A 68,663-nucleotide genomic window follows, 5' to 3' on the forward strand; every position below is an offset into this window, starting at 1 on the left:
CAACTAGATGTAGAGTAGGCCCATATTTGCTCCTATCTTCTTGTGAAACCACGGACAATCCTTTGACTGTCTTGGGCCTCAATTTCTCCATCACCAAAATGAAGGTATTAGACTAGATGATATTTTTTAAGATTAATTTATTAATTAATTTTTAGTTTTCAACATTCATTTTTATAAGATTTTGCGTTCTAAAAATTTCCCCCTCCTCCCTTTTCCCCTCCCCAATATGGCATGCATTCTGATATAGACTATACATGTATAATCATATTAAATGTATTTCCACACAAATAAAAAAGAGAAAGTAGTTTGCTTTGATCTATATTCAGACTCCATAGGTCTTTCTCTGGATGTGGATAGCATTTTCCATTAGGTAGACTAGATAATCTTAAAATACAATTCTGGCTCTAAAGTTCTGGAATTATTTAGAAGTTTCATAAGTTCAACATTTCAAGAGAGAGATATGTGAGTTCCTAAGTTAGCTGGTACCTGGAGCAGTTGTGGAGCAGACATTGAGCCAAACATATAATTTCAATAGCTTGTGGTGTAGACTGATTATGGCAAGGATGGGAAGAAAGGCTGGCTCTTATGATTTGTCATCTCAGAAGGAAGACAGTAGCAATGTGAGATCTAGAAAAGGACTCCTGCAGAAGGCAGGATTTGAAGTGAATCTTGAAGGAAGGCAAGGAAATTAGGAGGTAGAGGTGTGAAGGGGAACTTTCCAGGTGTGAGGGACAGATAGCATAAAGTCTCAGAGTCAAAACTCGGAGTGGCATTTTTGAGGAACATTAAGAGCTCTAAGGAATTCAAAGAGAAGAGGCTCTCTGCCTTTATGGGGAAAAAATAGAAAACCGTTGTAACACTCCAGATAAAAGAGTGTTATAAGACCCAGGTGAGGCAAAGGCTGGAGGTGATGAAGACTGAAGCTGCCCTTTGGAGGGCAGACTTTGAGAATCCAGAGAATTGACCTGACTAGCAGAGATGCTGTGCCTCATGAAGACTTTTTTGGCTGTGTTGTCTGCCTGGCTCTGTCTAGTAGCAACTACCCAGTCTACCCCAGCAGCATACGAACCCCCGTGATGAGCTAGCTCAGCAGCAAAGCAAACAGTTCCACCCTGCCTAGTAGTGCATTAACCCATGCAGCTGACTGGACAGCTAGCTCCTAGTACCTAGTGCCTAGGGTCTAGGTACAGACAGTAATTAGATACTGTGCTCTACAGGGAGCAAGTCTGGAGAAAGAAAAGATATCTAAGTCTTGCTATTCTAAGGTTGTTTCATTGGCCACTTGTGTTCCCTATACTCACTAAAACTGTATTTTACTACTCTTATCCTCTTTTGCCCACTCCCCATGGATTATGCATATTTGTGAGAGAGTGTACCTCAAGTTTTGTGGGAAATGCTTTGTAACAATTGTTTTTTTTTTTCTATGCCACTTGAATAAATCCCTTTTCTAAAGGACTAACTGAATATATTGTCTAGTTGTTAATGAAAAGCACATTGGTGGGACTTCATGAACTGCAGTGTTGTATCTTCAGAAGCTAGAAGAGGGCCTGACACATAGTAGATACTCAGTAAATGCTTTTTGATTGATGAACTGTCTGGGAAAAGAGAAGGGACAAAAGAGGGAGACAAATAGATAACTGACTACTGGGTTGGCTCTTTTTACCACATATAGTGCTGGACTCGGGGAATGGGGAATAATTTTGTCCTCATCTTAAAAGAAATTATTCAAACTGTCTGTGTTTAACATAAATTATTTCCCTTTCCCAAAATGTCCAATCAACTTGGTAAATTTTAAAAGTTTACAGAAATGTGTCATGTGTTAGGTTCCAAGCGTTTAAAGTAGACATATTTCCACATTAATCATGTTGTTAATGAAGAATCAGAACAAAAGGGGGAAACCACGAGAAACAAAGAAACAAACAAAAAGAGAAAATAGTTTGCTTTGATCTACATTCAGACTCCATAATTCTTTCTTTGAATATGGAAAGCATTTTCCATCATGTAGACTAGCTAATCTTAAAATATAATTCCAGCTCTAAAGACCTTTTTTTTAAAAAAAAAATTGAAAGTTTCATAAGTTCCATATCTCAAGAGAGAGAAATGTGAGTCCCTAAGTTAGCGGGTACCTGGAAAAGTCGGGGAATAGACATTAAACCAAACATACAATTTCTGCCTAAAACATATAAAATATGAATGAGATTCTCTCTCCATTTACAAAACGGTCTCAGGTCTACTTTAGAAAAATTAAGTAGTCCATGCTGCTGGTTTTGTAGGTAATGCTTCAAACACTTCTTCATTACTTAGCCTCTAGCTAAGATTTTGCATCAGGAAAGCTAGAAGTAGAAAAGATATTATATAGTTTATTGTCACTTGAAAATATAAAAGATGATCTAAAAGTTCATTACAACTTAATCAAAATAAACCTTGTTTTGCTCCAGAAATGAATGTCTTGTCCTCATTTTAAATTTTGAACAGAGCAGACATTCCAAATTGCTCTCCTTAATTCTTCTCCCATCTCGACCACCATTTCTCCTTAAATACTATTGAAAGTAGCTGGCAATACTTTGCCCAAGATCTCTGGGATACTAGTGCCCTTTTCTCTCTAAGCCACCAGTCCTGCTCCCCACCTGGCATCTGCAGCCATCATCCATGACAGCAGTCCTTTGAGATGAACTTGCAGTGGCCTCTGCAAGAGTCCTGCCTCCTCAACAGCCACTGCTATGGAAAATCAGGGGAAAAAGTTCTCAACACCAAAGTTTTGTCACTGTTCAATGGTTTGAAGTCAGAAATGTATGTGGTTTTATTAATGGAAATGACCACCAGGACTTCCCTCTTATTTGACTCCCTGAGAGTCTCTACTGTTCTCTGAGGGAGTACTTGTATCATTTCCTCCATCTTCTCCATTAGAATGCAAACACTTCATCCCTATAAAGTATTTTCTGATTGCTAATTTGTATTTATTTGTTCATGTTTCTCTAGGTTTGTATTTCAAACTTTTACTCAGCCTTGGTCTCTTCATCAGGAATGCTTAGAAGTCTTTTATATCATTAAAAATTAATTTTATTCTTCTAGGTTTACAGTTAGTTTTTCTGGATAATTTATTCTTGATGGCATCAAGCTTATATCTTTTGACTTTTGGAACACTGAATAGTAGCTGCTAAATCTTACATGATTCTGACTGTTGTTTCTTAGTATTTGAGCTGTCTGTTAGGATTTTTTGAGATTTTTTTTTAAACTTGGAAGGTTTGGATTTTGGCTATGATAATCCTTGGAATTTTCATTTTGGAGTTTGTTTGAGAATGTGACTGATGGCATCTTCCTATTTTCACTTTGCCCTCTGGTTTTAAGAGAGCTGAGCAGTTTTCTTTTATAATTTCTTGAAATACGATGCCTAGGGTTTCTTTTTTTTGGTGGGGTGAAGGGTTGATGGTGGTGGTGATGTCATAGTTTTTAGGTAGTAGGCTACTGATTCTTAAATTATCTGTCCTTGACCTGTTTTCTAGGACAGTTGTTTTTTGACATGAAATACTTTATATTTTCTCTTCTTTTTTGAATCTTTCAACTTTGTTTTAATATTTCTTATTTATTCATGGAGTCATTAACATCTGTTTGGTCCATTCTAATTTTCTGGAAGCTTGATGCTTGGATAAGGCTTTGCACTTCTTGGGCTAAGTTGTTAATTGTCTTTACAAGCTTCTCTTCCATCATTTTCATATTTTTTCCTAATTCACTCCTTCACCTCATTTCATTTGTAATATAATTTCAAACTCTGTAAAGAAACTCATATTATTTATTCTAAAAATTCTGACTGATCTTGTGGGCAAGCTGTATTTTGTTTTGGAATTGTTCTTCTCTTATTAGTTTGTGTCCTGAGCATCTCTGGCCTCATAATAACTCTTTATCTGTTTTTGTTTGTTTGTTTGTTTAAATCATGCTTCCAGTGGTCTGCTCTGGGCAACCCAGCTGGCCTTGCTGGGAACTCTCAGGGTTGAAACTGCAATTCTGGCTCTGATGAGACAAGACTGAGCCCACAATAAGTTCTGGGCACTGAGTCCATGCTGCTGATCTGGGCAGGGGGCCAAGTCCAGGTCAGCTCTGGATATCCCTGCACTGCTGGATTTACTTAGAAGTCTAGGTACTGAGTCCATGATCCCTGTTAGTCTTGTCCCATAGATTCTGCTCTTTTCACTTGGCTATTAAGTCACTTGGACTGGAAAGATGACGTTCAGTAATTTCTTCTTTGATTCCCCAATAACTACAAGATCCAACATTCTTCTTGGATTATTATTGTTATTATTATTATTATTATTATTATTATTATTATTATTATTATTATTATTATTATTATTATTATTAGAGTAATTATGGGGGCAGCTGGGCTTCTTTCTACTCCTCTATCTTGCTATCCCTGTACTTGCAGAATTTTTGTTTTTACCTTGAAAGCTCTGGATTCTGATTCTGACATTACTAGTTGTTTTTAATTTGCAATTTCTTTCAGGGGTTGACCAGTAGATTCTTTCTATTCTCCTATGGTTCTTAAGTTCTGGGCAATTTTTCTTTTATGATTTCTTTTTTTTTTATTGTTACTTTTATTTTGTTAATTTATTTTTATTTATCAACAAACACCTCCATAAACTTTTGAGTTTTAAATCTTTCTCCCCCTCTCTGCCTACCTCCCTCCCCAAGATGGTGTGGAATCTAATATAGGCTATACATATGCATTCTTATTAAACATATTTTCACTTTAGTGATGTTATAAGAAGTAGAACTAATAGGAGGAACCACCAGAAAGAGGAAATGACACAACAGAAGAAAAAAAAAGGAAATAGTATACTTTGATCTGCATCCAAACTCCATAGTTCTTTCTTTGGATGTGGATAGAACTTCCCATCATAAGGCTTTTGGAGATGTCTTAGATCCTTGTCTTGCTGAGAGGGGTTAAGTCTATCACAGTCAGTCATCACTCAATGTGGCTGTTACTGTGTACAATGTTCTCTTGGTTCTGCTCACTTCATTCAGCATCAAACCACACAAGTCTTTCCAGGTTTATCTGAAGTCTGCCCATTCACCATTTCTTATAGCATAATAGTATTCCATTACATTCATATATCACATTGACAATTATGATAACTATCTCTGTCTTTCTCGCTATCCTTTTTCTCCCCTGTTTATGTTTTTCTTTCTCCTTTCCCCTCCTCATTAATGTTTTGCTTTTGACCACCACCTCCCTCAGTCCCACCTCCCTTCTATTACCCCCTCCCTTTTCTTTCCCTTTCCCCCCTACTGCTTATAAAGCATGTTAGATTTCTATACCTGATTATGTTATTACCTTCTTAAGCCAAATCTGATGAGGGTAAGGTTCAAACAATGCTCATCTCCCTCCCTTCTTTCCCTCTGCTGTAACAGATTTTTTGTGCCCTTTCCTGTGATGTAATTTACCCTTGTCTGCTTCTTTCTTTCCTTTTCTCTCAGTACATTTTCTTAGATCAGATTAATTCACTTACTTGAATCCATTTAACCACTTGATTAGATTTTTTTCATCATTACATCAAAGTCAATTCATATCCACCCCCTTTATGTATAACCCTTTTAACATGGTGTAATAACAATACAGTTCTTAAGAGTTACAAGTGTTATCTTCCCTCGTAGGGATGTAAAGAGTTTCCCTTATTAATAACATGTTGTTACTTTCTGTCCTGTTCACCTTTTAATGTCTCTCTTGAGTCTTGTATTTGAAGATCAAATTTTCTGTTGAGCTCTGGTCTTTTTTATCAGGAAGGTATGGAAGTCTCCTATTTCATTGAATATTCATCTCCTCCCCTGAAAGATCATGCTCATTTTTGCTGGGTAGTTGACCTTTGGTTGTAATCCAAGTTCCTTTGCCTTATGGAATATGATATTCCATGTCCTATGGTCTTTTAACGTAGAAGCTGCAAGGTCCTATGTAATCCTGACTGTGGTTCCATGATATTGAAATTGTTTCTTTCTGGCTGTTTGTAGTAGTTTCTCTTTGACCTGGTAATTTTGGAATTTGGCTACTATATTTCGTGGTGTTTTCAATTTGGGATCTCTTTCAGAAGGTGATAGGTGGATTCTTTCTATGGCTATTTTACCCTCTGGTTCTAGGACCTCAGGGCAGTTGTCCTTTATGATTTCCTGAAAGATACTGCCCAGGCTCTTTTTTTCATCATGATTTTCAGGTAGACCAATAATTTTTAAATTGTCTCTCCTGGATCGATTTTAGAGGTCAGTTGGTTTACCAATGAGATATTTCACATTTTCATCTATTTTTTTCATTCTTTTGCTTTTGTTTGACTGATTCTTGCTCTCTCATAGAGTCATTAGCTTCCACTTGCTCAATTCTAATTTTTAAAAATTGTTTTCTTCTATTAGATTTTTGTACCTCCTTCCCCATTTGGCCAATTGTATTTTTTAGGGACTTGTTTTCTTCAGTGTACTTTTTTTCCAGTTGGCCAATTGTATTTTTTAAGGACTTGTTTTCTACAGTTAATTTTTGTCCTTCCTTTTCCAAGCTAATGACTCTGTCTTGCATACCTCTCATTCCCCCCCTCCCCATTTTTTCTTCTACCTCTCTCATTTGACTTTTAAAAGCCTTCTTGAGCTCTTCTAAGAAGGCTTTTTGGGCTTCAGACCAGTTCATATTCCCTTTTGAGGTTCCAGATGTGGGTTTGTTGACAATGTTGTCCTCTTCAGAATTTCTGACTTGATCTTCACTCTTCTCATAAGTAATGAATCTATGTACGTTTCTTTTTGCTCATGGTGTTTGCCTATTTCCTGGCCTTTAAAGAGATTGAGCTCTCCTGCTGGGGAACAGAGGGCACTGACCCAAGCTTCTTGTGTTGGGAGCCTAGGTCTTGGTCACTGGCTTTGTGTGCTGGGGCCTCCAATGTTGGCAATTGGAGACCATAGGATTCTGGCAGCTTACCAGGTGCTGGGCTGGAAACAGCAATACTAGAACTCTAGGGGTAGGATTGGGTAGTGTGGCTCCTGGAGATTTCCTGCTCACCCAGGCCTTTCCTTCCTTTTGCTTTCTTCAGCTCTTTTCAGATGGATATTGTAGGGTGTTTATCCACCTGGGGCCCCTTGGAACACTGCTTCCCTTAGTTTTGCTGAGGCACTGGGAGAGCCAACTGCTGTAGAATGCCAAAGCACCTGGTCATTTTCTGAGCTGGTTTCCACCAGTTCCCCCACCCTCAATGAGGCACTTGGGGGTGCAGGTGTTGGTGTTTCCCTGCTCCACCACCTGAGCTTCAGGATCTCCTCCTGGTAAGCTGAGGTGGGGCTTTCCACTAGCTTGCTAGGATGCCTCCCTTTCTGTACTGCTCCCTTTCTCCCAAGGAGAGAGGGACCTTTCCAGTTCATTCCTCAAGCTATCTGGGCTACTGGACTGCTGCACACCATCTTTTTTCTGATTCAGCTGTTCCAGGGTTTTTCCTGGGGTGATATTTTCTGGGCTTTCAGGGATTAATAAGGGAGGGCAAGAGAGACTCGCCTCTTACTCTGCCATCTTGGCTCCTGGAACCTGTTTGCTTATATTTTTAACCCCAGCATGTTTAGTTCAGTGCTTAGCACAGAAAGAGTAAATGCTTTAGAAATGTAATTTATTTATTAATTATTAAAGTAATTTATGTCTTTGAGTAATTAACTTACTAGTTATTCCTGAGTATGTGGAAGTCTTGGACTAGATAGAGGTTCCATAAAGACAGCAGCAACTTTGTCTTATTAATATACCCTTTAGACTCCCCATCCTGCCCCCTGCCCCAATAGAACAGAAGAATGCAAAGTATATACCTAATAAATGTTGAAAATAAATATATCTGGTGCTAAGAAAAAGACTAACTTTGAGGATGATACTTAACTTAGAGGACAATAGGAATTTACAGTATCATAGGATCATAAATTCAGAACTGTAAGGGATCTTAGAGGTCAGCTCATCCAATCATCTCCTGTTCCAGGGTTTTTCCTGGGGTGATGTTTTCTGGGGTTTCAGGGGTTAATAAGGGATAGTAAGAGAGACTCACATCTTACTGCACCATCTTGGCTCCCCTCTTTTATGATTTCTTGAAAGAAAAAAGCATTCAGAAGTTTTTGTTTTGTTTTGGTTTTTTGTCATGGTTTTCAGTCTGATCATTCTGAATCCATCTATCTTCCATTTGTTTTCCAGGTTAGTTGTCTTTGATAACTTACACTTTTTCCTGCTTTCAAAAATGTTAAAACTAAACATTTCTTATTGTCTCATGGAATTTTGAGCCTTGTTTCCCTGTTTCTATCTTTCCAGGAGTTTACTACTTTAATAAGCTTTGTACCTTCTGTTTTAAGCTATTTATTTTCCTTTTTTTTTTTTTTAAGAATTCTAATTTCATTTCTTAATACTCTATGAACTAGAGATCATGCCATATTAGAGCAGCTTGGAGGAGTGAGGGCATTTAGCGTGCAGAAGAGGAGATATGGAGGGAAGCAGGGGGAAGGTAAGAGAGATCTTATTTCACATTTTTTGCCTTCATGATACAAATGTTCATTCCAGTCAATCTAGAAAGCTCCCCATTCTCCATACATGGCATTCTATTTCTCAGATTCATGCCTCTGCACAAATGAGCCTCATATTTTCCTCCTTACCTTTGTCTCATGACATTCCTAGCTTCTTTCATGGAAAGTTCAGCTGCATCCTCCTACATGGGGACTTTCCTGCTATTTATCCCCTTCCTCCTCTCACTGCCCCCCCTTTTTTTTTAATACTCACAGGTATGTTATATCCTCCAGTAGAATGTGGGCTTCTTGAAAGTGAACTTGTTTAATTTTTTTTCTTCTTGGTATCCCTAGGATCTAGCATAATGTATTTCATTTAAAAGGCCCTTAATAAATGTTTGATGAACTGAATGAGTGGAATTAGGCATGTTACCCTTAGAGGATAAAACTAGAGGTAATTGAGGGAAGTCACAAAGAGGCAGATTTCTGCTCGATATAAGGAAAAATGTCCTAATTAGAGACAGTTCTCACATGATGCAAATTTGACTTTACATAAAGAGTTCTGAAAGAAATCCACATTGCGAAAAAAGCACCCTATGTTAACTCTACTGTACAATACTAAGCTTTCTCTCTCTGCTCCTGCCCCTCAGCACTCTGTGACCTTCCACTTCTCTCCTCACTTAAAAAAATAAATTGAAAAAATCCTAAAAAAAAAACCCCTCTCCAAGTGAAAGTAGAAGAGCAGACCTAGAAAGACTACTGCCACTGCCTCCAGATGGGGATTTGGCTCTGGTGCTGAGAGAGGAGACCTTTGTCCCCTGTGCTCCATATGGTGCCCTGCCTCTCCTTCCTGGGTCCAATCCCCATGTGTCTGCCACCCCGTTTCTTTCTCTCAGTTCTGATCAGGCTTCTGTATGGCTGCCCCCATCCATTTCTTCTCCTACACTGACTTCTTTGTCCCAGGTCCCCATATATTCCTTTTTATTAATTAATTTATTTTTAGTTTTCAACAATCACTTTCATAAGCTTTTTAGTTTTAAATTTTCTCCCCCTCTTTTCCTACCTCCATTTCCAAGATGGCATGCAATCTGATACAGGCTCTACATATACATTCCTGTTAAACATATTGTCACATTAGCCATGTTGTAAAGAAGAATTAGAACCAATAGGAGGAACCACAAGAAAGAAGAAACAAAACAAAACAGAAGAAAAAAAAGAACAAATAGTATGATTCGATCTGCATTCAGACTCCCTAGTTCTTTCTTTGGATGTGGGTAGCATTTTCTATCATGAGACTTTTGGAGATGTCTTAGATCCTTACATTGCTGAGAAGAGCTAAGTCTATCAATATTAGTCATCATACAATGTGGCTATTACTGTGTAAAACATTCTTCTGGTTCTGCTCACTTTACTCAGCATCAAACCATACAAGTCTTTCCAGGTTTTTCTGAAGTCATCCTGTTTATCATTTCTTATAGCACAGTAGTATTCCACTACATTCATATAGCACAACTTGTTCAGCCATTCCCCAGTTGATGGGCATCCCCTCAATTTCCAATTCTTTGCCCCCACAGAAAAAGCTGCTATAAATATTTTTGTACATATGGGTCCTTTTCCCATTTTTATGATCTCTTTGGGATACAGCCTTAGCAATGACAATAAGAAATGTTAAAGTCCAACAATTTTTGAAAAATACAAAAAAATGTAAGTTATCAAAGACAACTGACTGGGAAAACAAATGGAGGAGAAGTGCTGGGTCAAAGGGTATGCACATTTTTATAACCCTTTGGGTATGGTTTCAAATTGCTCTCCAAAATGGTTGGTTCAGTTCACAACTCCACCAACAATGCATTAGTGTTCCAATTTTCCCATATCTTCTTTATCATTTTTCTGTTTTGTCATGTTGTCCAATTAGATAGGTGTAATGTGATACTTCAGAGTCATTTTGATTTGCATTTCTCTAATCGATAGTGATTTAGAGCATTTTTTATATGACTATAGATGGCTTTAATTTCTTCATCTGAAAACTGCCTGTTCATAGCCTTTGATCATTTGTCAGTTGGGGTCCCCATGTATTCTTGAACCATGTGCCACTATCTTCCCTCAAGCAGGTGGCTCCTGTCCTCCCTCCTTCCCTGCCTCCCTCCCTTTTTCACTTCTGAGGGTGAATCTGCATTACACAGTGCTTTACATAGAGGTTTGTGGAATGGTCCACTCACATAAAGCAATAACTGATTGTATTAGAGTCTTCCAAAATGGTATAGGTACCTTTAGGAGTGAATGACTGTCCTGTCACAGGAGGTCTTCAAGCAGAGATTCTGTCACCACTTTTGAGGGAGGTTATGGAGGGAATTCCTATTCAGATACAGATTGACTTTGGTGACCTCTTAAGTTCCTTCGACCTCTGAGACTTAATCATTTGAGGATTTTCCAGTCATCATAAGAAGTAGGTAGTGGGAGTATGATTGTCTCTTCTAGAGGCAGCACCATATGTTTAAAAGAGTATTAGAGAGGCAGACTCAGACTAAAGGGTAGCAGGAAGTAGTACAGCCTCACTCTATAAAATTCCTCCAAACAGATCTAGAAAATGTAACAGACCAAATCTGGATGAGGAAAGTCATAGTGAGTTATTTATTCAATTCAGTTTAGTATAGAGGTCTGCAGACACTGGGGACAGAGTTAGGCCAAGAACATATTACGCAGAGCATTCTAGTTCTCAGGGAAAGGTCATGCACTAGGGCAAAAGGAGGTCCCAGATTTATACTGTGGGGCAGTTACCTTTGTCTGAGAGTGGCATTCCTGAGTAGGAAAACCCTAGGTGGTATACTGAGAAGGAAAAATGTTCAGAAGCAAGCACCAGCCTTGTAGCTCAGACTCCAGGAGCAGAGCAGGGTCTCAGTCCCAGCATCTAGCCCAGCCTACAGAGGAATATTCAGAGTGGGGATCCTATAGCAAAGGGGAGCCTACAATTCTGCCACTCTGAACTAGCAGAACTTTTTAGCTGGTAGAGAGGCGTTGAGTCCAGTACCAGTAGGCGATTGCTCAGACCCAAACCCAGGTCACGAACTTGCAAAGCTCAGACCAGGGGGGCAACAATTGGACTTTGCTCTCAGTCAGATCATTTTGGGAGCACCAAAAACTTCTAGGTCCTCATGCTGTTACTGAGTTCTTCGACTAATACAACATTCAATACCCCAAGAAAGTAGCAACAGGACAAGTCTAGATCTTCCCTTCAGAAGTGCAGCAGAGTGCAATTCTAACTTTAAAACTGAAGTGAGGAAGTAAGCTGGATGAACAAACAAATAAACAAACAATTCTTTCCACAAAGAACTTTTATTGTGGTAGGGAAGCTCAAGACACATATCTGGAAGAGAATGGCTCTAAAATGTCTATGAGCAACACCTCAAAGAAAAGTATAGCTTTGCCAAAAACTTAACTAGAATTCTTGGGAGAAATGAATGAAGAGCTAAAATAAGAGTTAAAAGTGTTTTTAAATAAAATGAGAGCACTTGGAAAAAAATGAGCACTATGGGAGAAAGAATTGGAAAAGGAATTAATAGTTTGGCAAGAGAGGTACAAAACCATTCCAAAGTAATGAACTTCCTGAAAATGAGAATGGACTAAAGAGAAGAACTCCTCAAGACAACAAGAAATATTAAGACAAAGTCAAAAGACTGAAAAAAATAGAAGAAAATATTAGGTATCTCATAGCAAGAGCAACTGACATGGAAAGCAAATCAAGGAGAAATTTTTTTAAGAATCATTGGGCTATCTGAATGCCATGATCAAAAAAGAAAAAGAAAAAAGAAAACCAAAGACACCCAAAAAACCCTAGATGCCATATTTCAAGATATCTTTAAAGAAAATTGTCTAGATCTCTTAGAATCAGAAGTCAAGAATCTACCATTCATCTCCTAAAACAAACCTCTAAATAAAAATTTCAAGGAACATCATAACCAAAATCCAGAACTTGCAGGCCAAAGAAAAAATATTGCAAGCAGCCAGAAATAAAGAATTCAAGTATCGAGGAATCATGGTCATGTTAACATATAATTTAGCAGTCACTACTTCAAAGGAATAGAGTACTTGGAAGGCAATATTCCAGAAGGCAAAGGATATGAAATTGCAGCCAAGAATAACTTGCCCAGAAAGACTGAGTATAATGCTACATGGAGAAAAATGGATCTTTAATGAAATAGAGTACTTCCAAACATTCCTGATGAAAAGACCAAAGATGTAGAGAAACTTTAAAATTTAAGAACAGGAGTAAAAAAGAAATAAGGAGTAAAAAGGTAAATAAGAATGAAGGATAATAAGGAACCAATGAGGGGAGATGAATATGTCCATAAATTGACAAATGGATGACCAAGTTATGGTATATAAATTTTATGGAATACTATCATGCTGTGAGAAATTATGAAGACGACAGTTTTAAAGAAACCTAGGAAGACTTGTATGAATTGATGTACAGTGAAGTGAACAGAACCCAGGAGAACAGTCTATATAATGACAATAATATTGTAAAGGCAATGAACTTTGAAAGAGTTAGGAACTCTTATCATCATAATGACCAACCTCTATTCCAGAGGACTAATGATGAAATATTCTACTCATTTTCTGAAAGATAGACTCAAGAAGCAGAATGAGTTAAATTTTTTTTTTTTTGGACGTGACCAATGTGGAAATTTGTTTTGATTGCCTACATATATATACATATTTTTTAATAGTTTTTTTTTGGTTGTTGTTCTCAATGAGTGTTTAAAAGGGAAAGCATTGGAGTAGGAGGCTCAGAGGGCAGATATTTTGTAGATGAAAAAAATACAAATAAAAAAAGAAAAGAGAAAAGAGTGCTGGACTGAAAATCATGAGCACCTGGGTTAAAATTTTGAATTTGACTTATCTTCATTGTGTGATTTTGGACAAGTATCTCTGATCCTCAATTTTCTCTTCTGTAAAATGGGGATAACAATACTTGTAATGCATATAATTCTTATACTTGGAATATTTTGTAGGATTGTTATGAGGACAGCCCTCTGCAAAGCTTAAAGTGCAATATAAATGTGAGCCATTATTAATTGATAAGAAAAGTGAGCTCAGAGAAAGAAATCTAAAACTACAATTCAGTTCTCTTGAATCTAAGTCTAGGAATCTTCTCCATATGTTATACTACAAAATGTTTCTTCGTTTTTTCTTAATGAATGTTTGCATTTTAAATGTAATCTTTTATTTCCCCCAATTATATGTAAAAACAATTTTTTATATTAAAAAAAATAGAGTTCCCAATCTCTCCCTCCCCCTCCACTCCGATTGAGAAGGCAAGTAATTTGATATAGGTTATCCATGTGCAGTAATGAAAAACATATTCCATGTTGGTCATGTTGTGAAAAGAAACACAGACAAAAAAGCCCCAAGAAAAACAAAGAAAGTAAAGAAAAAGTATACTTGGATCTACATTCGGATTCCATCAGTTTTTTTCTCTAGAGATGCATAGCATTTTCATCATAAGTCCTTCAGAATAGTTTTGGATCATTACATGCTGAGAATAGCTAAGATATTCATAGTCAATCATTATACAATGTTGCTGTTACTGTGTATGATCTCCTGCTTCTGGTTACTTCACTTTGCATCAGTTCATGTAAATCTTTCTAGGTTTTTCTGAGAGCTCATCATTTCTTATAGCACAATAATATTCCATCACAGTCATGTACAAAGAATTATTTAGCCATTCTCCAATTGATGACCATCCCCTCAACTTCCAATTCTTTGCCATCATTAAAAGTACTATAAATATTTTTGTACATATAAGTCCTTTTCCTTTTTGTTTTTATCCTTTTTGGGATACCGACATAGTAGTGATGTTGCTTGGTCAAAGGGCATGCGTGCTTTTATAGACGTTTGGGCAAAGTTCCATACAGAATGGTTGAATCAGTACACAACTTCACTAACAGTGCATTAGTATCTCAATTTTCCCACAATCTCTCCAACATTTGTCATTTTCCTTTTCTGTCATGTTAGTCAATCTGTGGGGTAGTAGCTGGAAGTTGTTTTAATGTGCATTTCTCTAATCAATACTGATTTAAAGCATCTTTTCATATGACTATAGATAGCTTTGATTATTTCAACTGAAAACTGCAGTTTCATATCCTTTGACCACTTATCAGTTGAGGAGTGGCTCTTATTTCTATAAATTTGACTAAGTTCTCTATATATTTGAGAAATGAGGTCTTTATCAGAGAAATTTGCTGTAAATTTTTGCACAGTTATGATTATATGTATTTTCCTCCATACTATTTCTCCTGTTTATCCTAATTTCTCTTTCTTTTCACATTGTCCATTCTCAAAAATGTTTTGCTTTTAACTTTTACCTCCCCCAATCTGCCCTGCCTTTTATCACTCACTCCCCTTCTCTTATCCCCTCCTGCTCCTACTTTCTTGCATGTAAAATAAATTTCTATACCCAATGTATGTTATTTCCTTTTTGAGCCAATTCTGATGAAAGTAAAGTTCATACCCACCACTTCCCCCATCTTCCCCACCATTGCAAAAGCACCTCTTTTATGTCAGATAATTTACCCTATTTTGCCTCTCCCTTTCCTTTTCTCCCAGTGTATTCCTCTTTCTCATTCTTAATTTTATTTTTTTAAAATAAGCATCCCATCATATTCAACTCATGATGACATCCTCGATGTATATTCCTTCAGAAAGTGACTTACAGTAGGGAGTTAAAACAGATGGTAGAATGCCTGAGGAGAAATGGTTAAAGTTAAGAGAAATTTACCCCCAATGTGGTCCTTTTTATCCATGTCATATCCTTCACTTCCTTTAAACTCTGATTTTAGAACTTAATACTTCAAAGGTAGCATAGTCTAAGAAAAGTGGGGCCATCTCCAGTAGCCCTGTTCTATATCTTGCCACTGGACCCAGATGGCTCTGGAGGAGAGAGTGAGGCTGATGACTTTGCACAGTCCTCCCTCACTTAAATTCAATTCACTTGAAAGCCATAACATTGCCTTCCTGATGTTGTGCTACTCTTCAAGCATGAAGGACAAACAATGAGCAAATAATGAGAAAGTTTTTAGGGAGGTACAAGTACCACTTTTCCATGTAGGAATGTAAACAATTTAGCCTTATTGAATCCCTTATGACTTCTCTTTCCTGTTTACCTTTTTATGCTTCTCTTGAGTCTTGTTTTTGAAAGCCAAAATTTCCATTCAGCTCTGGTCTTTTCATCATGAATGTTTGAAAGTCCTTGATTTCATTAACCATCCATTTTCCCCCTGAAGGATTATACTCAGTTTTGCTGGGTAGGTGATTCTTGGTTGTAATCCTAACTCTTTTGCACTCTGGAAAATAATATTTCAAGCCCTCTGATTCCTACCTGTGGCTCCACAATATTTGAAGTTTCTTTTTGGCTACTTGCAATATTTTCTCCTTGACCTGGGAGTGCTGCAATTTGGGTATAATATTTCTGGGATTTTGGGATCTCTTTCAGGAAGTGATTGGTGGATTCTTTAAGTTTCTATTTTACCCCATGGTTCTAGAATATCAGGGCCATTTTCCTTGATAATTTCCTGAAAGATGATGTCTAGGCTCTTTTATTTTCATCATGGCTTTCAGGTAGTCCAATAATTTTAAAATTATCTCTCCTGAATCTATTTTCCAGGTCAGTTTTTCCAATGAGATATTTCACATTTTCTTCTTTTTTTTCCATTCTTTTTATTTTATTTTATTGTTTTTTGATGTCTCATAAAGTCATTAGCTTTCGTTTGCCCAATTCTCACTTTTAAGGAGTTCTTTTCCTCAGTGAATTTTTGTTTATTCCTCCCCCCGCCAATTTGCCCAATTCTTTTCAAAGCATTCTTCTCTTCATTGGATTTTTGTGACTCTTTTACCAAGATGTTGTCTCTTTTTTCATGATTTTCTTCTATGTCTCTTACTTGATTTTAAAAATCCTTTTGGAGTGCTTCCATAGTTTGAGGCCAATTAATATGTTTCTTTGAGGCTTTGGGTACAGCTGTTTTGACTTTATTGTCTTCTGAGTTTGTGTTTTGATCTTCCCTGTGACCACAGTAGCTTTCTATAGTCAGTATTTTTTTTCTGTTGTTTGCTCATTTTTCCAGCCTATTTCTTGACTTTTGACTCTTTGGTGAAGTGGGGCTCTGTGTTTTGAGGGGTCACTGTCCCAAACTTCAGGGTTTTTTTTTTTGTGCAGCTGTTTTTAGAGATAGTTACAGGGACCTGTAAGTTTTCATTTCTTCTAAGGTGGTGTGATCTAGGGAGAAGTGTGTTTACTACTGTCCTGTACTGTGCTCTGGTCTGTGAGTGACCACCAGCACTCTTTTCTGCCCTGGAACACCCTGCTTACCTGCACCTCCAAGCTCTACTGTACTAGTACTCTTCCTTGCCATGGGACTGAGACCCAGGATTGTAACCTAGGTCCTAGTACAGGCAATGCAACAGAGTCCTGTCCCTGGTGCCAGCAAAGGGACCCCTGTAATCACCTTCTGATCAGTTGTCTGACCTCCTTACTGTCTGTGGGCTGAGAGATCCAGAAGCCACTATTGCTACATGGATTTAGTCACTCCCAAGGCTTGCTGCTGGTTTGCCAGGATGTGGCCTGTGTTGGACTGCTTTCCACTCTTATGCTGGTACAACAGATCTTTCCTACTGACCTTCTAAGTTGTCTTGGACTGGAAAATTGCTTCACCCTTTCATTTTGTGGGTTCTCTTGCTCCAGAATTTGTTTTGAGGCATTATTTAAAGTTGTTGGGAGCATTTTGGGGAGAGCTCAGGCAAGTCACTGCTTTTGCCCTGTGCTGTTTCTTCTTTAAAGACATATTTTGGTATTTCAGTAAATTTCCATTATAACAAACTCCAAGAGATTGCCCGAATTCATTACTATATGGGAACTCAGAGGAATGTCCCAGTGTAGGTGCCACTGTGTGGGGTAGGGGAAGCTATTAGTCAGTCAAATAACATTTATCAAGTACCTGCTATGTGCTCAGAACATCCCAAAACACTGGGCATATGCAAAGAAAGGCAAAACAAACAATTAAAATAATAGTTTCTACTCTCAAGAGGGAAAGTATTAAGATTAAGGAAGTCTGGAAAAGGCTTCTTGCCAAAGGTGGGACTTCAGCTGATCCTTGAAGAAAGCCAGGGAAGCCTCCTGGTGAGGGTGAGGAGGAAGAAAGTTCCAGGCATGGGGGCCAGCCAATGAAATCACCCAGAGCCAGGAGATGGAGCGTCTTGTTGAAGGAACAGCATGGAGGTCAGTGTTACTGGATGAAAGGGTATGCAGAAGGTAGTACGGGATAAGAGAACTTGGAAGGGAGGAAGGGCCTAGGTGAAGAAGGGTTTTAAATCTTGATTTATAAGTTTTTCTTCACCTTAAACTACCGGTGAGTTCCTGGAAATGTTGAGGTGAATTAAGCTCTATTTTAAATGTATCAGAGAATCTTTCAGATGAAAGATTTTTTGACAAATACATCAAGTCAAATGCCAGTGGCTGAATGACAGCCTTTGTGGAGAATATCCTAGGGAAATGTCAGGAACAGGAGCTTGTCCATGGGAAATCAGGAGGCCCCAACACCTGGTGACTGACATGTGATAAAGATACAGATAAAGACAGAAAGTTTCAGCATTAGGCTTACCCAACATAAGCCATGAAGAGCACGAACAGGACAAAGAAAGGACCCTACGGCTGAAGGGGAATCCTCTTGTCTGTGTAACAGAACACATCATCCCCAACCCTAGTGGGCTCTTAGAATAGTGTGCTATTATTCATCTGCTAGCTCTCCAACTTTGAGACATAATAGTAATCACTCACCTTTCACCATCTGGCCCCATTCTATCGTTCTTGCCTTACTGGGCATTATTCACCTCTATATATCCTTTGGTCTTGCAGAACCAGCTTTACTGTTACACACAACACTCCATTTCCCCTTATCATACCTTTGCACAGGCTGTGTGTATGCTTGGAATTCACTCCTTCCTTATGTCCATCTATTGCAATTCCTAGATTCCTTTAAGAATTGGCCCAATCACCACTTTCTTTGTGAGGCCTTTTCTTTCTTTCTCTTTTTCTTTTTGGTTAGCCAATGGGGCTAAGTGACTTTGCCAGGGTCACACAGCTAAGAAGTGTTATGTGTCTGAGGCTGGATTTGAACTCAGGTCCTTCTGACTCCAGGGCTGGTGCTCTATCCATTGCCCCACCTAGCTGCCCCTGTGAGGCTTTTTATAGTTTCCTTGGCAAATAGTGTTTCTGACCTCCCCATCCCCAAAGTTACCTCATAGCTCCGTGTGGGTGTGTGTGTGTGTGTGTGTGTATGTGTGTGTGTGTTTTATATTCCAATATGTAAGCGAGCTGTCTCTCCCTTAGAATGTGATCTCCTTGAGGGCAGGGAATGTTCCACTTTTGTCTGTGTATCACTAGTACTTAGCACAGTGCCTATAAAATATAACATGTACTTAAGAAATGCTTTGGTGATTGATAATGATTGATTGATAGAGGACTTTAAATTCTGCAAAGCATTTCATGTACATTGTCTCATTAGATTCCCACAGAAACCTTAGGAGATAAGTGCTATTCTGATTCCCATTATACAGATGAGGACAGTGAGGTTCAGACAGAGTAAATGACTTCTCCAGAGTCATAGATAGTGCATGTCTGAGACAGAAATTGAACCCAGGTCTTCCTGACTACAAGTCTGTGTTTCTATTTGCTATATCATGGTGCTTTGCCATGACTAAGGGAGGGTGAATGAGGAGATCTTGAAAAATAACTAGCAGGGATAGGTAACAAGAAAGAGAGAAAAAAGGAAGAAAAAAGGAAGAAAGGAAGGGAGGGAGGGAGAGAAGGAGGGAGGAAGGACAACATGGAGGAAGGAAGGGAAAGAAGGAAGGAGAGAGGAAAAGAAGAGAGAATGGAGGAAGGGAAGAGGGTGGGAAGAAGGGAAGGAAGAATTATAGAGGGGAGAGAATAGAAGGAAGGTAGAGAAGAAAGAAGGAAGGAAAGGAGCAAGGGAGGGAAGGAGGAAGGGAAAGAGGGAAGGACAATCCTCTTTTATGATTGGAGCTATCCAAAAGAAGAACAGAACACGCTGGCAGAGAGTGAGCTCCTTGTCACTGGAGGTTGGTCTTCAACCAGAGACTGAATGACGAAACGTCATTGAATTGAACTTCTGTAGAGGGGGGTGCTCCTGAACCTCTTACCCAAAGTAGATTGAAATAGATGACCTTTGAGGTCCCTTCTAACTTTGATATTATATGATTATAGGGTAGAGAAGGATCTAGGAGGAGTTCATGATTTACAAAATCGAAGAGTTTTGAAAGGATCTCAAAAGTCCTCAAAATCCTACCTTGATGCATGAATCCCTTCCAAAGAATGCTTGACAAGTGTTCACCCAGACTTTGAGAATCACTAGGGACTGAGAACTTATCTCACAAGACAAATTATTCCAGTGATGAACAGCTCAAATGGTTGGAAAAGCTATTCCTTCTATGGAGCCCAAATCTACCTGTAACTTCTGCCAGTTCTTACTTGTTCCACCTTCCAAGTATGATTCCTTTTCTATGTGGTGACTCTTCAGATACCTGAAAGCAGTGATTACTTCCCTTCTGAGCCTTCTCTCCAATTAAACATCTCTAGTTTCTTCAACTGAATTTGATAAAACATGTTTTTTGGTCTTCTGGCTATGTTATTTGCCCTACAATTTGGTAATTTTCTTTAAAGCTCTTTTTATTATTTTGAATTTGACAAATTTCAAAAGTATGAACATTTCCTTATACAAAGAAAAACAAAAAAAAGAGGATTGTCTATAACACTAAGAATCTCTATTACATATAGTTTGGGTTAAAAAAAATACTTTCTATTCAATTTAACTTGGTAACTCTAATACTCCTCCACTTTTGTGTGTCCCCTTCTGAATTTTCTTATGATATCTTCTATTTATTTTTTCAAATGTTTCTTTGAATGTCCTTTCTAAAACATGCTTAAAACCTGATGCAAATATGTTAGCTGTGGTCTGACTAGGGTAGCGAATGATGGGACTATCACCTCCCTATACCATCATGAATCCAAATTGCATTAATTGTTTTAACACATCATGCTGTTGGCTCATATTGAATGTGCAGTCAAATAACCCTGATTCCTCTCCCACTTCCTCCACCCCAAGCCCATAGGCCTTTTTGCATAATAAATGTTTAGTCATATCTTGTATTGGTGTAGCAGTTCTGGTAACTTAAAGACAAGACTTTGCATTTAAAAATATTTCTCTCTCATTTAACCTAATGCAGTTAGATTATTCCCACAATGACAAACTGTCTTCTTGGACTCTGATATTATTTTCTAGTGTATGAATAATCCTTTCCAGCTTGATTCACTTTCAGGTATGCTAGGCAGCCCTCTAGTTCTTCACCTAGATCAGAGATTGGCAAAGCATAGCCCAGAGGCCAAATCCTGCCAGTAGCCTGTTTATTTATGGCCCTAGCTAAACAAACAAACAAATAAAGAATGCATGAATGAATGATGAATGAACAAATGAATGAATAAAAAATTTACATGTTCATATAAATGTTAATATACATGTTAATATAAAATGTTATTCTATTTAATAATGTAAAAACTACTCAGCTGATATGCCATATAAAAATAGGCTATGAGGAGTAGTTTGTCAACAGTGACAGGGAACTCACTATGAATTTTAGATTAATAAAAATAATAATGTTAAATAGAAGTGGGGTAGGGGCAGAAAGTCCTCTAGATACCATTAGAGAGTGCTCTTCAGGTTGACGGTCCATTCCTTTGTTTGGCTATTCAACTAGTTCTGAATCCACTAGCCATATAGTTATCGATCCTATTTATCTTGTCCTTAAGAGTATTGTAAAATATTTTGTCAAATAGCTTGCTGAAATCCAGGTATAGTTAATTCTGCTTTAGCATGTGTTTCAAAAGAGTGAATTTTTTTCTGACACATTTGATATTTTTAGGGAACATTTTGGGCATAACATGAATTTCTAGTTTGCTTCTACATCATTTCTTCCCCGAGAAACACTGAGAAAGTAGAAAACTGCATCACTTCACAATAACTCACAAGCTACAACCTTTCAGATGCCTACTTCCATAAGCAAACTTTACGTCTTTTTTCAGAGCAAAATGCCATATTTATTGTATATTTTTTGGAGCTGTGAGCTAAGGGTTCCTCTGCACTTCCCCAGCTCCCATCCCTATTCCCTCTGCTCTCTCTGGCCATGGCTTCTGGTCAGGAGTTATGGCTTGTCCACCTTGCTCCTGCAGTCTTTGGCAAAGGCCAGGATGTGGCCAATATTTATTGTAATAGTTATATGTTTCTTAGCCATTTAACATGTATATAACAGTGCTACCATCTTTATTAGGTTCCTATCTTTTAAAAATTTATTTTCAGCTCCAAATTCGCTCCTTCCCTCCAACCCCCTCCCCACCCACTGAGAAGCAACAGATACCCATTACACATGTGAAGTCATGCAAAGCATTTTTATATTAACCATGTTGCCAAAAAAAGCAAGAAAAATCAAGTGAAAAAATATGCTTCCATCTGCATTCAGACCTCAGCGGTTCTTTCTCTAGAGGTGGAGAGCATTTTTCATCATAAGTCCTTCAGAATGGTTATGCATCATTATTTGGATCAAAGCAGCTAAATCTTTTGCATTTGATCATTGTTACAATATTGTTGTTACTATGTACAATGTTCTCCTAGTTTTGCTCACTTCACTTTGCATCAGCTCATATAAGTCTTCCCAGGTTTTTCTGAAGCCGTCCCTTTTGTCATTTCTTACAGCACAACAGTACTCCATAACAATAGTATGTCACAACTTATTTAGCCATTCTCCAGTTGATGGGCATGTCCTCAATTTTCAATTCTTTGCCACCATAAAAAAAGAGGCTATAAATATTTTTGTAGTTACAAGTCCTTATCCTTTTTTCTCTCTTTTTGGGATATAGACCTAGTAGTGGTATTGCTGGGTTAGAGGGTATGTACAGTTTTATCGGCCTTTGGGCATAATTGAACTAATTAATTTCAAAGTAATTCTTAAAATGTCTAAGGTTCACCAGATAACCTGGAGTCCATTTTTATCTTCTGTCAGCCAATGAGGTTGTCTCTTCCATTCACTCTGTGTGTGTGTGTGTGTGTGCTTGTGTGTGTGTGTGTGTGTGTGTGTGTGAGAGAGAGAGAGAGAGAGAGAGAGAGAGAGAGAGAAAGAGATGTTCACACTTCTTAAAGGGTCACTAGATGTTAACATCTTGTTAATGCATTATCATTTCATCTTCTGTGATTGACTTAACCTGGAAGAATCTCTTCTGTTATGCTATTATTATGGTTACTCTTAATAATAAACAACTATCATAAGAATCAAAGAAACCAAGTTAGTCTGGCCAAATATTTTTTCTTTTTTTAAAATAAAATTTTATCATATCTATTTTTACATCACTTACATTTCCTGATGTAACTCACCCTCCTCTTTCTCCCAGAGAGCCATCCCTGGTAACAAAGAATAGAAAAGATGGAAAAAATAGTTTAGCAAATATAACCAACCTGTTAAAAAAAAGTTTAGTGTGGGACAAGAAGCAGTGTTCCACATTCATTATCTTCTCAACTCTGCAAAAAATCAAGAGGGGATGTCATTTAATTTCTCTTCTTTGGGGCCAAGACCAATCATCACAGTTCCACAGACTTCAGTTTTTATCACTGTTGATAGTTTCCATTGTATTATATAGCTTATTCATATGCTGTAGTTTGCACGTTTTCTCCCTCTAATTATTCCATGAGTTCCTTGAAGACAGGGACTGCCTTTTGCTTTTCTTTGTGTCCTTGGTACTTAGAACAAGGGGCTGGCACACAATAGACCTTTAATAAAATGTTTATTGACTGAATGAATAATGTGCTATTATTTTCCTGGTTTTGCTTATTTCATAAGTTCATATAAGTCTTTTTATGGAGCTCTTATTTTTATCATGTTAATAATTTTTTGTGGCACAGTAATATTCCATTAATTCATCCATTAATTCAAAGGGCTTATTTAGTCTTTCCCCCAACAATAGGCATCTATTTGTTTCTAATTCTTTGCTACTAGAAAATAAGATTGCTATAGATATTTAAGTTTCTATAGTGCCCTATTCCCCCTTTGACTTCCTTGGGATATATGCTGAGCAGTGGAATCTCTGAGACATGGCCTAAAAAATCATAATCATTAGAAGCCACTGTAGCTTTTCTAAGAACAAGTCAGTCCATGTCTTATTACATAAGAGCACCTAGTTAGTATTCATATAGTGCTTTAAGGTTTGCAAAGTACTTTACATACATTATCTCTTTTGAACCTCTCAACAACTTTGAGTGATTGGTGCTATTATCATCCTCTTTTTATAGATGAGGAAACAAACTGAGAGGTGACTTGTCTGGGGTCACTCAGATAGTAAATGCTTGAGGCAGGACTTGAACTGCTAGGTAATCTAGCACTCTCTTCCTTGACCTAGGTGCCCTTGTGAAGTCTATATGAATTTTTGCAGGCCACAATCTAATATAAACACCCTAGTCTGCTATTTCTACTGACCTATTATAAATGATTACGTTTGTAAAATCTGAATTGGTTACTGAAATCTCAGCATAATATTCTATGCCAATTCTGAGAGCAACCTCTTGTAGAACTGTGAGTGAATCCCCTCCCTCCTTCTATTGTAGTCTGATGATTACTGAAACAGTCTCCCTCTTCTATGATGAGACTGGTAACCTTCTCCTTTGACCACCATTTCCAGCAACGGAGGCTTGGTTGAACCCTTTGTCTTTTATCTGCTTCTTTTGCTCTTATTCCATCAAACCCTAGCCCCTGTTGTCTCAAGTTAGGCCCTATGCAATCCTTAGTATGAGTTACTGTGGGCCACAATTAAAAAAATCATAACTTTTAGCTTTGTGCATTATTGGTATTTGTGATTCTTTCTTGAAATCTCTGAAAGTTCCCAAACTACTGTAATTGACAGAGGTATCAACATTACTTTAGACAAGTTCTTTCATTCATCCTTGATATTCTATAGGCCTCACTTCATTCTGGGATTTAGCTGTCTTGACACTGGTCTTCAAACAGTGTGCTCTTTTGTCATCCTCTTGGCTGCATGTCCATACTTCTGTCTTCTGTCTATATTATTTTTGTACATGCATATTACCACCCTCCTGCATTATTATGTTACCTTCCTTTTTATCTCTACTCTCTTAGCTTCAATTTAACCTCCAGATGACTGTCTTAACTTATCATTCTTCTCATACCACTTTTTTTTCTCCTCAAAAATTTTCAGTAGCTCTCTATTTCCTTCCCTATGAAATCCAGATTGCTTTGCCTGGTTTTCCAGACCCTCCACAATCTGGCACCACCCTTATCATTCATTCTTCCCCTCCAAGATCTCTATAGTGCAGCCAAATTGGAAGAATCTGCTACCTAAACAAGCCCTGTGCCCTCTGTTCTTCACACTCTTATTCTTGATCTTCACATTTTCTTCTAACGATTTCTTACCCAACCTTTAAAGCTCAGTTCACACGCCATCTTCTATATGAAGCCTTCTTCAGTGACAGCCCCAATCCATTGCAGGTGGTAATGACCTTTTAGTAACCTTGGAACTCGCATAGCACTTGTTTCAACTCATTCTTTAATGAGCTAATCATGTAATTTGTGTATATATTTATGTAAATGTCATTTTCTTATGAGACTGTAAGCTCTATGAGGGCAGAGACTATCTTATCTAAATTGAATGTTTGCATGATATTCTAGAATTTCATGATCCCTACAGTGGTATACCTAGAATCTCATTCATGTAGTTAAAATTCAGTACATGGAGAAGGTGCGGCCTAATTAATTTCAGTCGACACTTAAAAAATATTTTAATTTTTAGTTCCAAATTTCCTCTGTCCCGCCACTCCTCCTCCCCCATTGAGAAGGCAAGAAAAGTCATAACATGTATGTGTGTTTTGCAGTTGTGATCTCTCATTCCACCCTCTTGACTCTGTCTGCAGCCTGTTTATTGAAAGCCTACTGTTTTCAGAGCACTGTGTTAAGAACTTATTGAAATATATTTAAACAAGTCAAAGCCCCTATTCTTATGGAACTTACAGTCTATTAGGAAGCTAAGGTATCAGCACAGATAGGGAAAATATACAACAGCACATTATGGGTACAAAAAGCTATGTGAAGCCCAAGGTAGAAAACAACTTCTAGGAGGAGATGGGTGTAGTGGGCACGATTACAGATAAGGCTTCTTGAAGGAGGCATCTGAGTTAGCTTTTGAAGGCTGGGTAGGAAATCAATAGGTGACTGTAGTACAGGGGATAGAGTGTTGAACCTGGAGCAAGGAAGAACAGAGTTTAAATCCAGTTTCAGGTACTTCTTAGCTGTGGAACTCTGGGCAAGTCAATAGACAGAGATCTGCCTCAATTTTCTCAACTGTAAAATGGGGATAATTATAGTACCTACTTCCAAGAGGTGTTGTAAGCATCAAGGGGGGTAATATTTGTAAAGCACTTAGCATGATACCACTTACGTAGTAGGTGCTTAATAAATGTCCGTTTCTTTCCTTTTATTGGAAAAGGCATGAGCAATATCACAGGTGTGAGAAAGTATAGAAAATGTACAGGGGGAAAAGAATGTTTCAATTCACCTAGAGCACAGAGGGTATGAATGGGTTATATGAGGTAAAGTTGAAAAGGTAAGGTGGCACTAGATTTTGGAGGGGGTGGATACCAGATTGAGGAGTTTGAATTTTGCTGGGTGAGCAATAGAGAACCATTAAGTATTTTTGAGCAGAGGAATGACAGGACCACATATATGCAGAACTTTTAAAAAAAATTATCTCCCCTGAGGAAATGCAGAGGAGGCCATTTTTTATGGAATATGACAGTTGAAATAAGGCTTTCAGGGTCCTGCCAGCTAGGCAGCTTCAATCTGCACCCAAGGTATTTTAAGACTTTGATGCAGAGGCTGTAGTCACTCTCTCAAATGATTAGAATGGAGGGGTTAAGGTGAAACATTGGCAAGAATAAGTGATAGACCTGGGGACAGAAAGATCTGGGTTCAATCCCGTCTTGCACTCACTAGTTTTGTGACTTTGGATAAGACATTTAATGTCTCTGAGTCTTAATTTCATCATCTGTGAAGTGGGGATGATGATATCTGTAGCACTTTATCTCTTAGGGTTGTTGTGAGGCTCAGATGAGACAAAGTGAATGAAGTGCTGTTGGCTGTGTGTGCCATTTAATAGGGACCTCATGTGATGCCTAGGACTTTGGTTGCAGTGGCCTTGTCATCTCTTCTTCCTCAAACCAATGAGAAGGCAGGGTGTCATTGTAGTAATTAACTGGCAAAGGGATGTAGTAATTAAATCATTCACCAGGTGATGCTCTATCATAGCCACTAGCCAGATGTTTTCCCTAGGGTCCACCAGCTCGTGCACAGGCTGTGCTTTCCACAATGTGGGGCATGCATCTCTGGGCAATAGTATTGAGCAGTTTATAATAAAAAAGCACAACTTGGCTGGATTCTGATATGGGCTAAATATGAAATATTTTAAAAATAGAGAAAGTTATGGCTTGCCTACCATGCCTCTGGAATTTCTTCCATATATATCAATGATCTTCTATATTTATAGTACATATGGTCAGGTGACCACCTATGGTCACATATTTTGTTCTACATAACAAAAATATAAGGGGAAAGGCTGAAATATAATTATGTAGAACATTGCCAAGACCATATCAAGAGCCTCTTCCTATATGAAAAGGAATAAAGAGAGAGGTCCTTGAGTCTGGCACCCATCTCTGGGTCCTAGACTAGAATAATGAAAACAAGGGAAAAATAGGGAATTTTTGGAGTTGGCTCAGCCTTTTCATTAGACTAGGTTTTCCAAAAGCTGCCAGTCTCGGAACCTAGTCAAGTCTCTTCTTTTTATATTGATTCCTGATTTTCTACTCTTTGGTCCTAGGCCACCATGGAACTGGTCCCTACTTCTGACCTGGGTCTCTCTCTTACTTGAGTTACCTTTGTCTAACTGGCTTTCCTAAGTCAGGTGTATTATGAAGACTGATTGAGTAAAGTCAAAACTCCTTTGCCCTGCCTGCTTCTTGCATCGGTAGCAGGAAATCTAGGGAGTCTGTCACAAGGTCTGGGCCACTTCTGTATTGGGTCAGAAAAGCACCAGAAATTAAGAGCCACTATCTGTCACAATTGTTCTCTTTCTCAAGGGAAATAGTCCGAATATCAAAGGGGCAGGCACAGGGCTGTGTGCCTACACACAAAATCTCTCCATGTTTCTCTGTCCTCTTGCACAGCTTTGCCTGCTCACCATAGTCATGATATTTGTCCAGAGAGGACTCTGAAACCATGGAAGTTATTAGAAGCATTGTTCTTTTTCTCTCTGTTCCCCAAATTGCCATTACCTTGGGCCTAGGTAGGGGTATTGGCAGGCTCAAATGAGGCAGTGGTTGTAAAGCAATTTGCAAACCTAAAAATGCTACGTAAATGACAGTTATTCTTATTATTAACCTCTAGTCTGAGAATGACTTTATTCTCTGAGTACTCTACTGCGTACCTGTTGAGCTCAAGCAATGTTTGTAAAACATTAGAAAGGACTGCTGAGAAATATTTAACAATTGCCTGGGGAAATGCATATGCACATACACTTATAAATTTAATTTCCATTATTCACACTATCTTAAGTCTAGGCAATAAACAAAACAACAAATCAAACCCTGATTGGTATCCATTGATGGTTCTGAGGTACAGATGCTCACATGAAAAATTTAACAAGTTAAGAGTTGGTTCCAGCAATACACCTGGTCCTAGAACAGATAATAATTCAAGAGAGATAAGAAAGCAAGGCATGAACACTGGTTACATATAGAAATGACAGTTATTCTTAAGGGTTTGGAGTTTTCCCTCTCTTCTTCTGACCAAATTTTATAACTTAATTAATTTTCAAATAAGAAAAATTGAGCCACTCAGGCTGTTGTCATCTGGGAACTTAGAGTTCTGTGGCTTGTCAGGGAGTGTGTGTGTAACATTTTAGTATTAAAGAAGCCTCCTTGGCAACCTCTTTCTTAGAGCTAAGGCCTGGGGTGGATTAAATAAAGAGACTCTATTTCTCACTAATCCAACGTTATTAGGAGAGTAAATAGTCATATTCAATCATACTGGCTTTCTTCAGGCAGGTCTACTAAGGAGGCTGATTGAATAAGTCAAAACTCCTTTGGCAAGAGTCATTTAAGAAGCAAAGAAACAGTCAAGAGCAAGGAACAAAGCCAGGATTCAGATTTAGGTCCTGTGGTAGGGCATTTTTTTTTTCATATGGCTATAGATAGCTTTGATTACTTCATCTGAAAACTGTTTATATCTTTGATCATTTATCAGTTGGGGAATGGCTTTTATTTTTATAAATTTGACTCAGTTCTCTATATATTTGAGAAATGAGGCCTGTAACAGAAAAAAAATACCTGCTTCAATTTTTTTCACAGTTAATATTGCTAGCTCTATTTCCCTCCATCCTATTTTCCCCATTTATTCTATTCTCTCTCTCCTTTCACCCTGTCCCTCCTCAAAAGTGTTTTGTTTCTAACTATCTCCTCCCCTAATCTTCCCTCCCTTCTATCACACCCCCTTTCTCTTTTCCTCCTACTTTCCTGCATGGTAGGATACATTTCTATATCCAATTGAGTGTATATATTATTCCCTCTTTGAGCCAATTCTGATGAGAGTAAGGTTCACTCACTTCCCTTCACCTTTCTTTTTTCCCCTACATTGTAAAAGATTTTTCTTTCCTCTTTTAGGTGACAGAATTCATCCCATTCTACCTTTCCCTTTCTCCCTTCCTCTTCTCTCACCCCTTAATTTCATTTTTAAAAATATATCATCCCTTTATATTCGAAGCACAGCTGTGACCTTTGTCAATATATACTCCTTCTAACTCCCCTGATAATGAGAAAGTTCTTATGAGCTACTAGTATCTTCTTCCCATGTAGGAATACAGTTTAACCTTATTAAGTCCTTATGATTTCTCTTTCATGTTTACCTTTTTTATGTTTCTCTTCAGTCTTGTATTTGAAAGTCAAATTTTCTATTCAGCTCTGGTCTTTCAATTTCTTTCAGCTTCTTTCCATTTCTATTTTACCTTCTGGTTCTAGAATAGTAGGGCAGTTTTCCTTGATAATTTCTTGAAAGGTGAAAGGCTTTTTTTTTTTCCATCACAGCTTTCAGATAGTCCAATAATTTTTAAATTCTCTCTCCTGGATCTATTTTCCAGGTCAGTTGTTTTTCCAATGAGGTATTTCACATTGCTTTCTATTTTTTCCCCATTCTTTTGATTTCATTTTATAATTTCTTGATTTTTCATAGAGTCATTAGCTTCCATTTGCTCCATTCTAATTTTTAAGAAATTATTTTCTTCAGTGAGCTTTTGGACTTCCTTTTCCATTTGGCCAATTCTGCTTTTTAAGGCATTCTTCCCCTCATTGGCTTTTTGGACCTCTTTTGCCATTTGGGTTAGTCTATTTTTTTTTTTTTGGTGAGGCAATTAGAGTTAAGTGACTTATCCAGAGTCACATAGCTAAGGAGTTATTTTCTTCAGTATTTTTTTGGTCTCTTTTTAGCAAACTGTTAACTCATTTTTCATGATTTTCTTGCATCACTCTTATTTCTCTTCCCAATTTTTCCTCCACTTCTCTTACTTGCTTTTTAAAATATTTTTTGAGCTCTTCTATGGTTTGAGAGCAATTTATATTTTTCTTGGAGGCTTTAGATGTAGTAGCTTTGACTTTGTTGTCTTCCTCTGGTGGTATGTTTTGATCTTCTTTGTCACCAAAGTAAGATTCTATAGTCCTAGTTTCTTTCTGCTGTTTGCTCACGTTCCCAGCCAATTACTTGATTTTTTAAACTCTTTGTTAAGGTATGATTCTGCTCCCAGTGTGGAGGGTGTACTGTTCCAAGCTTCAAGGCTTTTGTGCAGCTGTTTTCAGAGATACTTCTAGGGACCTGTAAATTTTCAGTTCTTCCAAGGTGGTATGATCAAGGGTGAGGTGTTTACTCCTTTCCTAGCTTGTGCTCTGGTCTATGAGTGACCACAAACACTGTTTTCTGCCTTGGAACTGGGAGGAGAATTCCCTCTCTACCACCTCCACAAGCTTTGCCACACCAGTGCTCCTTCTCACCCAGGACTGCCCCCAGGACTGGTACCTGGATCCAAGTACAGGCAAAGCAAGAGAACCTGGCCTCAGTGCCAGCAAAGAGATCCCTGTGATCCCCTTTTGATCAGCCACTCAATACCCCCACAATATGTAGGCCAAGAACTCCAGAAATAGCTGCTATCACCCCAGGGTTGCACCAGGGCTGGGGCTGGATCATGCTTCTCTCTCACCTTGGTCTGATAGACCTTTCCTACTGACCTTCTAAGTTGCCTTTGGCATTTGTGGGTTGAGAAGTCTGGAAATTGCCACAGCTATCAGTGATTCAGTCACCTGAAGCTTGCTCCAGGTTCATTGAGGCCCTGTCTTTGCCTGCATAGTCCATGCTGAACTGTATTCCTCTCCCAGGACTTTCCCATCAACAGACCTTTCCCATCAACCATCCAGGTTGTCTTGGGCTGGAAATTTGTTTCACTCTGTCTTTTTGTGGGTTCTGCTGCTCTAGAATTTGTTTAGAGTCATTTTTACAGGTATTTGAAGGAGTTTGGGGGAGAGCTCAAGCAAGTCATTGCTTTTACTTTGCCATCTTGGCTCTGCCCCCTGAGTGTGTGTTTTGATTTTCCTATACTAACTATAGTCACTACAGTAACCTTCTATAGTCAGATTTTTTTTTCGTTGCCTCATTTTCCCAGCTTATTTCTTAGTTTTTAACTCTTTGTTAGAGTAGGTCTCTGCTTCCAGGATGGAGGGCACACTGTCCCAAGCTTCAGGGGTTTTGTATAGCTGTTTTCAGAGATACTTCTAGGGACCTGTAAGTTATCAGTTCATTCCAAGGTGGTATGATCTAAGGAGAGGTGTATTTACTACTCTCATGGCCTATGCTCTGGTCTGTGAGTGACCATAAGCACTCTTTTCTGTCCTAGAACTGTAATAAGGGTTCCTGTTCCACTGCAGCCACAACCTGTGCTATGCTAGTACTCTTCCTTGCCTTGGGACTGCCACTCAGTACTGTGACGTGGATTTGAATATGGGCCAATGTAGTCTTGCTTCAGTGTTAGCAAAGAGACCCCTGTTTTTCCTTCTGACCACTTGTTAGACCCCCTTACCATCTGTGGACTGAGAGCTGTAGAAGCAGCTGCTGCCATTGCTGATTCAGTGGCTCCCAACACCTGCCACTGGTTTACTTGGGTTGGTTCTGTGCTGGTATAGCCTGCACTGGACTGTGTTCCACTCTCACCTAGTGAAACAGACTGTCATACCCAGTGGGACAGACCTTTCCTGTTAACTTTGTTCTTGTCTTTGTCTGGAAAAATTATTCTCCCCCATCCTTTTGTGGGTTCTTCTGCTCTACGAATTGTTTTATGACATTATTTAAAGGTGTTAGGAGAGGCTTTGGGGAAAGTTCAGGTGAGTAGTTGACTTTTCTCTGCCATCTTGGCTCCAACCCCTGTCACCCAATATATATTAAACACATTAAATAAACATATATTTTTTTTCTGAAATTCATCAATCTGATTTATCTTTAAAATAGCTTCCCTAAAACTTATTAACTACTTGTCAACAATTCATCAAAGACTAATCTCAAGAAGACTTTTTAGGAGATTGGCCTGATTTACTCTGAAGCTCCAATCTAGGAGCAGAGGCCATCAGGTGTTTGGGGGAGGTCTCTGTAAGGTCTCCAAGGTCTCTGAGCAACAAAGAGGCTTTGTGCCTTAGCCTTGGAGTCTCTGGAAAGTGCCAAGCTGCAATAGCTTGCCTCCCATGGATTTCTTATAGATAGATCGATAGGTACTCAAGCTCTCCTCCTCTCCCTTTTTCTTCCAGTCTCTTTCCCAGAGAAGGCCCTTATAAATTTAGGTCAGGCAGAAGAATCAGGAAGCAGAGGATCTGATGATGGGTTTCAAGAGAACAGACTGGATAACATGAGGCCAGAGTAGAGAAGCACTAGGCTTAGCTCTGCCAAATTCCCCTGAAAACAACTCTAAAATAATATCTCAAATCAAAATATGGAGAAACAGAACTAACAAAAGGTTGAGTGAGGCAATTTTACAGCCCAATAAATCTTAAGAGTTCAGCAGAAAAGGTCTGTATCACTGGAGTGATGGTTGGACCCGGTGCAGGATTCTTTCAGAAAAACCTGGGAAGACTTACAAGAACTGATGCAAAGTGAAGTGAGCAGAACTAGGAGAACATTGTACACAGTAATAGCAATATTGCACAGTGATCAACTCTGAATGACTTAGCTATTCTCAGCAAAACGATGATCTAAGACTCATGATGAAAAGCGCTGTCTATCTCTAGAGAAAAAAACTGATGGAGTCTGAATGCAGGTTGAAGGACACATTTTAATCTATATTGTCCTTGGAGTTTCTTTTTTTATCTGTTTTTTCTTTTGCAACATGGCTAGTATGGAAATGTTTTGCATGCTCTACATATATAATCTACATCAAATTGCTTGCTTTCTTATGGAGGGGAAAGGAGTGAAAGGGAGGCAGAGAATACAGAACTAAAAATTAAAGAAAAAGAATGTTAAAATTTTTATTTACATGTATTTAAGGAAAACTAAAATGAAAATTTAATGAAAACAGATTGGAATGTTGTGCTTGAGCTATCTCTCAGTATCCTCCAAAGTCAATAGTTGCTGATCACTATGCCAGCAGAGACACTCATAGTCCAAAGGAGAGACAAAAAAAAGAAAAACATTAGCCTGTCTGTCACATAAGAATGAAAGAAGTAACAAATAGGTGTAAACTGAGGAACCCTATCCTGCATAAGCTTCCTGCAGCTAGAAGGATTGAGTTTGAGTTATAAGGACAGGGAAGGGTTAGGATTTGGAGGGGAGACCTCAGACCAGGAATGAAGGTCTCAACTTAGATTCCTCATGGTCTTGTCAGAATGGGGACCTTTCAGAATCATTGTTAGGATAGATGAACTGCTTCTAGGTCTGGTGAACTAGTCTTCCAGGAGTAGGAGGACATGGGTTCAAGTCTTGTCAGCCAGGTCCTTCTGCTCTACTGCTGCTCTCTGTCTGTCACTTACAATAGTTCCATCAAAACTGGAGATCATGTTTCCCTTCATACGTGAGTTATTTCACTCAAGCTGGAACTCTGTGCTGAGGCTGAGTTTGACTGGCAAAGACGGGATGAAAAGTGGGTTATAGAATGACACCTAGCTGGTCCCATAATATGTTTCACTTCAATCCAGCTCAAATATCTTGAGACGTGTTGCCATCTTCCCTGCTGAGGAATACGCCCCCTTCCCCTGTCTTCTCACTTTCCACCTCTGATTTTGGAAACGGTCAGTCAATTCTATGATATCTGCTGCACAAGTCAGCAATATATTGCCCTATGGCTCCAGTGTGTGTGAGAAGTCCTGTGTGACTCTTCAAATCAGACTCCATTTCCCCCAGTAACTTATGTCTATTTTTAGAATGTAAGTTCCTTGAGGGCAAGTACTGTCTCAGGTTAAGTTTTATATCCTTAGTGCTTAGCACAATGCCAAACACATAGTAGGTTATATTAATGATTTTCTATTTCATTCCATTCTAAGTCTTGACTATTCACTTCTTATCTACATGACTTGAATCAACCTGTTATCTAGTTGACAGATGGGAGACCAGGGTTTGGGAGGAGACCTCTGACAGGTGACCCAGGAGTTGGAGCAGGGAAGGCCTCCTTTTTAAAGACTTCAGAATTGAAAAGGAGAGCTAAGCTGGGATATTATCACCTGAATGTCTCTGAAGATTCTTAGCAATTACCCAAGGTTTCCTTTTCTTGAAGGCCCAACTAAATTACAACTACCCTTGCCTTTTCATCTTCTTCCAAAAATTATGAAGTTCACTTAACAGCCTCCTGAAAATCTTCCATTAGAAATGTGCATCAGTTTATTTTGTGGACAAGGCCAATGTGGGGATTGTTTTGCTTGACTGTGTATATATGTTACAAGGGCTTTGTATATTTTTTTGGAGGGGGAACTGAAAGGGAAAGAAAAAATATTTTTGTTCATTAAAAATTATATCTTAAAAAAACTTTTAAAAAGAAGTATATATGGGATAAGGAGCAGAGCAGTGCTATTACTACCTAAGGGAACATGGGATCCTAAGATCATAGATCCTTTAGGTCTTCTAAAATGCAGCCAACCACTTCAGGACTCAGAATTGAAGCCTCTGGCAGCTCAGGAGGAGGGAGTAATTTTGCATTGTCATATACCAGGGAAGAGAGAGATTTCGTCTGATATACCTTTTTGTATGCCCACTCAGTTTCCACTTAGCAACCAATTAAAAGGCTTTCCTTCACTATGAAGTAAGCTGACAGGAGATAGAAAGTCAGGATACCTGTGCATACTCTAAATTGAGTAAGGTTCTCTCCATTATGCATTTCTGGAGCAGGCTCATCAACCTCCCTTGTTAGTTGGCAGAAAGTAGAACCCACTATATATGTTCTAATGACTGGACCCTCATTGGCTAGTCCCTGAACTCATTCCCGATTGTCATCGATTAATTATCAATCATTTGCTATAAAACTTTGCAGTCAGAAACACATGGTGTGAATAAGTGAGAAGGTGTATTGATTCATAATGTACATTGAGAGGCTTTCTACTTCCTTCTTTTGGGAGACCCTAGGTGTGAGCTCAAATCTACGCTTAAAGTAAATTTTCCCCAGGTTTGAGTGAAAAGAGCCAAAGTGTGAGAAAAGTTGACTAAACTCACTCATCAAAGGCTAGACTCTTCTGGGACTGAGCCTGAGTATTTTATGTCTAAATCTAGAGCAGTTAAAATGATCCCTTTTATGGCTCTGTGCCATAGCACCTTGACCTGGATCCGTATTAGTTCAAATTGTTAGATGTAGGATTTTGTCCAGGATCTGAGAGGTTGAATTTAAATCAACACCAAGTGTTTGATTTCTTTTTAGGGAGGTGCTATATATGTTTAGGTGCTTGCCTGAGTTTGTTTGCTTTATTTTTGAATTAAGTCCTTTTGACTTATAGTTAGGTGAATTCAAACCTACACTGATCCATGGATTTACAGGGACACATTTTAGAAAAGTGGGGTGCCCTATGTATCGAGAGATTGTGTCCAATATCCTTCCTTCTAGATGATCTTTTAAATAAATTGGTGGGGAACCCAATTGGGGAAACACAAGATGGTCCTATATGTTACAAGAAGAATTTTCACCTAGAAGTGTTTGTTTTTTTTTCCCTGAGGGGGAGAGGATCACTTCCAGTTGACCCCAGGTCTCTAGTTCTTGTCACGAGAGCCCCAGATATTGGGACTTGCCCCAACATGAATCTGGAGGGAACACCAATCTCTCTGATGGAGAATATCCAAAAATATAAGGAAAAGACTAAACTTTTCTCATTAGAAACCAGATTCCCCCAGGATGGTCAACACATGTATGAGTCCAGAGCTGAGAGAGACCTCTTAATGGAGAAGGAGAAGATACAGCACCTCAGCCCTTTGTACTCAGCAGCACTTCAAATTAGAAGTAGGTAAGGAAAACTGAGACTAGGGAAAAACCTATGCAGGATAAGGGATGAGCAGATCGGTGTCTGAGCTCCTGAGACTATGCTATGTTAGCTTAAAGCACCGAGGGTATAGAAGCAATGGAGGCTTTTGACTCTTGTGCTTAGCTCTGCTTGGTGTGTGAACACTTAGCATACCAAACATACACGTTATCAACCACAATAGCAAGAGGCTTACATATAGATCGCAAATCTGAAGACTAGAGAGAGTAAATGATTTGCTCCAGGTCACGCAGGCAGTAAGTAGCAGAACCAGAATGTGAATGTAGGTCTCTAAACTGAATCCAGTGTTCTTTCCATCACACTGTGCTGGATCAGGAAAGTACAGAGCTGCTTCATGGTTGGGGGTCGGGGGTAGGAGGGTGCAGGCTGAGGGGGTGGGACCTGAGAAAGCTCTTCTTATTTGGGCATTTCTGTGCATAACTATCTCCCCTCTCCCCTAATCTCCCTGCTAAGCCACAAGAAGGCAAAGAGGGGGACTTGGGAGTAATGGTTAATTGGGATGTGTTCCTCCAAGTCTCTTATGCATTATGGTTATGTTTGGCGCTTCCCAATTCCTTCCCCATTAAAGGGTCAATTTGCAGGAAATTCCACTGTTGCCATGGTAACCTCTTTACCTTCCAATTCAATCCAACTTAATCCAAGAAACATTTGGCAAGCATTATGCATTGAGAATACAAAGATGATATGAGAAACAATCCATGACTCTCCAGAGTATGAGACAAGTTGTTCATAGATTCACATATCAGTTTCACAGCTTGTAGGCTCTAACTTTTAAGGTAGTTAGTCAACATTTATTAAGTGCCTACTATATGCTAGCCATTATGTTAGTTATTAGCTGTTTTTCAAGATTAATAGCCAGTATGTGAATGCTAGCATATGTAGAAAGGTACCAAGAAATAACTTTTTCCCCCACTTGATATATGCAATATTTTATTTTTCCCAATTACATGTTAAAACAATTTTTAACATTTTAAAAAAAGTTTTGTGTTCCAGTGCCAAGAAATTCTAAATATCTTTGGAATGTAATTGGTTATAATTTTTCCTTTTTTCCATAATTATTTCTTTGGATCTCCATATTTTGCAACATATTTGTTTTATTCTGGAGTCCCTGAAGATACATGTTAACTGATTTGTCTTAATGCAACACCACAAATGTTATCTTTTCTTTTTTTCCTCATTAGATATTTTTTTTTATCTTTGACTTGGAACTTTAATGCGAGCCTTGTAGCCCAAAGAAATTTCTTAGCATACTCTAAAAACCTCTTGGTAATACTTATGAGCTCCCTGACTTTGTTTTTTCAAGTGGGCACCCTTGGCTGGTAGGGATCATCTTTATCACACCACTGTCTCCTAGCGACTTTTTGATATGATTAATAACTATGTTTCTAGTGGACTTTATCATGAAACAGTGATTCAGTTTATTCTCTAAAAACATTGAAGTGTAACACAAGTGGATGAAGGTGTCACTTGGCAGGGTGCATTTTATGGTTTGATAGTCATCACCACCCTTTTCTCCCTGTTCTTTTGGTCTTTAGAGGTTTAAACAATGATATCATGTCATAATGCTCCTTAATCCTAAGAGTAATATAATAGACCCTGTGGTCCCTGTAGCTCCTTCATCTGCTGTTTATATTAAAATAACAAAGTTATGAGTCAATACATAATTTCTTAGAGCCTCCAGTTTGGAAAACTCCTAACATTTAAGCAAGGCTTGGCTCCTGGCCTCAACTTAAACCTTCAACACACAGGAAGCCAAGGATCGGCTGAGAAGAATGGGAGAGAGGTCAGGCATGAAGGCAGTAAGTGCCAGCTTCCATCTTCATTTCTTTCATAGCAAACATTCCTAACTGTTGCAATTAAGTAAACGCACTGGCTCCATCTTGTGACAACTCTGAATCTAGTTCAGTTTCCTTTCTATTTAATTATGGGTCCAGTATAAGTTCTGTTTTGTGAGAAAACTTTATTCAATTGTGGGAATTGTAAGAGGACTTTATTGCCTTGTTTGAACCTTGTCCTGCATGACTGGGAAGCTGGACCATCTCTATCTGTTGCTTAGAGACTCTTAATTAAGGACCTAGATTATGCTGACTGGAAACAGGTTAGATCCAAAGACTGATGCGAAGCATTTTCTCACAATTATACATCTCAAGCAACCCACATGTTTTATCTGAGAACTGGCCCCATTTTGGTCAGTTATTGTTTCTATGTTGTGGGGAGTGGGGCACCTCTTTTTTCTGATTTTAGGGAATAGCACTTGTCTGTTCTCCCCACTCCCAACTTGGATAGTTCCTAATCTTTCTTCCAATTAGAAATCAGATTCTCTAATTTTATATCCTGGTTAAGTGTTTTCTTTTAATTAATTGGTCTTATTTGATGAATTGCTTTTAATACATAAAAATATGTCTCTGTATTCAAGGTCTTTGCACTGACTGATGAGTCCATTGACCTGTTTATTATGCCTATTTTGCTAAAAGTCATGTAGCTCAGATTTTTTCCTCAGTTATTATTAATCAACCACCACATAACCCTCCTCTGTACTTATGCTCCTCTTTCCATCTTACGGAAACTGTGTCCTCAGGAGCCATCCTCTGTAGGATACACATCTCCTTTCATCCTAGATCTCTTTTTCTGACATTCCTCTTAACTTCCAGTGCTCACTAAAGCTTAGCTTTTTCCTGAAGAAGCCACATCTTTTGAAACCCTCTCCCAGTCTGGTTGTTTATTCCTCCAGGAACAAAACACTAGACAAGTAGGGACAAGGCAAAGAGTTGGCATGCTCCTCATTCCCTACTGCCACTTTTCCCTCTGCCATAATCACTCAGCAACTTTTTTTCTTTACAATTCACTTGATGTTTTCCAGATTCATGTGGCTATAATTATTGGATTTTTGAGGTAACTCTCCCTCTTCTTCCAATAAATCCAGTCTCTAACTTGCTGTCTTTTTATCCACTTCTATTACTATGACTTCTGAAACCACTTGATTTCCTCCCAGTTTCTCAGCCTCTTCAACTCAAATTACATCTTGGTCACCAGATTACCTGAACTGTACATACATTCAATATGCCCTTCACCAAGTGAATTTGCCTTTGTGGCTACTCTTCTTAGTTATGACTCTACATTGGCCACTACCCATAACTTATAAATGAAGTCCTGCAAGGAGAGATGAAACACATTCTGTGTACTCCTCCCAGGGCTCAGTCCTTGCCCTTGGGAGCTTCAGCATGACAAACACACGTACCCACACCCAACGGTTACTAACTTGAGGGAATTAGAGCAGTGGCAGGAAGAACAAGCAATGACCATTCCACTAATGTTGACAGAGTTAGGAGTTTATTATAAGAGAAATCAGGAGGAAGTAATATGCTATTCAGAGAAAATTTTCATGTGTGTAAATTGTCTCCAAACCCAGGAAAAGAAAGCCTGGAAGATTCCTGCACACTAAAAACATTTCCTCTCATTTGACCCTGAATCCAGCAATTTGTCCTCTGGCCTTGAGATCCTTCAAACAGGAGGAGAGGAGCAGGAGGAAATTCAGCACAGGAGATTGCCATCTTCTTCCCCTGGCCAAGAACTGAAAATAGTGGAAGTCTTGATTCTCTGTCACATTCTTCCCCAACCCCACCTGCCATTCCTGCCTGATTCCACCCAGATAACACCCACCTGTCCTCAAACTGAGAGTAGAACCTAATGAGGCTGGAAAAAAAAACTGCAGGGATCAGAATCAGAGCAGACACACATACATACCTAGATTACTTTGGTAGAATGGTAGAAGTAGTCAAGACCTCAGAAAACAGATTATCAGTACTAGAAAGGGCCTTAGAACACAGAGCATAAGAGCTGGGAGGACCCATTGAGAGCATCTAGTCCAGCCTGCTCAATTTACTGGGGAAGAAATTGAGATACAGAGAGGAAAAGGCACTTCCCCAAAGTCACATAGCCAGGCAGGGATAGAGTTAGAATTAGAACCAAGGTTTCCTGATTCCTACTTCAGAGCTCTTTCTACTCTGAATGGGTCATGATGTGTGCTTTTTTGCCCTTGGCCTAAATACTTCCCAGATGAGCAATATCATATTGTAAAGAGAGACTGGGACCAAGGGGGAGGGGGAATCTCCATGTGTTTTTTAAAATTTTGATCTTGCCTTTTATTCCATTTTTTTCTCTCCCCCCCCCCCCAATATCCTAAGGCTCAAGTTTTCATCTATAGGAGGTATTGTAGAGCACGAGATTCCTGCTTTAGGTGAATGTTGGTGTGGTATCTTTTTTGAGACCCTCTGTTGCTTTTAGACTCTGAGATGCTTTGATGCAGATTCTAGAATTTGATATTTTAGGTTCTAGGATTCTCTTATTCCAGAAAAATTCTCTGCAAACTTGTTAAATTAAAGGAAAATATAGCACTTACCTGTTTGGAGGGGAAAAGCTTGTCCTTCCACTGAAGGTTTAGGAAGGAATCTGATCCCCCATGTACAGTTGCCCTGAAAGAAAGAGCATGTGTCTCAGTGTTGGTAATCAAGAAAAATTAGAGGTCCTGGTGGTGACTTCCACCAAATTCTAACATTGGAAGATGGAGAACAGGACTGAGGGACTCTGAAGAGCTGCTATTCAACCAGTTCTCTGTCTATTGATTTGATGAAAGATAGCTTGGCTTCATAAAAGGAGGAATGCACAGGATATGGTTGGACAAACTTCTATCTGGTTGGGGCATTAGCATCCCCCAATCCCCCTCACTTCATTGATTGATTGATTCTTTCATTCATTTATTTGAGCCATCACTCATTCAATTTTTGGAAAAGTGTAATATTATAGAGCAAGTGATAACCTAGTACAAGAGCACAGGGAACCATTGAATAACATGGATTGTGCCCACCCCGGTGGATGTGAGAAGAGTGGCACCTCTGAGGCAGGAAATTCCAGGCAAGCTCAAGAGTCATCATGCAGCTATAGCTTTGACTTGGTACTTAGTTATTCCATAGGGGATGGTCCCAGATTAGAACTAGAAGGAGATTTTAACATTTAGCAGACAAGATATCTATTTGGTCTTCTTATGAAATACTTAAATCTCCAGTGTAACAATGGCAAAAAAAAAAAAAGCAATGATTGGGAAACTCAGACATTTATAGATGGAGGCAAGAGATTGCTGAGAGCACATACTTACTGGCTATGGAATCTTGCAGCGTAGAATGTACTGCTTTAAAGAAGGTTTTTATCAATTGGTAGAACTGAAACATAAGCATGGCAGGGGGTGGATGAATGTGAAGTGATCAGGTGAAGATCCCAAGAGGGGTCACCTGATCTGAGTTGATCTATGGTCCCTACATACCTAGGAATGCTTGGCTCAATCTGATCTCATAAATAAGACTTAGCCCACAGGGTGTATGCCAGAACTGGAAGGAATCTTAGATATCATGTTTTTCAACCCTCCACAACTTTAGAGTAATGAAGGGGCTCACACAAATTCACATAGTAAGCCAGACACCAACCATAGGCCAGTTCCCTAGACTTTGAACTGCTGGTCTAGGCCTCTTTCCACTGCTTATACCTAGCATTCTGACTTTCTGTACCCAGAAGGAATTGCATCTCCACACTTGCTGTTTGATTTGCCACAGAAGGAAGAGTCTGTCTCAGGGCATTTGGTAGTTGATTAATAGGTCTTTTCCTGTTTGTCCTGAAAGAAAGAGGGAAAAAGACCCATACGTACAAAAATACTTATAGCAGCTCTTTTCATGGTGGTAAAGAATTGGAAACTGAAGGGATGCCCATCAATTGAGGAATAGCTGAACAAGTTGTGTTATGTGAATGTGACAGAATACTAATGTGCTATAAGAAATGATGAAGGGGCTGGTTTCAGAAAAGCCTTGGAAGACCTATATGAACTGATGCAAAGTGAAGTGAGAAGAACTGAGAGAACAGTCTACACAGTAACAACAACATTGCCAAGATAATCAACTTTGAAAGACTTCGTCATGCTGATCAGTACAATGGTCAACAACATTTCTCATAGACTCATGATGAAACACCATTCATCTCTAAATGTAGAACTGATAGACTCAGAGGGCAGATTGAAGCATATTTTTTTTTCTCTTTGTTTCATTTGATTATTTTTTTTTTGGGAACGTGGCTAATGAGGAAAGCTCTTTTGTATGACTAGAAATATTTGTAATAGGGTTTAAAATTGTAAAGGATAGTTAAGATTATTCAGTCCAAGCCAAACCCTGACATATAGGAAGAGTTTAATGAATGATTTGAATTGAATTCAATCAATTGCCCCCCCCTTTTTTTTTTTACAGATGAGGAAACTGAGATTAAGTAGCTCATCCATGGGCACACATATGGTAAGGAAGAGTACCAGGACTGGACCCACCTTATGAAATGCTGGATCTAGTGCCCTTTCTTTTTTTTTTTTTAATCTCATGCCCTATTCTATCACTGTTTCCCTGGAAGGAGTGATCTGCATGTAGCCAGGGTGGAAACAGTGTGATGGTATATTCCATGCTGTCTTTAGGGCTGAGTGGTTTGAAGAGCAGGACCTGCTATCAAGGCCTCCCCAGATAGAGCAGAATGATTGTTCCAGAAGTCTAAAACTCCAGCCTCTGAGTCCCAGATAAGTTTTATTCTTATGTTCAACAAATGTTTATGAAATGCCTACTGTGTTCAAAGAACTCTTCTGGACTCTGCACTCACAGAGCTCACAATCTAGTAGGAGATGGCTCATATCCATGTCTCATACTGAAGAAGAAAGTAAGGAAGAAAAATCCATGTATGCTAATAACAATCTCTCAGGTTGAGAAAAGTCTTGATAGTGATAAAGCACTTTCTTCTGTGTGACTTAATTCAGAATCTTCACAACATCTGTGTGACAGGGGAAAAGTTGTCCCTATTTTATAGATATACAATCAGGCTTGCAGAGATGTGAGGTCCAATGGAAAAGAAATGATAGAGCTGTGAGGAACCATGCAGGATATATAACTTTCAATTCATCATTTTTTCCACCATCCCAGACCTTTCCATTAATTCAAAGAACAGTTGCTATTGCTTAACTCTCCCCTCTCCCCCCTTACACTAGCCTTACATTGGCTTTCAGTCCCCTGTAGATATAAATATCTCATTTGGATTATAAAGTCTCCATCCCAACATTTAAATCCATCATCTCAGCCCTTGTCCTCTGGCCCGGTCCATGTCATTCCTTCAGCCATGTCCCCCTTATACATCCCACCCCTTTCCTTAATTCTCCTATTCCATAATTCCATATACCTCTTACTGGAAGCTTTCCTTAACTGAACTAGAAAAGACCTATCTTCCCAACTATATGTTGAGGCCTTCCATGATTCCAAGTCACAGACAGCAAGTAAACCCAGGTCTGTTGTGATCCAGGACAGTGTTCCATCCCCTTTTTAACAATGGACCAGAGTAGGTCAAAAGAGTAGTAATAAATAACCATACCCACCATGCATGGGAATTCGCTACTACTATGGGAGCCGGAGAGCTCGTTGGTGACTCACATTTCCTTGACTTTAATAAGTCCAAGGTTAGTTTCATAATTCTCAAGGGCCAGGTGAGGCTTTCTTTTCTTGTTCAGCAGCTATCCAATGACACATTTGCTTATCAGGTTTACCTCAGCAGTAAATGTTCCAGGAGATCTAAAAGGATATGGATAGGAGAAAACCTCATTGTTTTCAGAGTCCCTCCCATCATGGAAATGGACAGTAAATCAGTTTTCTTACACTAACTCTGTGAAACAGCTCAGACAAATATGGTTATCCACATTTGCCAGAACAGGAAACTGAGGCTTAGCTACTCCTGCCTCAAAATTTTGTAAATGAGCCTCTGGGAAAGTCATAAGAACTAAAAAGTCAGAAAAGGGCTATGGTCTCAGGCTGTAACCAGGAGATTGTAGTCACAAAGAAGGTTGTAAACTATAAGACAGGAGGGCAAATGGAAAACTGAAACACAGGAATGCAGTAATGAACAGTGGCCATACTAGCATTTGCTCATAGTGAAACTGGGACTTTTAAAGCACCTCAGGCTTTCCAAAATGCTTTCGAGAACATTGCTTCATTTGGTTTTCATAAGAGACTTGAATACTTAACAGGCCTGGCACTATTACCTCCATTTTGCAGAAATGAAACAGGGGCAAGAAAGGGTAAACAAATTGTCCAGTATTACAGAGCAAACATTTTTCTATATTACACTCCCTCCCCTTCACCGGGGCAAGAAAGATACAAAGCCAGTCCCAAACCCTGAGGCACAATACAAGCCAGAAAATGACTTGTCGCCAGGAAAATAATAACAATAATGATAATATGAGGAGAACGAGATAAGAGTAACATTAACACTCTTATTTGATTACAAAGAATAGTTGCTTATTCTCCTGAACAACAGTCTTCAAAATATTAAATATAAAAGAGGAAGTGCAGGACAGTAGCATCTTGATCATTTCTGTCTGAATCTCATCAAAAAGCACGAGAAGACAGAATGTAGGTGACAATTTTTTTTTTGACATGGCCAATGTGAAAATTTGCTTCCATTGAGTATACATGTTTGTAATTGTTTTTTCTTGTATTCTCTATAGGGGGTGGGGAGTTGAAGTGGGAGGGTGAGAAGGGGGATATTGGCTAATTGAAACAAATAAAGGTCAAGAGAAAACTGATTTGGAGTCCTGGACTTCAGGAATCTGAAAGTCCATGAGTCTGGATGTTAAGTCCATGCTGGGTTTTGAAGCCAGCTCAGCATCAATGTGCTGAAGAACAAGGAACAACTCTTGGAACCCAGCTTAGCCACAGCTGAGAATGAGCTTCATCTAGAAGCAACATCACTTCTGGACATGAACTTCATGAGATTAGAAGCTTTACTAAATATGAGCTCACTTTTGATTGAATTAGTGTGGGGTATGTGTGTGCCACCGAGGTTTTTTTGGGTGGGAAATATTTATACTTCTGTTCTGGAGTAAACATCAAAGTAAGTATCACTTTGTAACAGTTTTTTAAAAGATGAAAAGAATAAGCTCACAGGAATAATATTAATAACGACAATTCTTCATTCTTCTGGGTTGATTCTCAATTTATAAAACATTTCTCTCCCAATAATTCTGGGAAGAAGGTCAGGCAGAGTATGATTATTCACAAATGCTAGAACTGGTAAACAAGAAACTGAGGCTCAGCTATTTCTGTCTCAGAATTGTGTGAATGGGCCTGTGGGAGTGCCCTAAAGGTCTGGAAGATCAGAAAGGGGCTGTGGCCTCAGGCTGTAACCAGGAGATTCCAGATATAAAGAGGATTGTAACTGAGGCAGGAAGAGACTAGAAGAAGAAGGAACACGGTCTCCAGAAAGGGCAGGAAGAGATTTTTATGTATCTCAGGGCTGTCCATAACTGGTGTCCCTGGTCATCCAGGGCTAGCCTTATGTCTCCAGTGTGTCCAAGGGCCAGGGGAGCTACAATGAGGCAGTGGGTGTCTTTCCCTTTCCCTTGTCTACTCATCAACTCTGTCATGTTGGACAAGCTCAGGAAACATTGGAATCACGTGGATCTGGTTCCCTCATGTGGATAGCTGTCTCTCTCCACCCTCACCCCCACACCTTATGCAAGGTTCACAGATCACTCACGTTTTCACGTTTACATCCAAAACCGTTCTGGCATATGTATTTTGCTGATGCTTATCTTTACTTTGTTCAGCGCCAATACTGAGGGGGAGAAGTTTTATCCTGCACAGAGAAGTCACATTGAAGGAGAGATGTCAACAAGTGATATTGTTTAAAGACCCTAAACTTGTGTCAGTATATCTTGAACCCCAAACTAAACCATTCCCAAACACCACTCCTTTTTACTCAGGGAATGGTACTGTGAGGGCAGGGAAGATGTTTTTCATCTAAATGAATCATAGATTTTGAACCTTGACATTGGCCTTCAGTTTGATTGCCCTTCTCACTGCATGGCCTGATGTCTAGTCTGGAGGATTCTGACAAACAACCATGGGAAACAGAGGCATGTTCTGATACAATCAGAAGATCCTCTCCTCCATATCCTTTGTGGTCGGCAACACTGTCCTATGGAGATGTGGGTAGATAGCTACAAAATCTTATTCTGCGCACATGGATCAGTGAGAGGCATGAATGGCAGGTCACCTGTGTTCCCATCTGTTCTTTTTCATGACAACTGAAACAGATTTCTGGTTTAGGTTTACAGAGGTTTAACAATTCAGCCAATCCCCCAGACACAGTGAATTACAAGAAATTGGATCACTTTTTTTCACAATTCTTATTCAAAGCTCATTCCTTAGAGTTGCCCCTTGGATGCCTGAAGGTTTCTGTCATCAGAGCAGCAGCATAATTTCCTTCTCTTTATTATTGACTCCTACTTATATTTTTTTATTATCCATCAATTTAATGCTTATTGATCTTTTGCTTTGGGTCCAGTTCCTCGGAAGGTGCTGTCAGGGTGGGAGTAGGAGAGAATGTCAAGCCTCATATTCTGCCTTTGGGGAGTTCACAGTGTGTATTTGTGGCTGGGGGAGGTGTGGGAGCCAAGACAGTCTTGCCCAGGGCAGAAGGAGCTTGGTAGACTCAACAGGAATATCAGCTAAGGGATAAGAACATTCTGTGGCTCTTGGACACAAAACCTAAATAAGGACCCATGTGGGATCTCTTAGATGAGGGTCCATCCTGACTCTGAAGGAGCCACACTTGTCAGGGCAATGGACTAGGAGCCACAGAAGATTCAAAAGAATCACTGTCTTTCCTCCAGTGTTCTTAGAATGTGTTCTTAGAACAGTATATGTACATCCAGGCTATGATTTCACTCTAGGTTTTTCAAAGGACATTATATTCCTCTTCATCACAGCTTTAGTACAATGCATAAGAGTATTTGGTATTTTTTTTAAAAATCTAATATTCTTTCTCTACTCTTAAATGAAGTTTTAAACTTCTGTTTGGAGACCCCGACCTTGGTTGCTATCTCTTCTGCTTCATCATGCCCTTTTCCCTTCCACCCCCACATCCCCACTTATGTGGACTTCACTGGAAAAGCAGAAAGGTCCTCCCTCCAGCTCTCTTTCCTAAAAAGTTTCCAGCATATACCCCTCTCCACTCTGCCCGTCCAGTCCTCTATAGACTTCACTGTCATTCAAATCTTTGTCGCTGCCTGGAATGGTCTGATTCTTGCATTTGGATTTGAGACCAACTTTATTAGCAAGGGGAGGACTCACGAAGTAGAAGATAACATTTTTTGCAGTGGTGTTAGTAGGTGTTTAAGATGTGCTGGTGAGTTCTTCACAGTTTTTATGAAAAGCTTTTGTATAGCCTGTAGAATATTCTCTTTCAACAAGAAACTCTGTACATCTGTAGGGGGAGAAGAGGATCTTTGAGACCTTGGTTTGACTTGTTTGCGATGAGGAAGATGAGAAGTTTGATGTTGTGACATTGCTCTGGATTGGAGTCAGAGGACCTGGGTTTGAATCACAGCCTTGCTTGCTACTTGCTAGCCGCATGATAAATTCCCCCTCTGGTCCCTAGCTTTTTCATCTGCACTATGATGGGATTGGATTAATAACTTATAAATAGTTGGTCTCATCCATTAAGGAGTGAGGTGACCTGCTAAGAGTTATCTGCATGGTTTTGGAAAAACATTCTTGCCTGCGGAAAACTCCTCCAACCTAAGGGCCACAGAGCCCCCAATTCCTACATCAAGCTCCTCCCTTTTCCTGAATCCTACCTCCATTCATTCCAAGCATTCCAATTCTGAACCATTGTCTGAAAGGTCATCCTTTGAAATGTGAATGGCAAGGGAAGGCTCAAATCTCAATATCACGGAATCTGTCGATTGATTTCCTCCGGATAATCTGAAGGCTCAGAATATCTAGGAGGCTACAAAGAGAAAACTTTGAAAAGAAGTTTAGAAAGAGGAAGGGGCTTCACACACTTTACTGACTTCTCAGAATTGCCAACAATTGTCCCAATGCTTACCCTGCCCAGTGTCATCTCTTCAATTTAGCCGATATCACCCCTTTATTTAGGGAGAGAACAGAAAGAGCACAAACTTAGGACTCAGAAGACCTGGGTTCCAAACTCACCTGGCATGCTTACTATTCATGTGACTCAGGGCAAGTCTCTAATCATCTCTAATGCCTGAGTGTCTGCATCTCTGTAATGATGGATTTGGACTCTAGAGCCTTTCAGTCTCTTCCAGCGTTTTATGACACTAATAACATCCAACAAGTCTGGTTCCTTCAGAGTCAAGTTGGACCCTCATCTAAGAGATCCCACATGGGTCCTTATTTAGGTTTTGTGTCCAAGAACCACAGAATTTTCTTATCACTGAACTGATATTCTTGTAGAGCTTACTGAGCTCCTTCTGCCCTGGGCAGGCCTGTCTTGGTTCCTACACCTCCCTCAGCCACAAATATGCACTGTGAGCTCCCCAAAGGCAGAATATGAGGCTCGACATGCTCTCCTACTCCCACTCTGACAGCACCTCCCTAGGAACTGGACCCAGAGCAAAAGATCAATAAAATATTTATGACTCGAATGGACTCCCACCCCTCACCCGGTCGCCAGTCGTCTCCATTTCCTGCATAGTTAGTGGTTCATTCTCTTTCTTCAAGTCTGGCCTCAGTGGAAATCCTCCCTAATTCTGCCCAGTGAAGGTGATGTCCAACGCTTCAGTACTTCCCAGAGCCCTTTGTCTGGATCTCAGCTTTACCCTCATTATCTCCTATTTTGGGGAGGTACTGCCTCAGTTTTATAACCCCCAGCACTGAACACAGAACCTTACACAGATCTGATGCTTAGTCTCCCGTTTGTGAGCTGCCTTGTTAACTGCCAAGTACAAGTGAGCCTGTTGCTCATGTAGCCTGTGATCTAGATTAGGGATCATTATGAATGGAAAAGAGGACCTTCCTATACCCTTCACAGCTACTGTTGCCCCGGGGGAGATTGATAGCTCGGAGTGAGGAAAGAAAAAAGATGAAACCGGCTATGACACAGAAAAGGTGTCAACGCTGTTCTTCTAATAGTTGAGGCAAATGCCCAAAGGCATGTAAATGGGGTAGAGAATGCTTAGCCTTCAAGTCTGATAAGGACAGACCTGAGGCTGAACTAGAGCTAGGTCCCAAGGACAATACAGGTTTCTCTGAGAGAGAGGTTAGGGGGTCTGGTGGCGGCCATGGGTTAACAAGCAGCAACCAGCCTACGCCTCCAGTTGAATGCGAGCAAATGTAATTTTAGAAAGGACCTTTGAGACCCTCTTATCCAGTCCTCTTATCATACTGATAAGGAACTGATATTCCATGACTTGCTCAAGATCTTAGGGGGAGTAAGGTATAATGCCAAGATTTCAACTCAGATTTTATCCAGTGATCCAAATATACTGTTCTTTCTATTTCACCAAATTGGCTCCACCACACAACGCCCACATGTATGAGGAAGTACTGAGGCCGGAGTGGGAAGCAGTTTAAATGATTTAAAATCGCACAAGTCCTAATTAGCATAGTCAAAATTTGAACCTAGATTATCTGAGTCAAAACCTATAGTAGCAATGCACCATGTTGTCATGGTTTGGTGACTGTAGACACCCTTCTGGGCATTACTGGTGGGGATGATCTCACCTCCCTCTATGCTGGAAATGCTTATAAAATTTGGGGAAGAGGCCATATTGCCTCGTTCTAGCTAGATAACCTTTCTCTTTCATTACCTAATTGGCCTCAAAGAGGTCCTACACCAGGCCTCAGCACCTACTCCACACGTAATCACCTCCCACTGTCCAGTAGATACTACTACCCTTCCTCCCAGTGACATTTCTACTTCAGGTTGGGGATCTCCTGGAAAAGGTGTGGGCTTGGGTCACAGAAGAACTTACCATTAGCAAAATATAATAATAGTTTTGGAGGAGGATCTTTCTGAGGTGTTGTCTGTTTTGTCTTTGTGAATTTGGTCTGAGATGTTGGCTGAGTTGGTTTTGTCCGAGTTGGTTTTGTCTGTGCTGTCCCAGGTGCTGTTGGTGCTTCTGTTGGTGCCTCCGTTGGGGCAGCTGTCGTGGTTACTGTTTGACTTGGCTTAAATATTCCATCTATCACTGTTTTTATCACTTTTCCAAAAAATGAGGAAATGTTTCCTAGAAATGATGCAATTGCCTGAGGTGCAGTTGCTTGTGATGACTGGCTGGACTCAGAGGTTTCTTGCTGCGCCAGGCTCTGTGTGAACAGGCCACCAAAGAGTATGAGGCCCAAAATTAGAAGGACTTTCATACCTGATATGAAAAGAACAAATGAACATTTCAGATAATCTTTTAAATAAAGTATGAAGGAAAAGTAAAATTCTCTTTCCAGACATACTTGTGATAGTTACTATTACCTAAACATTCTCACTTTTTCTTCCCTTCAGAAAAAGGAAAATTTAAATTAAAGAACTGTAAGACCCTTTAGCAGGAGGGGAAAGTAAGAGAAGGAGTCTGAGGCTGGATTTGAACTCAGATCTTCTTGACTCCAGCCCTGGCACTCTATCCATGCTATCACCTGATTTCCCTTCTAAACTTGGATGCATTGGCCTTGTTTGTACAAAATTTTTTCAATGTAATGCAATCAAAATTATCTGTTTTGCATTTCATAATGCTCTCTATCTCTTATTTGGTCACAAAGTCTTCCCTTCTCCACAGATCTGAAAGGGTAAATTATTCCTTGTTCTCCTAGTTTGCTTATAGTTTCAGTCTTTATGTCTAAATCCTGCACCCATTTTGACTTTATCTTGGTATAGGGGGTAAGATGTTGATCTATGCCCAGTTTCTGTCATACTATTTTCCAGTTTTCTCTCTGGTCCCTTTTCTTCATCTGCAAAAGGAGATAATTAGACTAGAAACCAAGACACTTACTAGCTGTGTGACCCTGGGCAAGTCACTTAATCTCTGTTTGCCTCATCTTCCTCAGTTGTAAAATGGGAATAGTAATGGCACCCATCTCACAGGGTTGTTGTATCAAATGAGATAATATTTATAAAGCATTTATAAAGCATTTTATAGTGCCTGGCACACAGTAGGTCCTAAAGAATATAGAAAGGCAGGCATACTAGAACATTTTTGATAGCGATATAGATTGGTCCAGCCATTCTGGAAATTAATTGGAAATTATGCTAACAAAGAGACTCAAATGTCCACACCCTTTGATGTAGAGGTTCTATGATTTCATGTTTCCTATGGTGTGAGTGCAGAGCCAGGAAGGAAGAAACCTTTCCTTCTCTTGATAGCATGTGAGCCTTCAGGTGAGTCCTTTTAAGCCTAGACCAGAACTCCCTATGGGAAGGGGCCCTCTAGACTGTGGAATCACATCTTTGGGGCTCAACCCTTCAAAACCACCCTTTTCCCAGACTTCACTATTTCTGCCAAGCACATCATGCTCCATCTTCCTGTTCACCCCATGTTTAAAACCTTGGTGTTGTCTTCATCTCTTCTCCTTCACTCTCTAAGCCAGGCAGTTGTTCTTTGGAATATATTATTCCATTTTCTTCTGTAATTTCTGGGGTGTTTTCACATTAGTCAAATTTCTATTCCTTTATATTTGAAAGTCTTCCTTGTGGTCACTTGCAGAATTTTTTTTTCCATTGTAATTACTAAATGTAATCTTTATGGCATCTTGGACTTTGCAGTACAGGGTTTTTTTTTTTTTTTGAAGGCAATCAATAAATGCCTTCAACTGACTTTTTTGTGCTCAGAAATTCTAGGGAGTTTTAAAAAATTATTCCTTTCATTATGGTGTTCATGTTTTTTGACTTGTTTTATTCTGTGAGATCTATAATCCTAGGGTTATTTCTGTGTATCTTGTCCTCATGATCAATATATTTTGCTTATATAGAGATCATGTATTCTTTTCAATGTTATTGACTTTATTTCTCTTCCAAATTGTCCTTCATTTCTGAATATTTTATTCCCAATCAGTCATTCTCTCTTTAATTTCTTTGGAGAGACTCATTGCCATGGATTTAAATCTTTTTTTCTATTCTGCCAATTATTTCTGCTATTCATGTCATAATTCTGTTTTCAGAATTCTTATTTCTCTTGTAAACCATTTGGAATATGCTGCTATGATTCTATGCTGTCTTGGGAATCCATAGGGCCCTCTGCCTCATGAGGTATTGATTTGTATTGTTTATCTTATATATTTATTGTGTTTTGCTTGGACTCATTTAGATGTCCCAGATGTCATCAACCTTTTATTTTAACATCTTCTCTATTGCTTATGCCAAGATTTTTAACTAAATTTTCTTCCTCCTGAAATTTTTTATTATTTCAGTCTTTTCTCCCTTATGTCACTCTATTACTCACTTCCTGACTCCTTCCACTTTGACAGCAAGTCCCCAAGGGCTAGACCTCAAAGCTGTCTCAGCGAGGATGAGGAATTAACTTTTTACCAGTCTGAGTTCCTGCCTTAAGTGGATACTGGGGAGACAGAATTGAACCCAGTTGGATACCAGTCACCTTTCCTTCAGATGTGTTTCAGCCCCCTTTCCCACTGTCATCCTATCAAATTGATTACATCTTTTGTTTAGTTTTCTAGGTGAGTACTGATGCAGGATAGCACGATAACATCCCAGCAGAACATAATTCCATTCTGCTATACCCCAATGTCTTCACATGGTGGATAGAATTGAGTCCTCTTGCTGGTTGCCATAGAATGGAGGAGTGAAGATAAGGGCAGTGTGTGCTGGCAAGAATGAAATTGCTGAGTGAATTCTAGAGCACATGATGTCCCCTTGTGCCATCCTGTCAGATCATTGGGATGGTAGGGGAGGGAGTACTGATTGAACATGTGAGATATTAGAGAATGGCTTTCTCTGTGATTAATTCATCAGGTCATTAGCTTTTTTACACTCCTTGATGTTTTGGCCTTAGGAGACAGTTGCAATTAGTTTACCATCTTCTGCATAATTCTTACTTGGGAAAGCTTTGGAGGTTTAGGAGAGTCAGAGAAAACATTTAGTTCTCCATCTTCTTGGTTATTTTTTCCTGGTACCTCATCAAAATAATTTCTGAAACTTTCTTCTTCATTGGTTGTGAATTCTCATTTTTTATTTTTTGATAATGTAAAATGAGTTTCCCCTTCCTTTAAAAGATTAGTAAATGTTTCATGTATCAGTTTAATTTATGAATTAAATGTTTTCTGTTGTTTTCAATTTTATTTTTCTTTCCTTTGATTTTCAGAATTTCTAATTTTGGTTTGGGTTTTTGTATTTCATGTTTTTCTAATTTTTTAATTCCAAGTCCAATACATTGATTTGTTCTTTTGTTGTTGTTGAAAACATTTTGAGATATAATTCTTCCTCATAGGATTCTCTTTTGGTTGCATATCAAATGTTTTGGTATATTGTCTCATTATTATAATTTTCAGTGATGAACTGAATTGTTATTTCTAATTTTTATTCTTTGAAGTGCCATTTCTTGTGGATTCAATTATTTAGTCTCCATTTAAGTTTGATTACTTTCATTTAATTTTTTTCAAGTAATAAATATTTTTGTAATTAACCTGTCACTCCTATTACTTTCTTTGGCTGAATTTGAAGTCAGGTCTTCCTAAGTCCAGGCCCAGTGTCACCTAGCTGCCCAGGAAGACATGATTTCAAATCTAGCTTCAGATGCTTGCTAGCTTTGTGACCTTGGAAAAATCACTTAATCTCTGTTTCAGTTTCCTCAGCTATGAAAAGGGCCTAGTAATGACACTACCTCCCAGGGTTGTTATGAGGTAATATTTATAAAGGTCTTAGCACAGTGTATGGCACACTCATAGGAACTTAATAAGTCCTTCCTTTCCTCCCTCTTTCCTTTCTCTCTCCCTCCCTACCTCCTTCTCTCTTTTCCTTCCTTTCCTTTCTTCCTTCCTTCCTTCCAGTGACAGTTTTCAGATTTTTTACTTCTGTTTATGTGGGAGAGCTGGGATTTTTAAAAAAAATCATCTATCAGGTTGCCATCTTAATCAGAAGATTATCATGCTATTTCTTACACTTGAAACATGGCAGGAAAAATATTATAAAATCATGGTAATGGATGAGGGGAATAGATATTTCATCAACTTTGGTCTTATTTGAGCTGAATAAGGGAAAGTTATGGGGGGGGGGAAACATTGTATACAAATGCAATAAAGAAAACAGTGATTTGGCCATGGACAAGGAGAAGGAAGCCTGGGTCACAAGATGGCAGAGTAAGGAAGAGAAAACTCACAAATAAGACAAACTTCTACCATATAGAGATGATTATGAAGGAGGAATTTAAAAGACATAAGAGAAAGAGCTGTGCTCAGAACTTGAGCCACAAACAAAATCAATGAAGTTAGGATTAGAAGGAAGGCAATTACTTGGGATGACATTTGCAGTTCCTCTTTTTATTTACAGTTTAATGTATTGCCCAACTTCACTTCCTTCAACCAAAATATGAGAAAATAATACTTATAGGATATATCTCATATTGTTACTGGGAGGAAAATATTTTATAACTCTTAAGATATTATAGAAATGTGAGTTGCTATTATTTTTTGGGCTTCCTTCTCCCTCATTGTTCAGATACAAACATATGCCAAGTCCTGCCAGTTTCATTTCTGTGTCATCTATTTGCTTCTCTTTATATCCAATGCCATTAGTGTAGCATTGATCCTCATTATTGAATTATTTTTTCCACTAAAATTTTTATTGTTGCATTTTATTCTTACATTACAATCCTTTTAAAAAATATACCACATACACATACAAATGTATACAAAAATGGAATTGAATCTTCCTTTATAACCAAGAAAAGTAATTAAATAAAAACAACTGACATGGTGACTCTACCTGATAATGAATGTAACATTCTGTCTCTGTATTCCCCCACCTCTCTTCACAGAGGAGGTGTTGTCTTTCTTTCTTTCTTTTCCAGAACTATAAGTTATTGTAGCTATTCAGAGTTTTTTCATTCTTTTTTTAGATTTAAAAAAATTTACACCACTGTTGTCGTGCATATTATTTTTCTGATTCTGCTTATTTTGGTTTAAGTTGCTTGAAATAACCCATACCATGTTTCTCTCATGTTACCTCCAACATTTCTTTCTGTACAACATTCTATTATGTTCAGTCATCCCTCAGTGAGTGGGCATTTACTTTGTTTCCAGCTCTTTGCTGCCATGAAAATGCTGAAATGAATATTTTAGAATATCAAACTTCTATTTTTATCTTTGGCCTTCTTGGGGTACATGCTTTTTAGTGGGATCACTGCACCAAAGGATAAGAAAAATTTAGTCAATTATCTCACTTAATTAAAAAAATTGTTATTCAAAATGAATTGGAATAATTCATAGCTCAGGTCATTTGCCTTTATGACCTCTACCTAAATGACCCAAACAGGTCATTTAACCTTTTTGTATCTCAGTTTCCTCAATTTTTAAATGAAGAGATTGCACTCAATACTAGATGGTGTCAAGGGTCCCATAAACATTGATTGGGATTTTGAGCTCTTTGAAGCTGAGTACTTTTTGTTTTGTCTTTGAAGAAATAAGAAAGAAGGAGGAGCAGCTTACCATTTTGCGAAAATACTGTATAAGAAAAAAGCACATGAACATGGTGGGGAGCGAGAAGTAGAGTCAGCATCTCATGACTTTGTTCTTCTCTGAACCAGGTAGAGGAGGGTTGAACACAGGCACAAAGAGTTTGCTCATAAAGTTTGTTCATCAAATACATTGTGACCTAGCTTCCCATAGTGTGCTCATTGTCCCTGTATTGATTGTGCCTTCCATTTTTTTTTTGTTTGCCCATCTGCTAGGAATGGGGTAGAACCTCAGAGTGGTTTCAATTTGCATTTCTCCTGTGCTTAGTAATATGGAACATGTTTTCATATGAGTATTAATAGTCTGTAATGCTTGTGAAATAGTCCACATGCTTTGACAACCTATCTATTGGCAAGTGGCCAGAACAAAGCACTATACCTTTGATGACTACAGCTAGGGGAAAATTCTTAACCAATTTAAAAAAATGTTTCGAATGAGCAAAATCAATACAGATAAATAAGAAAAATACTGGCATGGTAAAAAACACTTGCATCAAATAGCACCAATAAAAGTCTAAAATCTAAGATATTTTGGGAATCTACACAAATTCATATGCTCAGGAATTTGTGCGGATTTGCAAGATATCTTATGTTGCATCTTCTGTCCCACTGTCATCCCTTGTTTCTCTAAGTGCTTTCCATCTAGATATAGTCATGAAGGATGTGGTGCCTCCTCTGTTCTCTACATATGGTATTGCCACGGCCTCCTGACAGATCTCCCTGCCAGAATTCTCTACCCTTCAATCCATAATGGACACATTGCCAGACTCATCTTCCAAAAGGAAAGGTCTTGTCCATTCATATCACTCTTCTGCTCAAAATCTTACAATGATTCTACTCAATATTTGACCTTTAGGGATTACTTCTTCTTTCAGGCTTGATTAGAACAGGTCAATATTCTGTTTTAATTTGTCTATCAAATGGACTATCTCAGTATGTCCCCTGGCAATGCGATCTTCATTTATTGGCTTTGGAGGAAACACAACTGCATTATTCCAAACTATTATCTTGAAATCTATCATCAGATATTGTTTCCTTATTCTTATGGTCAGGAGTATTATTGATGATCTCTTAACCAACACTGACTGCCACTTGGACTCTTCTTACACAGTTCTCCCTTCAGGACATAGGTTCACAGAATTTATAACCGAAAAAGGACATTAAAACATAGTTGGCCAGGCTCAGAAAGGACCTATGGTGTAGATTTCAGAACAAGAGGACTTAGGTTAACAACCTGGTTTTGATCCTTTATGGATAGCCCTAAAGAGGTCATTTAAACTTTTTGTATCTCAGTTGCCTTATCCTTAAAATGAGTAGGTTGCAGTCAGTACTAAATGTCCTCAATGATTGTATGAACATTGATTGGCATTTTGAACTTTTTGTGGTCAAAGAGTACTTTTTGTTTTGTCTTTGTATTCTTAGCACTATGCACACTTCCTTGCATGTAGTGAATGATTAAGACAATCAATATTAATTCAAAAAGCTGATATTTTTTTTTTGATCTGCATCAGATTTTTGAACTGAATTGAATGAAAGATATGAACTGTTAAGTGAAAGCTAGAACCAGAATATAGAATGTAGAGCTTTGGAGATCTGGAAGAACCTTAGAGGTCATCTAGTTTAAACTGTTCACTTCACAGAGACCAAAAAAGGGGAAATGACTTGTCTAACATAATGCAAGGAATATGTAGAGTCAGAATTCAAGCCAAAGTCTTCAGACTCTGATAGCATTATTGGAGCTTGGTGGTGACTTATACAACACTATCCTACCCCCTTCAATATCACACTAAAAAAAGAAGTTTCAAGTTTCAAGAAGTCAAACCCAGTAGACAAAATATGAGGGTCTAGGCTAGTTCTTTTTTTAATAATATTTTATTTTGGGGGGCAGCTAAGTGGCGCAGTGGATAGACACCTGAGTTCAAATCCAGCCATAGACACATAACACTAGCTGGGAAGTCACTTAACCCTATTGCCTAGCCCCCCCCCCAATTATTTTTCCCAATTGTATGTAAAAACAATTTTTAACATTCATTTTTACATTTTTGAGTTCCAAATTCTCTTTCTCCCTCACCTTCCCTCTCTGAAACAGTAAGCAATTTGATGTAGGTTATACACATGCAATCATACAAAACATATTTCCATATTAGTCATGTGCTTAAAGAAATCAGAGCCCAAAACACACACACACATATATACACACACAAGTGAAAAATAATGTTTCAATCTGCATTCATACTGCGTCAGTTCTTTCTCTGAAGGTGGATACAATTTTTCATCATGAATCTTTTGGATCATTGTATTACTGAGAATAGCTAAGTCATTCGTAGTTGATCACTGTATAATATTGCTGGTACTATATGCAGTGTTCTCCTGGTTCTGCTCATTTCACTCTACATTAGTTCATATTAGTCTTTCCAGAATTTTTTGAAATCATCCTGCTCATCATTTCTTAGAGCATAACAGTATTTTATCACAGTTATATACAGAAATTTTTTCACCATTCCCCAATTGACGGACATGCCCTCAATTTCCAATTCTTTGCCACCACAAAAATACCTGCTATAAGTATTTTTGTGCAAGGAGGTCCTTTTCCTTTTAACAAAAACCCCTTTGGGATATAGACCTACTAGTAGTATTGCTAGATCAAAGGGTATGCAGTGCTTGATAAACCTTCAGGCATATTTCCAAAGTGCTCTCCAGAATGGTTACATCAGTTCACAAGTCCACCAACAGTACATTAATGTACCAATTTTCCCACATCCCCTCCAACATATACCATTTTCTTTTTCTATCATATTAGCCAATCTGATAGGCATGAGGTGGCACCTCAGAGTTATTTTAATTTTCATTTTTCAAATCAATAGTGATTTAGACCATTTTTTCCCATATGGCTATTGATAGCTTTGATTTCTTCTTCTGAAAATTGCCTGTTCATATTCTTTGACCATTTATCATATGGGGAATGACTTGTATTTTTATAAATTTGACTCAGTTCTCTATATATCTGAGGAATGAGGCCTTTATCAGAGATATTTTTTTTGCTGTAAAACATTTTCCCTGCTTTCTGCTTTCCTTTTAATTTTCACTGCATTGTTTGTGTAAACCCTTTTTAATTTAATATAATCAAAATTATCCACTTTATGTTCCATAATGCTCTCTTATTTAGTCCCCTTCTTCATAGATTTAACAGGTAAACTATCCCACATTCCCCTTATTTGTCCATGGTATTACCTTTTATGTTTAAATCATGTACCCGTTTTGACCTTACCTTGCTATACAGTGTGAGATGTTGGGCTATACTCAGCTTCTGCCTAATTGTTTTCCAGTTTTCCCAGCAGTTTTTGTCAAATAGTGAGTTCTTGTTCCAAAAGCTTGGATTTTTGAATTTATGAAACACTAGATTACTATGGTCATTTACTACTGTGAAGGCTGGATCCTCTTTAGTTTCACTCTCCCACTGACTTTATTTTGTTTTTTTAAATTATGAATTTAAAGATTAAAGAACAGCATTCCTCTAATATAGCAGAATACAATAGAAGATTCTACATGAAACAATAAATCTTCCTTTCACAATATTTGCTTTTTAAAAAAATTATATAAGTTCTACATGTTACTTTCAAAACTACCCTGCCTATCTATTCTTTTTCTGAACTTCCATCTGCTTTCTTCTATGGCTTAAAAATGTTTGAACGGTCTTTCTTCTTCTTCTTCTTCTTCTTCTTCTTCTTCTTCTTCTTCTTTTTCTTCTTCTTCTTCTTCTTTTCTTCTTCTTCTTTTCTTCTTCTTCTTCTTCTTCTTCTTCCTCCTCCTCCTCCTCCTCCTCTTCTTCTTCTTCTTCTTCCTCTGCCTTCTCCCTTTTCTTCCCCCTCCTCCTCTACTTTCTCCTTCTTCTCCTACTTCTTTCTTCTCTCAGTGTTTCTAATCCAACCTCTCCCCATACTAATCCTTAATTAAAAACTGAGGAAAAAACTAACTTGTTACAAGCATAGCCAAGCAAAACAAACTCACTCAGTGAGCATGTACAAAAGAAATGATGTATCTTCCTGTGTCTTATGTACCTTAGCTCCTTATCGGGAAGCATCTAACATGCTTTATCATAGAATCTTAAGTCATTGGATTGATCAGAGTCCTCAAATCCTTTAACATTTTTTATCTTTGTATAAATTGTTCTTCTGGTTCTGCTCACTTCATTCTACAACCATTCGTATTACCCAGGATTCTCTGAAATCTTCTCTTTTGTATTTGAATAATATTCCATTACATTCATATACCACAATTTTTTTCAGCCATTCTTCAACTTCCTAAAAAGTAATCTAAGGCAAGCCCTTTCCTTTCTCTTGGATTTTACTCTCCTTCCTTCCTTCCTTCCTTCCTTCCTTCCTTCCTTCCTTCCTTCCTTCCTTCCTTCCTTCCTTCCTTCCTTCCTTCCTTCCTTCTTTCCTTCCTTCTGTCAAATGTGTGAACCTTACCTTGAGAGCTTGTGTAGTTTGTCTTCTGGCTCAAGAAAGCATTAGTCATTCACTGCACACTCAGCAAATTGGCAAAGGTGGCAAAAAGTAGGAATAGCCATTGTTGGAAGAAATATAGAAAGATGAGCACAATAATGCTCTGTTGGTGGAGCTAGAAATTGAGCCAACTATTCTAGAAAGAAATTTAGAATTATGAGAAGAAAGTCACTAAAACATCTATACCTCTTGGTTCAGGGCTTCCACTATTAAATGTACCCCCAAGGAGGTCAATGACAAAAGAAATGCCCCATTTGCCCCCAAATATCGATAGTAGCACTTTTTGTAATTATAAAGAATTAGAAACAAAGTAAATGCTCATCAATTGAGAGATGGCTAAGCAAATCTGTGGTATATAAGCATAATGGTATGTCAATGTACATTAAGAAATGCTGAATTACGAATACAGAGGAACTTGGGAAGACATATGAACTGATGCAAAATCAAATGAGCAGAATCAGGAAAACAAGGTACACAATACTACAATTATGGGTTGTTGCCTTCTCATAGGCAGACTATAGGTGTGGAATACTTCACAAAAGGTCAGACTTTTTTAATATGTTGGGTGGTTCTGCTAAACTGTTTTTTCTGTATTTCAAATGAACTTCTTTATTATAAGGGTTGATTCCTTGGGAGGAAGAGAAGAATACAGTGGGAAATGTAGGCAATGTCAAAAAACAAGAGATATCAGTAAAATTATTAATTTTTAAAATTATTTTTTATTTATTTCTTTAAAAAATATTTTTTTCAATTATATAGAAAGAAAGTTTTCAACATTCAGTTTTGTAAGATTTTGAGTTCCAAACTTTTTTCTCCCTCCCTGCCCCCCTCTCCAAGATGGCATGCAATCTGATATAGGCTATACATGTATAATCATATTAAACATATTTTCATATTGGTCATGTTGTGAAAGAGGAATCAGAACAAAAGGGAAAAAACCAAGAGAAAGAAAAAAACAAACAAAAAAGGTGACAACAGTATGCTTCAATTTGCATTCAGATTTTTAATTTTTTTAAAGAAAGAAAGCATTTGGGAGGAGGCAATTTATTGTGGACCAAAGTTCCCTACCCAGGAAGGCAGGAAACCCGAGTTCTAGTCCTGGTTCTCACTTTTCCTTACTGTGTGACTTTGGGTGAGTCACTTCTCTTTTTGGGCCCTCAGTTTCCTCATTTGTGATTAGAACAGAGGTGTAAGGAATTATTCTGGCCACAGTGTTAGGTTAAGTTATAAGAGGAAAAATGACATCTGGATTCTTTAAATTGTATGAAGCAACTTTTCTTTTTTGTATTTCTGTTGCTATTACTTTTTCTATGTGATTATTGGTCATCTAGCCTTTCTGGGCCTTGGTTTCCTAAGAGGTAAAATGGAAAATTTGGCAACTACCTCCCAGGGTTGAGGATCACAACCAACCCTATATAAAGCACTTTGCAAACCTTAGAGCACTATACAAAAGCCTTGTGCATGACACGCCATCTCTAGGCCCAAGTCATTTTTACTGATTGCGCCCCAGGCCTGGAGCTCTCTTCCTCCTCATCTCCATCTCCTGGTCTTCCTGGCTTCCTTCAAGTCTTAGCTAAAGTCTCATAGCCTGCAAGAAACCTTACCCATCCCACTTAATACTGATTATCTTCTCTCTGTTGATATGTCCCATTTGCTCTGTATATAACTTACACTTACACATAAATGTTTCCATATTGTTTTTCCCATTAGACTATGAGTTCCTTGAGACCAGAGGCTGTTTTTGTCTTTCTTTTATCCCCAGTGCTTAGCACAGTGCCTGATATAGTTTGCGCTTAATAAATATTTGTTAACTGACTAACAAATTGCTATGGCTGTATATAAATTTTTTTTTAAAAAGAGCTTAGAAGTTAGGGCTATATCCCAAAGAGAGCATAAAAATGCAAAAAGGAGTCACATGTACAAAAATATAGCAGCTCTTTTTGTGGGTTAAAGAATTGGAAATTGAGGGGATGCCCATCAGTTGGGGAATGGCTAAACAAGTTGTGGTATACAAATGTAATGGAATACTATTGTGCTATAAGAAATGATGAGCAGGCAGACTTCAGAAAAACCTGGGAAAACTTGTATGGACTAATGCTGAGCAAAGTGAGCAGAACCAGGGGAATGTTGTACACAGCAATAGCCATGTTATGCAATGATTAACTTTGATAGACTTAGTCCTTCTCAGCAATGCAAGCATCTAAGACATCTCCAAAAGTCTCATGATGGAAAATACTATCCACATCCAAAGGGAGAACTATGGAGTTTGAATGCAGATCGAAGCATATACTATTTGCTCCTTTTTTTTCTTCTGTTTTGTTTTGTTTTCTCTTTCTTGTGGTTCCTCCTATTGGTTCTAATTCTTCCTTACAACATGACTAATGGGCAAATATGTTCAATAGGAATATGTATGTAGAGCCTATATCAGCTTGTGCACTGTCTTGGAGAAGGAGGTGGGGAAGAAAGGGGAGAAAAATTTAAAACCCCAAAGCTTATGGAAGTGATTGTTGATAACTCAAAATAAATTACTAAAAAATAAAGAACAACTTTAAAAAAAAGCTTAGAAGTAAAGTTTAGGGAAAATTAAAAATAATTTCCCTTCAAATCAAGATTTTAATCAATTATAAGACCATTACGTGCATAGATTTAGAGTTGGAAGAAGTCTTATAAGCCAAGTCTAATTCACTCATGTTATAGTTGAAGAAATTAAAGCACAGAAAGCCAGTCCATTAGCAGGCATTTATTAAGTGTTTACTGTGTGCCAGACACTGAGATAAGACTGGAAATGCAAAGGAAGGCAAAAGACAGTCCTTATTCTCAAGGATCTTTTAATCTAATAGGTTTAAGTGATTTAATTAGCTGAGTTTCAGAGTTAATAAGTGTCTGAAGAGAGATTGAGCCTGGGTCTTCTCAGGTCCAAGTGCTCTTTACTACACCACTTGTCTTTCTTAACCCAACCATCAGTTAATTGATCAACAAGCATTTATTAAATGCCCACAATGCTAAGTGCATAAAGACGCTGTGCTAAGGACATAAAGACAAAAGCAAAAAGAATCTTTGCTGTTCAGGGGCTTCAGTCCAGCTAGGGGACACAACATGTAAGACCCAAGGTGATAGTGGGTGGATAGGGAGGACAGCATTTGCAGTTGGGAGACTAGAGGAAGGCCTCATGTGGAATGTGACATTTGAAGAAAACAAGGGATTCTGAGAGAATAGAGGTGAGGAGGGAGTCTGCTCCTGGCATAGAGAATAGCCAGGGCAAAGTCAAGGGGGCAGGCTCGTAAGTCCAGAGCTGGGAGGTACCTCAGAAAACAGCTAGCCCAAATCTCTCATTTTACAAATGAGGAAGCTTGTAAGTAGAGAGCTGTGTAGGAGCAACTGCAAGAAAGCCATTTTGGCCGGGTCACAGCAGAGAGTAATATCCAATAGTGGAAAGAACTCTGGCTCTCATTTCATAGGACCTGGATTCTAAACACATCTATGATACTTATTGCTTATGAGACCTTGGGCCTGTCACTTATCCTCCATGAGTCGCAGTTTCCTCATCTTTAAAATAAGGAGTTTGGATTAGATAGCTTCTGAGGGTCTTCCCATCTGTAGATATGTGATCTTAAAGCTGGAAAGGTAGATTGGGGATAGATGGGGACAGATGGGGACAGAAAGCAGAGTGAGCCTGGGAAAACCCTAGAAGGGTTGTGGTACCTTTTGCAGAAAGAGGAAGAGTCTGAAGAGGGGTGGGTTGTCATGTTGAGGGAAGAGGGAAGGAGATAATCACTTTTGTTTTGGAGATTTAGAATTTGTGATATCCAAGCAACATCTAGTTCACAAAGTCTAGTAGGCAGATGGTAACGTGGGACAGGATCCAACTCAGAAGAATGATTAGGGCTGGAAAGACAGATTTAGGCATTCTTAGCAGAGATGATAATTAAAACACGGGAGCTGATGAAGTCTCTAAGAGAGTGTGTAGAGACAGAAGAAGAGAAAGGAGAGGAGAGAGAAAGGGGAGATGGGAGAAGAGGAAGGGAATGAAGAGAGGAGAAGGGAAGAGAAAAGGAATGGAGGGGAGGGAAAGGAAGGAGAGAAAAGGAGAGGAGAGGGGAGAGGAAGGAAGAGAAGAGCAAAAAAAGAGTGAGGAAGAGACTTGGACACTGAATCTTCAGAGTTAGGGGGTGTGCTGTGGATATCGATACAGCAGAAGACACTGGGACAAATAAAGAGGACAAGAACCAAGCAAAAACAATGTCCCCCAAACCCAGAGAGTAAGTATTCAGGTGGTGATCAACAGTGGCAAATGTTTGCTGCAGGGGGATCAAGAAGGATGAAGATTGAGAAAAGGGCATTCGATTTGGCAATTAGGAGATCATTTGTGACTTTAAAGAGCATTAATTATGATAAGATTGGACTTCATATTTTGGGGGATTTAGAATCAAGAAGAAAGGAAATGACTGGTCACAACAGTGAGATCTATCTAAATGCTTTTGCTAGCTGAGTGGGGGTGGGGGCAGGGGTGGGAGAGGTGAGTGGGGAGAGGACTTCTTTTTTACTTCCCTGAACCAGGTAAAAACAAAATTGGGCTCTTCTATCACCTAGCCTAATGGGCATAAAAACTTTTCTGATATGTGACCCAATTAGATTACTGTTTTTCCTCTGCTCTGGTAAAATGAAAGAACCAATTTAGTAATTAGGTACCCGGGGTTCAAGTTCCAGTTTTGGATCGAATGTGCTGAATAACATATTAAAAGTATTTTCCTCTTTATGGGCCTGTATTCTCCTCCATAAAATTAGGGAGTTGGATTTCTTTCCATCTTTAAAACTCTAGCAATTGATAAGTGGTCTCTGGCTTCCTTCTATAGTGAGTTCTGCTCTGGATCACAGCCCTGGACATAAGAGTCAGAGATGAAGTTCTGGCTCTACTACTTAAAAGCTGTGTGACTTACCGCAAATTCTTAGCTTTTCTGAGCCTTGGTTTCCCCTTCTGTAAAAGGAGTGTATAGGGCTAGGTGGTTTCTAAGACCCCTTCTAGCTCTGAAACACTGTGAGCCTATGAACTTCTTCCTTAATGTAGTAGACAAAAGGTAGAGTTCTTCTTCTCTCTCTCTTTTTTTATTAAAGGACTTTCAAGCATTCTTGATGATATAGAGTTCTCTTACTGATACAACATGGCTCCTTTCTATTGTCTGAACAAAGGGACACAAGTTGCCTTCTGCAAGTTCCAGTAACTCTCTTTTGGTGAATTAATAAGAGCCACCATGCTCTAGCCCAATGGTTGCCCCTTTTTATCTACTGCCCCTGATTACTCTTTTTCTCCTCCCCCGACCCAGACTTGGATGACCAAACAATGCTCTTCCCAGTCTTAAGTAACCAAACCCTGTGAATGCCCTTTACCAAGCATATAAGAAGAACATCATTTGAGCCCAGCTTTCTCCACAGGAGGGGTTGGTTGAAAGATGGAAATTCAATGCAGCTGGATTTAACCTAACATCACCAACATGCTTCCAATGACCATCTAATTTAACTTTGAACAACCATGTAAACTCTATAGCAGGAGCCTGTGCATGCCTTTCCCATTTCTGTCATGTTTGCCTGACCCTTCTCCATCCAGCTGTCTGGAATGAAGATGCTTCACCTCTGGGGCCTTCTATTCTTCCGTTGCTAACTCACCTTGACTCCAGCCCAACAACCTGAAAACTCCCACAAGAAACCTTGAAAGAGGCAACTGCAGCCTTGCTATTATTAGAAGGACAAACCTGGTAAAGCAGAAAAATTCTAATTCTACTTTGGAAGCTTATTCCTTGTGTGAGCATGGGCAAGTCACTCTACTTCCCTGGACCTCAGTTTCCTTATCTTTAAAATGAAGGAGTTGCACTAAATGGTTTCTGAAGATTCTTCTGGATCTAGATCTATGGTGTTATAATTTTATCTTTTTCATTATCTTGGTTACTCCTAGGCTTACTTTCTCAGGGAGAGTCCTCTGGCCCATGTGCCTTTGTAGAACATTCCTTCCCATTTCTGAGCTTCAAATTCTTCCTCTGTAATAGAACTGTACCCAAAGTCTCTTCCTTTTCCAAATCTTAAATACTCCCTTAATTTTCCTCACCAAGTATCACCAACTCACAGAGCTCAAGGGCCTCCTAGATTTTCCCAAACCCCACCCTTGATAATTGCCAGAGCTATTTGATGGGCAAACATGGCACTGGGGAGAGAACATTGGTCTTGGACTCAGGGGAGTTGGGTTTGAATCCAGACTCTTTTACTGACAGCCTATGTGACTTTAGGTGAGTCTCTTAACTTTCTGAGCCTCAGTTTCTCCTGCTTTAAAAGGAGATGATTGGATGAGCTGACCTCTAAGATCCCTTACAGTTCTGAATTTATGATCCTATGATACTGTAAATTCCTATTGTCCTCTAAGTTAAGTATCATCCTCAAAGTTAGTCTTTTTCTTAGCACTAGATATATTTATTTTCAACATTTATTAGGTATATACTTTGCATTCTTCTGTTCTATTGGGGCAGGGGGCAGGATGGGGAGTCTAAAGGGTATATTAATAAGACAAAGTTGCTGCTGTCTTTATGGAACATCTATCTAGTCCAAGATTTCCACATACTCAGGAATAACTAGTAAGTTAATTATTCAATGACATAAATTACTTTAATAATTAATAAATAAATTACATTTATAAAGCATTTACTCTTTCTGTGCTAAGCACTGAACTAAACATGCTGGGGTTAAAAATATAAGCAAACAGCTTCCAGGAGCCAAGATGCAGAGGAAGAGGCGAGTCTCTCTTACCCTCCCTTATTAATCCCTGAAAGCCAGAAAATATTACCCCAGGAAAAACCCTGGAACAGCTGAATCAGAAAAAAGATGGGGTGCAGCAGTCCAGTAGCCCAGATAGCTTGAGGAATGAACTGGAAAGGTCCCTCTCACCTTGGGAGAAAGGGAGCAGTACAGAAAGGGAGGCATCCTAGCAAGCTAGTGGAAAGCCCCACCTCAGCTTACCAGGAGGAGATCCTGAATCTCAGGTGGTGGAGTAGGGAAACACCAACACCTGCACCCCCAAGTGCCTCATTGAGGGGGGGGAACTGGTTGAAACCAGCTCAGAAAATGACCAGGTGCTTTGGCATTCTACAGCAGTTGGCTCTCCCAGTGCCTCAGCAAAACTAAGGGAAGCAGTGTTCCAAGGGGCCCCAGGTGGATAAACACCCTACAATATCCATCTGAAAAGAGCTGAAGACAGCAAAAGGAAGGAAAGGCCTGGGTGAGCAGGAAATCTCCAGGAGCCACACTACCCAATCCTACCCCTAGAGTTCTAGTGTTGCTGTTTCCAGCCCAGTACCAGGTAAGCTGCCAGAATCCTATGGTCTCCAATTGCCAACATTGGAGGCCCCAGCACACAAAGCCATAGACCAGGCCCTAGGCTCCCAACACAAGAAGCTTGGGTCAGTGCCCTCTGCTCCCCAGCAGGATAGCCCAATCTCTTTAAAGGCCAAGAAATATAAGCAAACACCATGAGCAAAAATAAATGTACTATAATTCTTATTATGGGAAGAATGAAGATCAAGGCAGAAATTCCAAAGAGGACAACATTGTCCACAAACCCACATCTGGAACCTCAAAAGGGAATATGAACTGGTCTGAAGTCCAAAAAGCCTTCTTAGAAGAGCTCAAGAAGGCTTTTAAAAGTCAAATGAGAGAGGTAGAAGAAAAAAATTGGAAAAGAAATGAGAGGTATGCAAGAGAGAGTCATTAGCTTGGAAAAGGAAGGACAAAAATTAACTGTAAAAACAAGTCCTTAAAAAATACAATTGGCCAACTGGAAAAAAAAGTACACTGAAGAAAACAAGTCCCTAAAAAATACAATTGGCCAAATGGGGAAGGAGGTACAAAATTTAATAGAAGAAAAGAATTTGTTAAAAATTAGAGGTGTTCCCCTTCTGGGAGCCAAGATGGCGGAGTAAAAAGGTAGTGGCTCTCATTGTCCCCTATCAACCTCTGAAAAACCAGATAATGTCACCCCAGAAAAAAAATCCCTGGAACAGCTGAACTAGAAGAAAGGGAAGAGCAGTGCAACAGCTCAGCAGAAGGGTCTCCCAGTGCCTCAGCAAAAATAAGGGAAGCAGAACTACGAAGGGCCTCAGGTGGATAAGCAGCCTGCAGCATTCATCTGAAAGGAGCTGAAGAAAGCAATCTAGAGACTTCCTACAGTCCCAGCATTGCTGATTCCAACCCAACAACAGGTAAGCAGTCAGAACTCTACAGCCTCCAACTGTAAACCAGGAGGAGATCCTGAAGCCCAGGTGGTAGAACAGGCAAACACCAACACCTGGACCTCCAGTGCCTCAGCTAAGGCAGGGAACTGTGGAAACCAGCTCAGAAAACCACCAGGTGCATCAGCACTCTACCACAAAGGAATCCCAGTGC

The 68,663-nt window shown here is 38.9% G+C and overlaps 1 long non-coding RNA gene across 1 annotated transcript; it reads right to left on the bottom strand.

The window, feature by feature from the left end:
* Positions 1 to 39,518: 39,518 nt before the first annotated feature.
* Positions 39,519 to 50,211, bottom strand: LOC110211457 (uncharacterized). The gene is made up of 5 exons (XR_002325402.1): positions 50,041 to 50,211; positions 45,795 to 45,893; positions 43,694 to 43,831; positions 40,597 to 40,669; positions 39,519 to 39,768 (listed from the first exon to the last, which is right to left on the bottom strand). It is a non-coding gene; the product is annotated as an uncharacterized LOC110211457 (long non-coding RNA).
* Positions 50,212 to 68,663: the final 18,452 nt, after the last annotated feature.

Source organism: Phascolarctos cinereus, unplaced genomic scaffold (assembly GCF_003287225.1).
Source record: "Phascolarctos cinereus isolate Bilbo 61053 unplaced genomic scaffold, phaCin_HiC Scaffold_2;HRSCAF=192, whole genome shotgun sequence".
Classification (NCBI taxonomy): domain Eukaryota; kingdom Metazoa; phylum Chordata; class Mammalia; order Diprotodontia; family Phascolarctidae; genus Phascolarctos; species Phascolarctos cinereus.